The 72,089-nt window shown below is 35.7% G+C and overlaps 4 protein-coding genes and 1 long non-coding RNA gene across 8 annotated transcripts; 3 read left to right on the top strand and 2 right to left on the bottom strand.

Annotated features, from left to right (window-relative positions):
• The first annotated feature begins 23,872 nt into the window (after window positions 1-23,872).
• Window positions 23,873-25,645, top strand: LOC130988680 (proline-rich extensin-like protein EPR1). Of its 2 annotated transcripts, none has more exons than XM_057912589.1 (2): window positions 23,873-24,344; window positions 24,467-25,645. In XM_057912589.1, the coding sequence occupies exons 1-2, from the start codon at window positions 24,182-24,184 to the stop codon at window positions 25,297-25,299; spliced, it is 996 nt and encodes a 331-aa protein (XP_057768572.1). In that variant the 5' UTR covers window positions 23,873-24,181; the 3' UTR covers window positions 25,300-25,645. The 2 variants fall into 2 exon arrangements, with proteins under 2 accessions (XP_057768572.1, XP_057768571.1); XM_057912588.1 differs by having other exon boundaries at window positions 23,879-24,344; window positions 24,458-25,645.
• Window positions 25,646-25,838: 193 nt separating this feature from the next.
• On the bottom strand, window positions 25,839-28,223 carry LOC130988681 (uncharacterized). Its single transcript, XM_057912590.1, has 4 exons — window positions 27,942-28,223; window positions 27,749-27,856; window positions 26,741-26,815; window positions 25,839-26,317 (listed from the first exon to the last, which is right to left on the bottom strand). Exons 1-4 carry the CDS (start codon window positions 28,073-28,075, stop codon window positions 26,086-26,088), a joined length of 549 nt encoding a protein of 182 aa, XP_057768573.1. The 5' UTR covers window positions 28,076-28,223; the 3' UTR covers window positions 25,839-26,085.
• A 2,039-nt stretch (window positions 28,224-30,262) lies between these two features.
• LOC130988679 (uncharacterized) lies at window positions 30,263-32,649 on the top strand. 2 transcript variants are annotated; one of them, XR_009090168.1, is made up of 3 exons: window positions 30,263-30,488; window positions 31,741-31,821; window positions 32,332-32,649. It is a non-coding gene; the product is annotated as an uncharacterized LOC130988679 (long non-coding RNA). The 2 variants fall into 2 exon arrangements; XR_009090169.1 differs by having other exon boundaries at window positions 31,934-32,649.
• A 19,769-nt stretch (window positions 32,650-52,418) lies between these two features.
• LOC130988678 (uncharacterized) lies at window positions 52,419-54,915 on the top strand. Of its 2 annotated transcripts, XM_057912585.1 has the most exons (4): window positions 52,436-52,906; window positions 53,142-53,211; window positions 54,546-54,586; window positions 54,713-54,915. In XM_057912585.1, exons 1-4 carry the CDS (start codon window positions 52,734-52,736, stop codon window positions 54,783-54,785), a joined length of 357 nt encoding a protein of 118 aa, XP_057768568.1. In that variant the 5' UTR covers window positions 52,436-52,733; the 3' UTR covers window positions 54,786-54,915. The 2 variants fall into 2 exon arrangements, with proteins under 2 accessions (XP_057768570.1, XP_057768568.1); XM_057912587.1 differs by lacking the exon at window positions 53,142-53,211 and having other exon boundaries at window positions 52,419-52,906.
• A 3,237-nt stretch (window positions 54,916-58,152) lies between these two features.
• Window positions 58,153-59,370, bottom strand: LOC130988677 (probable carbohydrate esterase At4g34215). Its single transcript, XM_057912584.1, has 2 exons — window positions 58,580-59,370; window positions 58,153-58,504 (listed from the first exon to the last, which is right to left on the bottom strand). Exons 1-2 carry the CDS (start codon window positions 59,165-59,167, stop codon window positions 58,298-58,300), a joined length of 795 nt encoding a protein of 264 aa, XP_057768567.1. The 5' UTR covers window positions 59,168-59,370; the 3' UTR covers window positions 58,153-58,297.
• Between the last annotated feature and the right edge of the window lie 12,719 nt (window positions 59,371-72,089).

Here is a 72,089-nt window from a genome sequence, read left to right as displayed (position 1 = left end):
GGTATTTGCCACACTACTTTCACAAAAATTTCTGCAGCAATTCCACACATTTTCAGAGCTCAAAAAACTCTTCCCACCAAAAAAAAGAAAAGAAAAAGATGACTAGAAGGAAATATCTAACTAGTGAAGAAAGACAAGCTATTGCCTCGTTTCTTCTTCAAAACTCTACTGATGGGAAGCTCTATTATGGGACGCATAAGGCTGCCATGGCAAAATGATGATGTTTTGTAGGAGCTCCATTGCACGTTTATGGAAGGCTACAAAAGAGGAAAAAGCAAAAGGTCGGTTAATAATAGTTCAAAGCAAAAAAATCAACAAGGTTAGAAGAAAAAGAGTGCACATTGATTTAGAACTCATATCAAGTCTGGAGTTGCACAAAAGAGGGACCATTCGAAGGCTAGCAACCAGCATAAATTGCTCAAAGAGTACAGTGGGTAGATGGATCTCAAAGGGGCTGATCAGAGCTCATTCAAGTGCCATCCGACCAGATTTGACAGCTCCCAACAAGTTATTGAGGCTTCGGTTCTCTCTCGAACACATTGTGTATGATAGGATATGCAATGTCCTAAAGTTCAAGAATATGCACAATGTAGTGCATGTTGATGAGAAGTGGTTCTACATCATCAAATCAAACCATAAATTTTACTTTACTCCAGCAGAAATAGATCCACATCGCACATGCCAAAGTAAAAAGTTCATTAAAAAGGTTATGTTCCTATGTGCAGTGTGTAGGCCTTTATTCAATGAAGATGGGAGTGTGTTATTCGATGGCAAGATAGGGATTTTCCCTTTCATTGAGATGGTACCAGCCAAAAGAACAAGCAAGAACAGGGAGGCTGGAACAATGGAAGAGAAACCAATTCAGTCCATCACTAAACAAGTGATGAATGACTGCTTTATCTACAAGGTATGGAAAACAGACGAGCTATGTATGCATTGTACTTCTGATTTAGTTGGTTTTATTTTGTTGAGCTCATATGAAGCTTAATTTCACATGTAAGAGTGTTTAATTTCAATTTCTTGGCTATATAAACAGCTAATTCCAACAATTATGGCCAAATGGCCCCAATTTGCAAGCAAACTATATACATACAGCAAGATAATGCTAGGCTATATATAAAAGACATTGATCCAGATTTTAGAGCTGCAGCAAATGGTTTTGATATCAAGATTGTTCATCAACCTCCAAATAGCCCAGACACCAACATCAATGACTTGGGGGGGGGGACCATTCGAAGGCAGCCTCCATTGCTGCAAATGCATTAGCTAGGCTCTAATCCCAACTGCATTTTCAGTTGGTCTATGCCCTCCACCACTCCTTTTTCAAGCAAATATCCAATGCACTCTTCCACAAGGTCTTTTGACACTTCTAATGCCATTGGAAGTGCACCCAGTCTTGCAAGCATTCCCTTCTTCATGTGTGGGAGCTTGTAACAATTCTGCCCTCTTACTTTCAAAATTTCAGTTAAACACCCCTGTAGGCTCAAGAATACACAGTTTAAAGTACTAGGACTTAGCTCTTCATACGATTTCTGAGCTGCCTTCACTAGCTCCCCTTCATTTGTGCAAACTGATTGTACTTGCAAGCTTTGATTGAGGATGCCTCCATTTAGTTGGTTGTTTTTAGATTTTTTTTTTTGTTTTGGTTGGAGACACCAACTGAAAGAGGCTAGTTTTTGTTAAATGCCTCATATTTTGTAAAGTGTTAATGTAAAGCTTTTTCATTTTATGGATTTGAAAGCTCCTTATTTAGAAAGGAACGTAACACAGCCTGGAAATTTCCAAGTTTAGAAACACAAACAGTTCACAGAGGGACACACCCCTCATACCAACAACAATTTAATGGAAGTATCAATAGCACAGAGGGCCACGCCCCTTATACCAACAGGACACACACCATATTTAATCACACACAATTAGTCACAAGAAAGAACCAATTCACGGCCATCAAGCCAAATTTAAGGGACACAGCCCACAATCTCATGAAGTAGCACAAATAATCATAGATTTTTTGGCCAAGGCATACAAATTAAACAAACGAGCATTTATTCATCATTTTAGCATATCAAATTCCATCTACCACACTGTACTGATGCAAGACACAGAGGAACATAGATATCGCAACAATAAGAACAATCTCACCCTTTTAGAGCCGGAAACATGGTCTCCACCATCATTCGCAACAAAGGGGAGCACCAGAGCCACCTGTCGCCACCGACAACCTCTTCCCATTCGCGCACGACGTCGTCCTAGCTCTCCGTGCATAGGAGAGAGTCTAGCTCTGACTCTTCCGCCTTCATCATGGTAGAGGGGCGGCGATAGATGGGCCGGTGGATCGGACTCCTCAGAACCCTCGAATCCTCCATGAAAGCACCACAGGAGGACTCCTCGGAACCCTAAAATCCGCTGCTCCCCTCATAGAAATAACCAGACGGCGGCGACGGCAACGGAGGTAAGGAATCAAAGAATTCTTCGTCCTCCAAATCGGGGATGAATTCGGAGTTCAAATACGCCGACCAACCCAATTTATCGGCCAGCGATAGATGGGCCGACGGATTGGACTCCTCGGAACCCTCGAATCCTCCATGAAAGCACCACAGGCGGACTCCTCGGAACCTTGAAATTCGCTGCTCCCCTCATAGAAATAACCAGACGACGGCCACGGCAACGGAGGTAATGAATCTAAGAATTCTTCGTCCTCTGAATCGGGGATGAATTCGGAGTTCAAATACGCCGACCAACCCAATTTATCGGCCATAAACGCATAGATCTAGGGTTCCAGAGAGAGGGAAAAAAGGGATTAGGGTTGGAGGCTGAGGGCAGCGAAATCTTAGGGTTTTAGAGGAGGGCGGCGCAGATGAAGGGGTGTAGCTGTAGAATTGGCTGAGGGCGGCGGATTTTCAGGGTTCCGAAGACGATCGATTCAGAGAGTGAGAGAGGCGGAGAGGCCAAGAGAGTAGAGAGAACTTTCGAGAAAGTGAGAGAGGCGGAGAGGCCGAGAGAGTAGAGAGAACTTTCGACAGAGTGAGAGAGGCGGAGGGGCCGAGAGATAGAAAAGACCTTTAGGGTTTTTTTTGTTTCTTATTTATACTTTAATTAAGGTGCATTTAATTAGTGTATCTTAAATCCTAATTATTTCCTTATTTGAAAATGTGTCTTTATTATTGGGACAACCCATTAAGGAAAGTGTGTCTTCAATAATGGGACGGAGGGAGTATTAATTTATAGATTGTTACATCGATTAAAAATTGTTGTCTGTTAACATTTTTCTTGTAGTAAAATTTGCTAGAGAAGATTTTCTTGATATTTGTCAGCTGGGATTTTCTAGAAATCTTCTAAATAACCAAGACATGTCACGGGATTATAATCTAATTAACACACTTGCTACTAGGGATGGCAATGGATCCTGGACCCGGTCCAGATCCGTGGATCCAGATCCGTTTTTACGGATCTGGATCTCAATTTCTAAAACGGATCTGGATCTTAAAATTTTAGACCCGGATCCGACCCGTGGATCCGTTTATTTTAATATATATTATTTATTTTTTATATTTAATTTAGTAATAATATTAAATATATTAAAAATTAATATATATTACACCAAATAGAATACAAACCCTAGTTTCTACATTTGTCTCCCAAATCTCTCGGTTCCTCCCTCTCCAGCCTCCATTTCGCCACCCTCCCTCACCCGTCTGGCCGTCCCAGCCCGTCTCCCTCCCGGCCTCCCTTCCAGTTCACCGGCGAAGGTGAAGTCACAGGTCGCCGTCCTCCCTCACCCCTGCCCATCTGACGACGCTCCTCCTCTGCCGTCCCTCCAGTTCGTCGGCGGTCGGCCTCCCTCTCAGTTCGCCGGCGAAGGCGGAGTTACAGGTCGCCGCTTTCTCTTTCACACTCTTTCTTTTACTCTCTGCTCAACTCCCTCTCACGTCACGCACCGGTCGCCGTTGCGCCGCACCATTGGCCGCCGCCATAACAACCACCTCTCGATGCACCGTCGGCCGGATGTCGATGTCCACCACAGGGTGCTCAGAATCTAAAGTCAGCCATTTTGTTAAATAAATTGTTAGATTTATGACTATATTTGAAACTTATTGTTAGATTTGTTGATTTGGCAGCCATTAAATTGTTAGATTTTGTTAGAAAAATTGTTGATTTCAGCCATTTTTGAGAGATTGAGTTTGTTAGATTTAGTCATTTCAGCCGTTAAATTTGTTGATTTCAGCCATTGATTTGGCAGCCATTTTGTTAGATTAGATTATGGTTTTTGATTGAGTTTGTTTGATTCAACCATTTCAGATTGGATTTATCGAAATTTGTTGATTTTTTGAATTTGTTTTAATTTAATTTAAAAATAATAGATCCATGGATCTGGACCCGTGGACCCGCGGATCTGACGGATCTGGATCTGGATCCAAAATTTTCAGATCCATGGATCTGGATCTGATAAATGAAAACGGATCTGGTATTGATGAGATCCGGTCCAGATCCGGCCCGTTGCCATCCCTACTTGCTACTTATAATAGCCATTCTATCTAACTAAACCCAGGTGCATATATTGGACTATTTCTACATCATTATAGCTTATCTATCTCTAATGGTAATTAAATAAATATAAGAATAACTATTTTATTCGTATTTCATTACCTAGTACCAATAATCACTTCCTTAGTCCAACATAATAGGTGAAATTTGAATTAATGACATTTTAATTTTTACTATTGGGCTACTAAATGGGCCGGCCTTATAAGTAATAAGGTTTAACCTTCCACAATTGCATCATAATTTTATTCAATTTTCGTGTATAAGAGCAAAACAAAATAAACAAATTTTTATTTTTTTTTATAAATAGTTCTGGAAAAAGCTACCTGGCTTGCTAAGAGAAAATAGCTAAACATGTGCGCTATTGATGCAACGGAACCTCTGATTTAAGAATAACACAAAACTACTAACTACTACATAGTTGACACGCTGTATATATATCGAAAGAAGTAGAGAAAATGAAAAGACCCAAGCATATATAATCCCATTCAATAACCAATGTCTGAACATAAGCTAACAAATCCTATTTATACTAGAGGTGGTCTCCTGTACTGTACATTCCTCCGTATCGTGAAGACGGGTCAAACTTTGCCGAGATTCATCTCGACCTGTTCTTCTTCTTTTTTCGCCCATTTTTTTTTCGTTCAATTTTTAGACCAACGTAACTGATACTTTTACTATCAATACATAACACTTTTATTTAATACAAATGATATATTACAAATGATACTTCGTAAATGATATTTTTTATAAAATCAAATGATATTTTGTATAAAAATGAATGATATATTACAAATGACACTTTAAATGTATGCAAATGACACTTTTTTATACATATAAATGATACTTTTAAATTGACCAATGGAGAAGAGTTAGAGAAAAAAATATAGACCCGATACATCCAGATGTACAGGAGAATTTGTGTTTATACTAATATAATTTTTAGAAAATTGCAAACTAATCACCAACTAAAATAAAATACTAATAAAACACTAAAAAGCTATAAGCAACAACAATTAAAAGAGACGAAAAATTTCATCCCCCAAGAGTCAGTCTTGCTTCTGCAAGAACATAAAGACAGCTCCATCTTCATCATTCTCCCTGGCGTCGAAACCAATATTTTCCCTCGAATTGAAACCAGCTTCATCTGTAGGGCAGTTATTCGACATACATGTCAAAAGGCCTTCTTTATAGAGTCTCTTATTGTATTAATAGAAACTTTAGTATAAGTCGAAGAAAATGGTGATTGAATGATACAGCTGCTAGAAAAATCAATTACCACCACTAATAGACCATAATTTTTTTATCACAATTGTAGTGTATGTGCGTGTTTAGCCCGTCCATACTATAAACTATAAATAATCCTTTTCGTTATTAGCCAGTGGAAGGAACTTCTGTCGTCAAGCGTTAGTCTTCATGAAATTCATATTTATTCTTCTAAAAATTAACATTGACTAGCTAAATTTGCACGTTATACACACCGAGACACCCCATTAATTGGTCATTCATTATTTTCTTATAAAACACATGTTTGAATTTCCACCATTAGGGTGCCTCCAACCATGATCCAATTTCTAGTTTCTAAAATTGCCACGTCAGCTTTAGAAACTCACCTATTTTTTTCTCTCACATCTCCTCCAACAATAAACCAGTTTCTTACTTTTTCAGGGTCCCACCATAATGCACACTCCCTTTATATATCTATATATATATATTTCCCAATTAATTTTATTTGCATTAATATTTATATATTTTATTTTTATTTTTAAATTAAATTTCTATATATTAATTATCTAATTTAATAAAATAAATTAAATTTAAAATTATAAATAATAATTAAAATTACTAAGATTAAATCATATTCTGTTTACAAAACAATATATATATATATATATATATATATATATATATATATTAAATTTACAAAGCAATATATATATTTTACGTAACATACATATTCAAAGGAGAAAAGCAAAATAAATAAAATGGGAACACCAATATTGGGCAATATTGGGCTGAAAACAGAAAATTGAAGGAATGGGGCCCGCGCCTGGGACCCGCTGTGTCAGCAAAAACTGGTTCCCAGTTGGCAACCAGTTTCTCCATTTCTTTTTGGAAACCAGTTTCTTTTTCTCCCAATGGTAGTTCTCAATTTTGGAAACTGGTTTTTTCAACCGTTGGAGGCACCCTTAGTATCCTTAATTTATTTGCGTTCATGCCATTAATCACTCATTTATTATTTGTGTAACTGACTTAAAACTAATATCAACGATCCCTCTACATAATTTCTTCTATAAAGTCCAACAAAACATATCTCAAAACCACACTGCAATAAACAACAATGGCACTGAAATTGTTCTTTTTGGGGATGCTCTTGATGTTAGCCGGCGCCGTTGAAATCCAAGGCAAGGTTGCGACACCTACGATTCATGTGATTAGCGCAGTGACTAACGGGAAGTATCCGATCGATCTCAAATTTCATGTTGAAAATGGGGAAAGGCACTATACTTTGAAACAGGGCGAGGCATACAATTTGAACGTGCCAAACAAAAGCATCGATTTTACTTGTGAATTTAGTCGAGGCGGAGGGGATGAATTTGTTAATGTAATTGTTTACGATCCGGTCCGAGATAATGGTCGAGCAACCATATATTGGAAGGTTGATGACATCGGAGTTTCTATGAGCTATGACAACACTAATTATAAAAGGGACAGTAGTTGGCTAATAGAATAGGAATTATGTAATAAATTCATCATCATATATTATGGTTTATGACACTGAACATAAACTCCCAAAATATATAGATCATTTCAATTTTTATTCTCAATCCTACTCAATTTTACAAATATTTTCATCCTTAACTTTATGATAATTGGGAGTAAATTAATAGCACTCCACATCATTACCGAAGTTAGTGTCATCACTCTAATTGCAGATATCCTCTACTGCATATACCCGATTAGTACACCATCTGGAGAAGATGTTGGGTTTCTTTGCCTAGCCGGGAGATTCATCTCTTGGTTCCCGACCGTCTTGTCTACTTCACTGCTGCTCAAGCAACTTGAATCCACCTATTTTCTCTTCACTACTTTGAACTCCTTCTCACCTGTATTTCCTGCAAAAGAGGAAAGAAACAACAAGTAAAAAGGAACCAAAAAGAGAATCAAAGAAGATAAAGAACCAGGAGAGAGATTTCAGGTGTGGGAAAAGTGTGTCTTGGCGACACAAGGGGCTCAGATTTTCCCACGGAGACGAAGTACTTCCGGCAACAACACAAACCAAGGCCACAAGATAGATCAATGGTGAAAACACCACACGAAGCTCACACAATCAGTCACCAAACAGGAAACCACAGACAGGAATTCGGCGACACAGGAAAGGAGTATAGTGAATCTCGTGTGTTGTTGCTTGCATTGATCGCAGGGAATGGGGGGTTAAGAAGGGAGAGATTGCATTGAAGGCGTTTGTGTAATCGAGGGTTGGGGGAGGTGAAAGGGTGGAGAGGATCTGATTAGGGTAAAGTGAGGGAGACCGAGGAGGCGGAGGGAGAAAAGAAGAGGGGAAGCAGATGGGCTGGGCCCAAAAATAATTGGGCCAGGGGTAAAAGATAAAGAACATTGGGCCAACTCACCACATATCCACCTTTAGCCCATTGATCTTTATGTCGCCAAGGAAGTACTCATCACAAAACGATTTATCATCACAACCATTTTTACTCTTATCTATCACACAGACAAGACAAGAGATGAGAGGGAAATACTAAGCATATAAATCTCAGTCTCAACACTAGAGAACAACCCAAAAGATAGCAACTCATCTCAAGCCTTTAAAAGGCTATCCTTAAATAAATTGCAAAGGGGTAAGAATAACCAACACAGACAACACAAAGGCACATAAGGCATTCAGCCACACAGGCTAAAATACCTAACAGAGAAAGCACAGAAACTAAACTCGACCAAGATCAATGTTTAAAGATCTCTTGCATGACACCAGCTTTGCAACTGGTAGGCACTTAGTACCCATGTCTGCAGGGTTGAATTTAGAGGGGATTTTATCAAGCAAAATATCACCTTTTTCAACAACATCACAGATGAAATGAAATCTCACATCAATGTGCTTAGTTCTATCATGAAACACAGGGTTTTTGCATAGTTGAATAGCAGATTGGCTGTCAGAATAAATAAGAGGTTTATCATCAATGAACTTAATTTCAGACAGAACACCATTAAGCCAAATAGCTTCTTTCACAGCCTCAATAGCAACAATGTATTTAGATTCTGTAGTAGACAAGGCAACAATATTTTGCAGTTGAGATTTCCAACTAATGCATGCACTACACAAAGTAAACACATATGAAGTAGTCGATCTACTTTCTTTGATCCCTATCATTAGTATAGTTTGAATCAACACATCCCACACATTTAATACCATCATCTGCCCTAGAGAATGTCAGACCACTATTCATAGTGGATTTCAAGTACCTAAGAAGCCATTTGAGGGCTTTCCAATGTGGAATTTCAGGGTTAGCTATATATCTACTCAAGCAAGAAACAACATAAGCAATATCAGGCCTTGTGCTAATCATCAAGTACATCACAGAACCCATAGCATTTGCATAAGGAACATGTTTCATCTCAGTCAACTCAGATTCAGTTTGGGGAGATTGATTTTTACTTAACACAAAGTGATAAGCCAAAGGCACATTGACAGGTTTGCAATTTTCCATGTTAAACTTCTTCAAAACTTGATCAACATAGGTAGTTTGATGCAACAAGAGAGTGGATTTTTCCCTATTACTTTCTATGTTCATGCCAAGTATCTTCCTTGCATCACCAAGATCCTTCATGTCAAAGTTATCACACAAATATTTTTGCACATGTTCTATGGTTTTTAGACAAAGGACCAATCAAGAGCATGTCATCAACATAGAGCAACAAGAACATATGAGTATCAGATTCCATGTCATACAAGCAATGGTCAAATTTGCTTCTAGTAAAGTTCATGTTTTGCATACATTTATCAAACTTAATGTTCCACTGCCTAGGGGACTGTTTGAGGCCATACAAGGATTTCTTAAGCAAGCACACATGATTTGGAAAGTTTTTATCAACAAAAACCCTCAGGCTGATGCATGTAGATGTTGTTTTCAAGTTCACCATGAAGGAATACAGTTGTAACATCCATTTGCTTAAGTTCCCAGTTAAAATGAGCCACAAGAGCAAGCATAATGCGCACAGTAGTAAACTTAACCACAAGAGCAAAAATCTCATTGTAATCAATGCTTTTTTTTTGTGAAACCTTTTGCAACCAATCTGGCCTTATACTTACATCATCAACCTCATTTTTAATCTTCAACAGCCATTTGCATTCAACAATAGAGCAGTCACCAGGTTTTTCAACAAGTATCCAAGTATTGTTGTTATGCAAAGATTTGATTTCAGAGTTCATAGCAGCAAACCATTTATCAGATTCAGCAGAATTCACAGCTTCAGAGTAGGAATTAGGCTCACATTTATCAACATTGCTAAACACATTGAAAGCATATGGGGACAAGTTATAATCATCATATCTGGCAGGCAATTTCACATTCCTTCTTTCCCTATCTCTAGCAAGATGATAGTTAACAAAATTTTCAGCTTCAGGAATGGCATCATCCTCATTATTAGTAGGCTCATCACTTGTCTCAGAATTAGACACATTATCATTTTCACCAAGATCATCAGAAGCAGCAGGTTCATTTTCAAAGACAGGCTCATTGTGGTTCACAGCTTCAGGTTCAGATTGCATGGTGGATTGATTATCCACCTCACTTGGAGCAATGTGGGATAGGAAACATGAACTCATACTTGTTTTGGTCAAAGCCATTCACTTTCTCCACCTCACTTGGAGCAGCAGAGTGTGAGGATTCAAATAAACATGGGAAATTATGCTTATTAAACACAACATCTCTACTAATGCAAGTTTTAAAACCAGGCACACTTCTATCCCATAGTCTATAACCCTTCACACCTTCAGGATATCCCAGAAACATACACTTTCTAGCCATAGGATCAAGTTTGCTCATATTTTGATGCACATATGCAGCACAACCAAAGATTTTCAGATTGCTCAGGCAAATAGGCTTATTCAAGAAGACAGATTCAAACAATTTTCCAAGTAAAGGCACAGATGGTGATCTATTGATCAAATAAGTAGCAATCATGAGAGCTTCACCCCAAAAATGCTTAGACAAACCAGAAGCAACAAGCAAACTCCTAACTCTCTCAAGGAGAGTCCTATTCATTCTCTCAACCACTCCATTTTGCTGTGGAGTGTAGGAAACAGACTTATGCCTAAGGATTCCTTGGTCAGAGCACCAATTATCCATAGCATGATTACAGAATTCAAGCCCATTGTCAGTTCTAATGCATTTAATCCTCTTTTTAGTCTGATTTTGAATCTGAACAGCCCATTTAGAAAGTTTTATAAACACATCAGACTTGTTTTTCATAAAAAACACCCAGGTTTTTCTTGAAGAATCATCAATGATAGATAAGAAAATACAAGTTTCCACTATGAGTTGGTACTTTAGCAGGACCCCATACATCAGCATGCAAATATTCAAGAATCTCAGTGCTAACATGCTTCCTAGGATAAGGCACGGACACGGGAAATGGGGTTTTATGGTGTTTACTCATCACACATGGTTCACAGAAAAGTAAACTAGACACCTTATCTTTTCCAAATGCACCAGATTTATTCAGAATTTCCAAACCTTTATTGCTCATATGCCATAATCTAGCATGCCACAAAGCAGTTTTGTCCTCTTGGACCACATTAGCAACAGGCAAAGGCACAGACTCAGCTTGAACAGCATAAAGATCACCTTTTCTAGGTGCATTAAAGTATAGCCTAGAGTCCTTTTCAAATTGAAATCTCAAGTAATTCACAGAGCCATCAAGCATTTTGTCAGTAATTTTTAACACAGAAAGCAAGCTAAACTTCAACTTAGGCACATATCTGACATCACTTAAGGTAAGCATGCTTCCATTTTTGAATTTCAAGCAAATATTACCCTTTCCTTGAATTTCACAGTTTTGACCATCAGCAAGAGCAACATGACCATATTTTATATAATGCAGATTATGAAACATGTGCTAATAGGGTGTGACACGAAAAGTGCATCCAGAATCAATGAGCCATTCATTAGTTTGCACAGATTTGGAGACAACATTGGTGTAATTTATACACTGAAAATCATATTCATCATGCACCATATAAATGTCATCATCTTCATATAAATTATTAGCATGCTGCTTAGGCTCATTATTCACAAAATTTTTGTTCATTTTGGGTTGTTTGCACCTATTGATAAAATGACCAGGTTTACCACAATTCCAACAAAGCTTGCTGGGCTTTTGATCATAATTTTGATTCTGATTCTTGTTCTGAGTATGATCAGACTGCTTTTCTTGTCTTTCATTAGCCAAAGTATTGGATTTTCCAGAGTTCAAGTTCTTATTAAAACTGTGGTGAGGATTTATGTGGTTATCCCTGTTGACATACATAATCTCACCATGCATAAGCTTGGATTTCAGAAATTTAAGCTCATTCTCTTTTACCTTAAGACCAGTTACAATCATATCACATGTGACTTTAGACCCACCGGCCACCATATTTCAAAGCAGACTTGACTTCAGCAAAAGACTCAGGGATAGATCCCAACAGAATTTGAGGAGCATATTTTTCAATGGAATCATCACCAGCAAGCTTTAAATCATGGAGCAATTTATTAAAATCATCCATATTTGCATCAACATCTTTTGAGGAATCCATTTGAAAAGACATAAATTAGTTTTGTAAAGACTATGCAGACACTTCAGAGGATGCAACACAAAGGGAAATCAGATTATCCCACAGATCTTTAGCACATTTATGATGAGAGACTTTCCTAACAACAAAGCTACTCAAATTTAGCAAAATAGTGGCCCTAGCACTGTCATTCATGTCATGCAATTTTTCATCGGTCATAGATGCATCAATTTTTGTCAAGGTTGCCTTATTAACCTTTTCTTTTACCAAAATGCACTCAATTTTGGTTTTCCAATCTTGAAAATAATCTCTGCCATTAAATGGCACCATATGCACATTGTTCATGATTAAAAGAATCACACAAAGACAGGCAGCAACATACCAAACAGCAGCCACAAACTTTCACAAACAACAGTCAACAGCTCAACAAAAAACACACAAGAGCCCAGAGAAAAGCTTTCCTGAGCAGATAAACAAGCAACACAAGGGGGGAAAAAGTGCTGAGGCTAGCCTAGTTCTCAGCACAGATTTATCTGTGCAGCAATGATTCACTCAGGACAACCCCAAGCTTGTTCAACAAGAACTGACCAGAAAACAGAGTCAGTTTACCAGAAACTCATAAACCAATGAGTTTTAGCAGATTTCAGAGAGCAAGAGAAAACACCAATAACTACTCTTGCTTTCTAGGCTACTCGCACGAGGAGACCCACATGGAAATCTAGACGAACTAGACCGTAAGCAAGATAGTCCGAGCACAAGGCTCTCAAGCTTGGAATGCTAGGGTTCACAAGAAGATGAGCAAAAACACTCAGGGAAGTCGCAGGAGAAAGAAGAACGGAAACAAAAAGGTAGGATCGCAAGATATGATGTGTGTATTTTAGTTACTTAGTTAGTGTGTGTTTTGCTATGATTTTACATGGTTTGTGACATTTTGGCGCAGGAATTAGATGGATTGGAGATGGATGCTCGTAGATGGAAGAAGTTGGTGAAAGTCGAGAATTATGGAAGAAGTTGATTGATTTTGGAGAAGATTAGAGATTGGGCTTGGATTAATTATTCTATATTTAATTATGTCCAAAACTCTTGATTTTAATTATTTCATATATTTTATTTTGTACGGGCCGAAGCCCATTAGCAACAACTCAAGGGTTTTAATTCCCTTAGCTTATTTAAGAGAGAGCCGCATAGATTAGGATATATATACATGTTAGGTTTTAATTTCAAAAGCCACTTAGCCGCAATTTAAGACTAGAGATAGATTAGTTTGACTTCTTTTTTTTGGAGAACAACTCTTTTGATTCCTTTTATGATCATTCTGCACGTTTCTTTATTGCATGCAAGTTTAAGTTAGGTTTTATTAGTTTTAAGTTGTGTTTTTGAAGAATTGCGGCTGGAGTGCTTCTACGGTGTCAAGTGATTCCTTTAATTTTCGAAAGTGTGGTGATGAGTTTATTTCAATTCCATTTATCTTTCTAGTTATATTTTCATTAGTTCTTAATTTGCAATTTATTTGTTTATCGTATTTGATTATTTTCATGCTTGCTTTTATTTCTTTGATTGTTGTTAATTTAATTATGAATAGCTAAACTTCTAATTCGGCGAGAATAATGAAGCATTAATTTATTAATCTGTGAGACCTAATTGAGCATAAAATTGATTCCTATTGATTTCGATTAATTCCTAGGGTTTAAAGATAATTCCGATTTTATTTAAGTCTGGCCAACTTAGGTTTAATTGGATTACAGTCAATTAGCACCTCCAATCCGTAATTACTGGAATATGGCTGATTAGTGATAAAACTACCGTGTTCGTAGTAGGAATTAATTGGTGTATTAATTATTACTAGCGTATCTAGGATAATTGATATAAATTGGGTTCCTTCATCTTAAGGCTATTAGAATATTAAATCTAAGACTGGCGTATCCAGCTAGGTTATATTTTAATAAGGGAAATAGACAGGACTAGCGTATCTAGCCGTCTATCGACACAGTAAGTAGGAATTGGGGTATGTCAGTGTGTATCACGGTATCCTATAACTAGTTGGTTAATAGGGATTAATTAATTATTGCGTCGATGATCAGAGCTTTGAATTAGTATGGATTTATTTGAGCCGAATTACCTTTTTATTGAATTATTTGAAGAGTAGTTTTTATTTGATTTATTGCATTCTTAGTTTTAATTATTTTTTCTCAAAATTAAGGCGTGGTGGCTACACCAAAAATATAGATTTTAGGGAGTCGAATGATTTTACCTGCTCTCTGTGGGATCGACCCTGCTTATCATTATACTAATTTATTTTGATAATTCTGCAGGAATTATTTGGTGGTGAACGACGTCCACCTAAGATACCAGCAAGAAAACCACAGGAATTCACCACCAAACACAGATGCTTTTCACAGAAAGCCAGAATTCCAACCCTAAAACTAGGGAGCTAGGGTTTCAGCCAATTTACCAGAGCCGATTCTCCCAGGCAGGGGAGAAATCGGACTTACCAAAGTCCTTGCTCGTCGGGAGCGATTCGGCGCGGCCCAAAGGGCGGCGGGGTGAAGGAGATGCGATCGGGGGGGTGCCCCGGCTAGGTCCCCGTGGCTCTGATACCACTGTTGGGTATCTTTGCCTAGCCGGAGGTTCACCTCTTGGTTCCCGACCGTCCTATCTACTTCACAGTTGTTCAAGCAACTTGAATCCACCTATTTTCTCTTCACTACTTTGAACTCCTTTTCACCTGTATTTCCTACAAAAGAGGAAAGAAACATCAAGTAAAAAGGAACCAAAAAGAGAATCAAAGAAGATAAAGAACTAGGAAAGATTTCAGCTGTGGGAAAAGTGTGTCTTGGAGACACAGGGGGCTCAGATTTTTCCACGGAGATGAAGTACTTCCGGCAACAACACAAACCAAGGCCACAAGGTAGATCAATGGTGAAAACACCACACACGAAGCTCACACAATCAGTCACCAAATAGGAAACCACAGACAGGAATCCAGCGACACAGGAAAGGAGTAGCAGAGCCTTTTAGAGAGTGAATCTCGTGTGTTGTTGCTTGCATTGATCGCAGGGAATGGGGGGTTAAGAAGGGAGAGATTGCATTGAAGACGTTTGTGTACTCATCAATTCTTCATCTTGATTGAATAAAAGTGTTTTTAGTTGACCCCCGTGGATGTAAGTTCCTTTGCGAACTGCACCACGTAAAATCGTGCGTCGTTGTCTTCTTCTTTACATTCTGTTCTCGTTTGAGATTTCAAGTTCACTTGGCTCGATTGCAAATCTTTGTTTAGATTATCATTTGGAGCCGTCTGTGGGAATGGAAGGGAATCGAATCTTGACAGATTAAGGCGATGGCGAAGTACGAGATTGAGAAATTTAATGGGAAAAAAGATTTTGGTTTGTGGCAAATCAAGATGAAAGCGATTCTGACATCGCAATGGTTAGCTGCTGCTTTGAAGATGGAGAAGCCGAAGGCCGGTGGTGAAGATGGCAAGAAGGTCGATAAAACCGATTTGTTTGAGAAGGCTCATTCTGCCATCAACTTATGCCTTGGGGATAAGGTCTTAAGAGAGGTGGCCAGAGAAGGAAGCGCTGCAGTTGTATGGAAAAAGCTTGAAGATCTGTACTTGCAGAAAAGTCTAGCTAGCATACTTTATTTGAAACAGAGGCTGTTTTCATTCAAAATTTTGGATGAAAATGAAATGTCCGATCAACTGGATGAATTCAATAAGATCTTGGATGATTTTGAAAGTGTTGATGTCAAGGTTGATGGAGAGGACAAAGCCATAATTCTTCTCAATGCATTGCTGAAGTCTCTTGAACATTTCAATGACACAATGTTGTACGGCAGAACTGATAGCATTGATGCAGATGAAGTCATAAAGGCCCTAAAATCAAAGGAGCAGTCAAAAACTTCTGATAACAAGCAGGAGGCCATAGCAGATGGACTTAATGTCAAAGGAAAGCCGAAGAAAAAATAAAAGAAGGCAAATCCAGATTACAAGAAAGATGGCCAAAGCAAGTCTAAAGAGAATGAAGCGACCAGAAAATGTCATTATTGTAAGAAGACAGGTCACTTGAAGAAAAACTGCTTCTCATGGAAGAAGAAGCAGAAAGAATCTGGTCAAAATCATGAATCAACAGAGGTTACTGAGCATGTTGAAGATGTTGAGATCCTGAACGTTGTCAGCTATGAACCAGAAAATAGATGGATCATGGTCTCAGCCTGTTAATTCCACATGTGTCCTTTCAGAGATTTGTTTCTTGATTTAAAGAATGAATAATCCGAATCAGTTATGCTGGAAAATGATCACTTATGCCCAGTGAAGGGAATTGGCAACATAAAGCTCAGGATGCATGATGGAGTGGTCAGAATTCTGCAGGGAGTGAGGTATATTCCTACACTTAAAAGGTGTTTAATTTCTCTGGGTATGTTGGAAGCAAAGGGCTATGGTTTTAAGTCTGAAAAGGGGGAACTATCAGTGAGTAACGATTCTGTTATTGTTATGAAAGGGAAAGGCAGAACAAATTGTATTATCTTGATGCCATAACTATGATGGGTGAAGCAGAAGTTAACACCTCTGATGAATCAATGTTATGGCACTCAAGGCTTGGTTATGTAGGTGAAAAGGGATTAAATGAATTACTCAAGCAAGGCATTCTAAAACATTATTCACACTTCAAGGTGGAGACATGTGAAGAGTGTATACTTGCAAAGAGTAAGAAACTCCCATTTCCAACTGGAAAAATGAGGTGCAGTTCCCCACTTGAGTATGTCCATTGTGACCTTTGGGGGAAGGCCAGATCTGAAACCATTGGTGGTGGTAAATACTATTTCTCTTTAGTTGATCAATATTCAAGGAAGTTATGGATTTACATTTTGAAGAATAAGTCTGACACCTTTAAGGCTTTTGAGGAATGGTATAATGAAGTTCAGAATGAAAGAGGCCTGAAATTGAAGTATTTGAGGACTAATAATGGGCTGGAATTCTTATCAGAAGAGTTTCGGAGTTTTTGCAAGGCAAAAGGCATCAAGAGGCACAAGACTGTACCTGGCAACCCTCAACAGAATAGATTAATAGATAGGATGAATAGGACTATTCTTGAAAGAGTTAGGGCCATGCTTGCACAAAGTGGACTTCCTAAGAAATTTTGGGGAGAAGCAGTTGTGACAGCCTGCCATTTGATCAACAAATGTCATTCCTCAGGAATAAACTTCAAGACCCTAGATGAGATGTGGAATGGAAGGCTTTCAGACTACTCATACCTAAGGAAATTTGGATGTCAAGCATATGACATATTAAACAAGATAAATTGGCAAGCTTATTGATCAAAACGACATCGTTTTGATTATTTATTTATTTTTTAAATAAAAAATAAATTAAAAAAATCATGTTTGCCGCATTATCGTTGACACCTCCAGGTCGTTGCGTGGCTTCCGGTTGTGACCCATTAAATTTCTTTTTATTTTTTAATTAAAAAAAATAATCAAAATAACGTTATTTTGATTGATAAGCTTGCCACAACAATTTTAATTTTTCCACGTAAGCTTTGATTTGGGAGAAATTGAAATTATGGGAAATTCCAAAAAATCTCAAAGTGTATGTATTTTGGCACCAATTTCATAGTGTATGGGAAAAACCAGAATTTGATTATAATATGTTATCTTTATTGATTATATTTATATCAGAAAATTTTACATATGTATAACCTTATATACTCCTTTCGTTCCGTAAGAGCGTATCACATATAGGAAGACACAGATTTTAGAAAAAAAGGTTGATAGATAATGTGTTGAGTGAAAATGAGTGAGAGTAGTTGAATTGATTGTGGGGTTATGTAGAAATAAGTAGTTGTGGTGAAATTTATCCTAGTATGATAATAATGAATTGAAAGAAAATTTATGTTTAAATATCATTCTGTCACGCCCCAATTCCTAAAAACATAAGAAATGGGAAAAATGGAGGGAAGCACTTTGTCTTTGAGAAATGAAAATGAAATGGCTCCTAAGAGCATCTCCAATGGGAGGTGCTTAAGGTAGTGCTTAAATGGTGGTCCCCACCTTAAGCACTTCCCCCTCCAATGCATATTTCTTACCTTGGTGCTAAAATCCTCATTTCCACCAAAATTCCAATTTCAACACTTTTATGTTAAAATGTTTAATTTTCATTGAAATTTAAATTAAACATTACATTAAAAATAAAAATTACATAATTTGAATAATTAAAAAAATACAGAATTTAAATAACTAAAAAAATTACAAAAAATAAAAATCCTAATATTACAAAATTAAAAATTGGGTGAAAATTAAAAAAAAATCTAGGATTTTTAAAAGAAAAAAGAACAAAAATTAAAATAAAACAAAATAAATAAAAAAATAAAACCCCTACCTATCCCACCGACTCCCCCCTTCCTTTTCCTTTTTTCTTCTCTCTTCCCCACCCGACCTCCCCCCTTCTCTTTTCCCAGTTTCCCCTGCAACTCTCTTTCCCCAATTTCATTTTTTCTTTATTTATTTATTTTAGGCGCGCGTGTAGCGCACGCCCAGGCCTTCCCCCCATCGTCCCGAGTCCAAGGTAATAATCGGGTGCGCGCCGCCGTGGCTCTCCAGCTCGCGATGCGTCATGTTTGACGGATCGATCCGGGGTGATAACACCCCATTGGAGATGCTCTAACGATCGGGACGGACGCAAATTGCCCCACTATGGGGGCACGTGCCCCCACAAATTTTAAAATTATTTTTATTAAGTATATATATATATATATATATTTAAAGTATAAATAACCAAATTTTTAAACTCCCAATTTTTAATAAAATTAAATTATTATGTAGTAATAATTTTTAGTACTAAACTTGAATTATTGTGCAATAATTTTTTTTAATGTATTTTATAGTTACAATTTTTTTATGCTCCTATAACAAAGAATTTCTGAATCCGTCCCTGCCAACGATGTCAATATATAACAACATTAAATGTTAGAATCACAAGTTTCATTTCAAGACTCTAATAGCGGACTAGAAAAAACATTCAGTCAACTTAAACAGGAGGCTAGGAGTTCATGATCGACATATAATTAATATAATAACATAAGTCGTGGAAAGTAGAAAGACATGAAAAGGGCTGGTCAACCATAACATACCAAAATTAGATGTTAATGGGTTATCTCCAGTTGAAAATTTTTCTTTAGTGTATAGTAATAAATTAGACTCTAATTTTTGATAATTAATATTCTCTCCGTTCTATTATAAATATTTCATTACTTTTGGACACGAAGATTAAGAAATATGTAGAAAGTGGATAAAGTGGATTTATGAAAATTATTTAAATATTAGGTATAGAGAGAATATATTGAAAAAAAATAAATGAAACATTTGTAATGGGACGTTCCATTATGGGAAGTGGGACATTTGTAATGAGATGGATGGATTAATCATTAAAGTGTAATTTCTGCAAAGAATATCTATTTCCACCGGTATGATTGTGAATCTGTGATCTCAAAGTTCAGAATATTACTAAAAAATAAATCAAAGTTGAAGCTACAAACTAAAAATTGCTGAAAATGCAAACTATAAATTATAAATAATCATTTCCGTTATTAGACAGTCGAAGGAAACTTCCGTCGTCAAGCGTAGGGGTGGCATGGTACGGTATACCTTATTAAATCAACCATACCTTATACCTTACCTTTACCTCCGGTATGGAGAAAATTCATATATTTACCTTACCTTTACATACGGTATACCTTAGTTCGGTATACTTTAAGTACGGTATGGAGAATATACAAAACCTTTACCGTACCTTTATTTCGGTATACCTTACCGAATTTCGGTATACCGTACTTTCACGGTATACCGCACTTTAACGGTATACCAAAATAATCGGTATTACCGAAATCGAAAAAATTTAATACGGTAAAAAATTGATAACTTATTTATTTAAAACATGTTTAGATAATGAATAATATTTAACAAATATAATAATGACATAATAGTTATATCAAATTGTATAACTCATGGAAGTATATAATTTTATCATATTTATAGTCTCATACTTATATATTCATAAATTATATAGTAAATTATATTTATGTTATAAGTTGGGTATAATTTAGTTTAGAAAAATAATCATAATTATATATACTATACAATATAACTATGTAACTCACGTCACATGATTATGATAATAAAACTATGTTATTATATATATATATATATATATATATATATTAATATAAACAACACTATCATATAATTATAAGATACTTATATTATTTGATTATATCTATAATCTCGTACTTACATGTTCATATATTATATAATAAGTTGTATTAATGTTGTAAGTTAGATGTAATTTGTTTAAGAAAATTATTCATATAATACACAAAATAACAAAATTAACATTGTCTACATCTCAAGTCTCATCAATTAAACTTCAACAAAAGCAAATTCAAATATTATATTATAATTGTGTTACAATATCAATATAAATAATTCAATTATATTAAATCATAAACTATATGTAACTTATAACATCTATATAATTTACTATATATTACATGAATGCATACAAGTATGAAAATATAAATATCATCAAATGATATAAAAGTGAATAAAATATAATATAGTATGTAAGTTATATAATTTAATATAGTATAAATTATTTATATTGATATCATAACACAGTATATTGATATAACTTACATACTATATTATATTTTATTCACTTTTATATCATTTGATGATATTTATATTCGCATACTTGTATGCATTCATGTAATATATAGTAAATTATATAGATGTTATAAGTTACATATAATTTATATGTTGGACGTAATATTATTTATAATATAATACTAATATTATAACTATGCTATTATATATGTAGCTATTATAAGTTAGATGTATAATCTATTGTAAAACAATAATTTTAGTTATATATTATAACTATACTATAATATCAAAATAAACAATTTTATTTTATTGTATCACTTATACTATATACTGTATTTTATTTGTTTTTGTATCATTTGATGATATTTATAAATTCATGTACAATTGTATATATTCACATAATATAGATTATATACATCATTTTATAAAATTTATAAATACTTTTAAAAATATAAACATAAAAATATATATTATATATTTTAAAACTATAGATTTTGATACGATATATACCGTGATTTTCGGTATACCAATATATACGGACAACTGCGGTATATCAGAATAAGGTATTGTACCTTATTACCGGTATATACTGAATATTAAGGTATACCGGAATAAGGTATGATACCGCATCACCGGTATATACAGTAATATTCGGTATACCAGTAATACGGTATCATACCGTGTTCCGGTATATACCTTTAATACGGTATTTATTGATTTTTTCGGTATATACCGCGGTATCGGTATACACCGGTATACCCCGGTATCTGAAAAATCCATACCTTTACCTTACCGTAAATCTTCGGTACGGTATCATACCTTACCAAAAAAATCGATATACCTTAAATTCGGTATTTTACAGTACGGTATGACCGGTATACCGAGTTTTCGGTATATTTTTCCAGCCCTAGTAAAGCGTTAGTCATAGAGACATTCACATTTTTTGTCTTTTAAAAATTAACATAGACTAGTGTAATCGTAAATTTTCACGTTATACATGCCGAGACACCCATTAATTGGTCATTCATTCTTTCTTTTTTTGGGTAAGTAAAACACATGTTTGAATCTCCAGCATTAGTATCCTTAATTTATTTGCGTTCATGCCATTAATCACTCATTCATTATTTGTGTAACTGACTCACTCTACATAATTTCTTCTATAAATTCCAACAAAACATAGCTCAAAACCACACTGCAATAAACAACAATGGCACTGAAATTGTTGTTTTTGGGGATGCTCTTGATGTTAGCCGGCGCCATTGAAATCCAAGGCAACGTTGTGACACCTACGATTCACGTGATTAGCGCAGTGACTAACGGGAAGTATCCGATCGATCTCAAATTTCATGTTGAAAATGGGGAAATGCACTATACTTTGAAAAAGGGCGAGACATACGATTTGAACGTGCCAAACAAAAGCATCGATTTTACTTGTGAATTTAGCCGAGGCGGAGGGGTTGAATTTGCTAATGTAATTGTTTACGATTCATTCCGAGATAAGGGTCGAGCAATCATATATTGGAAGGTTGATGACATTGGAGTTTCTATCAGCTATGACAACACTAATTATGAAATGGACAGTAATTGGCTAGTAGAATAGGAATTATGTAATAAATTCATCATCATATATATTATGGTTTATGACACTGAACATAAACTCCCAAAATATATTGATCATTTCAATTTTTATTCTCAATTTTACAAATATTTTCATCCTTTAAGTTTATGATAAATATCGCAGACCCACGACTTCAACATAAGGTAATGCAACGCGTAAACATCATCTACTACTGGATGTTAGTAATGGCGATTTGATTGGAAATAAAACATCGAGATGCTTAAACTTTCTTGGGAAAAAGGTGCCATCACTAGAACATCTCATTGTTGTTGTACGATCATACCAACCACCTCATCTCATGTACATCTTGCTTCTGACTATGAATTTGTGCAAGTGAATACGCGGTCGAGGTTTCCATATCAATGAAAATCGTTATTTATTGAAAAATACATATCAATGAAAATCATTATCCAATACATAATAGTTTGAATCTTTGATTGAGACAGCGTCTATCAAGCAAAGCTTTCTAGAAGAGGCTGGACTTTGGCCAGCCATAAGCCCTAAGTAAGGGAAAGTGAAGCGACAAAACAAAAGTAAGGCGTCATATATAAGAGTATCTAAGAACTTTGTTGAATTTTATAATCCTCTCTTGCTCGTGGGAAAGAGTCTTTACTTAAATGTGTAATTTTAAATTTTTGATACTCGTATCAATGAGTATGTATATTCCTACAATATTTTATATGCTTATGTTATCTTTATTTATTATACTTCCTCCGTCTAATAAAAAAATATCGCTTGGGGATGACACAAGTTTAAGAAAAGGTTGATAGATAATGTGTTATGTGGAAATGCGTGATTGTGGGTAAAAGAAAGTGATGTCAAGTGTGCTATTTTTCTATAGGATTAACGAAAATGAAAAATGTGATACTTTTTTATAGAACGAAGGGAGTATTTATATCGGAAAGTTTTAACATATTTATATCCTTATATATACAAGATAAGGATTTTTGATTATTTATAGAAAATTGTAATAATGACAATAATATCTATTTTTCTGAAAGGCGCAGTATAAATGTATAATAGACAGGTGACTTTTTTTTTGGATAGATTAATGGTATCACAAAAAAGTAGTAGTAATTGATAAAACACTTGATGTATATAGGCAGGAAAGTAATGGGAAAACCATGCAAATGGCGCTTCTGTCCAATTCAGTTGAGGGAATGTGAATTGAGAGAGGCTCATGAATTTTGAGGCACACTCTCGTGAACCAACTGGGATCTTAACTGTCCCTTTACCTAATTCTCAACCAAGAACAACACCCCCAAAACACACACATAATCAAACATCACACACACATATACATATACACAGAGAGAGAGAGAAAGAGATAATCTCTACGCATTAAAGTTGATCTCTCTGTCCGTCTTCACCTAGGAAATAATGCTGCTAGTTTGCAGTTCACTTGTTTTTTCATGAATTACATTAATAGTAGCCTCCTTCTTTCCCAGTATAAAAAGGTTCAACAAAACTCCTACTTCCCATCTCAGACAACCCCTAAAAACACACAAACATAAAGGAAACAGATTTTATCTACACCTGCTTCAATATTCTCATTTCAACCATTTTAAAGAATGTATTGGTTTTGGACTATAATGTTTCTAAGTCTTGCAACTATCAACAATTCAGAATCTAAACTTCATAATCAGAAGTCATCTGCCGTTATCGTCGGGACAGTCTACTGCGACACGTGTTTCCAGCAGAATCTACCCAAAGCCAGCCAGTACTTGATTGCAGGTTCAGTTTCATCAAATTTTCAAATGCAAAAACACTATTTCTTATTTCAGGTCATGTTTAAAGCTATGTTACTTACTGACGAATCCGGTCCTCTAACATACTCCGCGCCTCAGGTGCATCAGTCACCGTAGAATGCAAGGACGCAGGATCAGGAACGAGGTTCCGGCAACAAGTGAAAACAGACAGCCATGGAGAATTCAAAGTACACCTCCCTTTCCCTGTCAGCAAACATACGAGGAAAATCAGAGGATGTTCTGTGAGATTAATCAGCAGTAATAAACCATATTGTGCTGTAGCAGCTTCTGCAACTTCATCAAATCTTCATCTCAAGTCAAGAAAAGATGGGACACATGTTTTCTCTGCAGGATTTTTCACATTCAGGCCACTCAAACAACCACAAGTATGTGATGAGAAGACAAGCATCAATAGTTTCAAGAAATTATCTCAAATTTCAAATCCTAATGATCCTGCATTTGTACCACCAATTCAAGATCCACCGTCCTTTGGCAGCTTCCTCCCACCGCTGCCTCGACTGCCACCTCTACCACAGCTTCCCCGCCTACCGCCATTGCCCGGGATCCCATTTCTGCCACCGGTGGTACCTAAGAAGCAAGCTGCAAACAATGTACCAAAGTTATCGGAAAATCAGCCAGGCACTCCATTTCCACCAAATCCATTCAACCTACCAAATATATTACCTCCAAACCCTTTTCAGTCACCACCTATTACGATTCCTCCAGTATTTCCATCCCCTTTGCCATCACTTTTTCCTCCTCTTTTCCCTGCACCCAATTCACCTCCTTTGTTCAACCTGCCGCCTATTCCTGGTTTAACTCCGTCTCCACCACCACCGCCTCCAGTCCAGCTGCCTCCGTTTCCCTTCCAGCCAACCCCTGGTTTCCCTGGAGTGCCTCCCGCTAAGGTCTCTATACTATCAGAAACAAGCTCTCCATGATTCTGCGTTAACATAGATGCAATGTATGATAATAGCATAGCCGTACTTGCAATAAACCCCGCTACCTTTTGGACCTTCAACTTTACACATTTTCTACTAGTGTTTTTGTTTCCTGTTAAAAGTGTCTTCACCAGAGAGTATTAGATTCCGAATTAACAATGTTTGTAGGAAAATCTGACTAATGATTTAGCAGTACTATAATGCTTCATCATAAGTCATACAGCATCAAATTAATATGCTAACAGTAGCAGAACTTGTTGGTTTCCACTGGTTTTTCTGGTTACTGATGAAAAAATACATGAAGATGATAGATTTAATGGAAAAGAAAGCATTTGCGCTCTTGAAATATTTGCCTACCACGATTTATGTCCCGATTCTAAAACAACACAAAATAGCTGCATTAAACCTGTTATCAAGATTCTTTTAAATTTTGTTAACCCGATATTGCAAAATAATCAATAGAAAGCATGGAAAAGAAATACATGTGGTGGCGAAACAGTAATAACTATTTCCAGTACTTCAAAAGTCTTAAGAGAATATAAAAGGAAATCAATAATTCAATTACCTCTCGATTGTGCATCTTACAAACAAGTCAGAAACATCACCTTCTATCAATACATATATCTAGTATGGGTCGACAATATTTTTTCAATTGGAACAGCTTGGCATAAAAAAGGAAGAAGCTAAAACAACAAAATCGCAAAGGCAGAACATACAGTACTTCGGAAATCAAAAAGTGCCAAACGATGAGTTACATGAAGGTCTACACAGCCTTATTTGCAGTACTTAGTTCATTGCATCATAGTCATCCAACTTATCATTGTACTCCAAGACCTTCCTTCTTATCTTTGATGTATCTACCCATGTTATAAAGTCTTCCATATTTCTTGTTACAAGAAATGCTGGATCAGTGATGGTATCAGGTCCAACCCGAATATGTCCTTGTTCAATATAAGTAACTGCTTCTTTCAAGTGTTCTGCAAACTTCAATCTAACCAAGACAGTGGCAAGCCGACGTCTGAAGAAAGAAGACACCAAGGAAAGCACCGTTAGAATCATCAATATTTTCTTTTGCTTTTTGATAGCTTTCTACTGGCAGATTAGGTATGTTAACTTAGTGCTATTCCAAAAGCAATCGCTTGTTATTTACTAAAACTCAACCATCAGAAACCAAGATTCAAAACTCAATCAGCTTATCACAAGCAAAAACCTGTAGCAGAGCATCATTTGCAGTTTAAGATTCCAATAGAATACTTGTGACATGATGCATTTGGAAAGGTCGTTATCTTCTTACAGTGAAAATAGTAGTATGAAGTTTCTATTTAGCATTATTTGACTTCTTATACCAATTAAAATTTCAGAGCATAGTATGTTGTAATTACTCAATAAGACATTTATTCATACAGAACATCACATATATGTGTTGCATTTGCTCACTTACCGGCAAAAGGATGATACAGAAAGGCGCTCACACAAAGCCAAACTTTTACGAGAGGGTATAACGCCCATGTTGTACCTAAAGTGATAGAACATCAATGAATAAGACACCAATAACATAAATCTAAACCAATCTGCAGTACTAATTTTCTCAACAGACAACACAAGTTATATTTGAAATGTGCTACAGCACACAAGAAATTAAAAGGCATTGTGTAAAGAAACAGTGATAATGGATCCGAGCTCTCTTCCAATATATAAGAAGAATAAGTACCTTTATCATACAGGATTATTTTATTAAATACTAAACATGCAGTGAGCATGTTAAAAGTACCCATAGGCAATTCATCTATGCAATATTAGCATCTTCACTTTACTCTGCAATTGGCTACCACTTATGAGGTATATGGCTTCTTATTTACATTATCAACTTCCACATGTATGTAACGAAAAGTTCTCAAAGAAGACATTTTGCATGTTTCTCTGGATGGATAATTTATTATATCAACCAAATGAAACCAAATAAACTATTGCAATAATATTTGCTATCTTACCAAACTAGAGGATGCAAATTAAATGCCAGTTTTTTATACTTGTTTCACTCATATTAACCTGATAATGTTCAATAATTTTCATTGTTTCCTATAACTTTTCCTATATCAAGTAGCAAACAAGAATTCATCTTTGAGGCCAATAATTAGAGAGAAAGTAGGCTGTATAAGTATCAAGAGGATCTAGTATTGCAAGGAATCTCATTAAAGAATGGTTGTTATAATAAATTAAACTTTAAGGTGTCTCTCAACAACAGCGGAGTTGGCACACAAGTTTACCGAAAGAATTAGTTAGTCCTAGCATTTTGAAGCAAGTTTGCACATTCATATTGAACTGCACCCTCGTTATGCATAAAAAAACAAGGACTGAATCACACAGACCGATTTCTGGAACAGCATAAAACAACACAATCAAAATATTTTTATCCGGAGGTGGTCGAAAACTGAATTCCCATACTCACAGCTTTTGAAGAAGGTTATCAGTCATCTCAATTCGATAAGGATCTCGTGCATCCATCTGTTTTAGTATGCTGACCAGCTTCTGCACCGTTCTACACAAACGCGAATACCTAAAAGAAAAAAAGAAAAAAAATATCGAATAATTTCTTCGCCGATCCGAATACATGATATTTGATAAATGATTCTCAAATTTACTTTTTGTAATCGTCTCTGCCTGTGACGTGATACCGATGCATTACGAGGTTTTCCCTCTGCCCACCTTCTCTCTTCCATTCCAAAAAGTTAACCTTTTTTAGCAGTTTCTTCTCGTGAAACTTCAGCTTCCTCATCTTCTAATGGAGCAATGAGTATGCAAGTATAGATACGCAAAGGTAAACCCCAGACTAAAACCCTAGAAATTGGGAATTTGTGATTTTCGTAGTTAAACGTCTGCGTGAGGGATTATAGTTTGGGCTGATATAAGATGGGCCCTAACATAGGCCCCAGTTTGGGCTCTCCAAAGACCCATTATTCTTTCACACAGACTTGCCTGAAGCACTAAATAATTAGAACTATTATAGTATTAAAACATGAATTTTTAATTACAAATTAAGTTTAAATTAATTATAAAACTAAATTGATTTTTTTTGTTTAGAATAAAATGAAATTTTATCTGTATGCAATATTTTTTTCTCTTTTTTTTTCTTTTCTGCAAAATTATGTTACTTGGTTAAAGGAAAAAAAATTCAATATGTATCTTAATTTAAAGATTGTGACAAATGTTTTAATTTATATATTATATGTAAAAGAGGGTTTAAAATGAACAAGTCATGATCATTTAAAATTTTAATTTTATTTTTATATTTAATTTTACTTACTTTATTTCATCTTTTTATTTGAATTATTAATGATAATACATATTTTATATTTAATTTTATTTACAGAATAAATTTATTATTTTATTAAGTACTAGATTGATTTAAATTAAATTTCATTAAAATTAAATTAAATATACATAAAATTGATGATATATATATATATATATTATATATATATATATATATATATTAGTTTGATCTAGATTGAAGTTAATTAAAATAAACAATTGCAGTAGAGTAGTAGAGATTTCATGATTAAATAAGAGATATAATCATTATTTTTTTGAAATTATAAGAAATATCTGAATATAATCAATTATGCAACTCGCACGTAGGCATGACCTCAATACTATCCAACGATGGAAAAACATCACCACACGTTGGTGAAAAACGCCCTACGTATGGGACCTCAATACCAAACAACACCGTAACAGACAGAATACAACATCACACGCTGTTGGAATATACAACACCACCTAAAATGGGAAAATATCACCACATACTGATAGAATTAAATCCAAAACCTCTCAAAAAAAAAAAAAAATTGGGTGCCTCAAAGAATCATACTTGAAATTAGACATGAAGCGATTGATCATGTGTTTAGTCTCGACCCACATGTTTATATTAAATTTTCACCATAGATGATATTGGCCAAGTATTGGAGAAATTATTTTGTCCAAGTACAATAGATTATTGTTACCATTTATTATTAAATTGCAATTTTATTAGAAAAAAGAAAGGAAAAAACCTAAGATAATCCTTGAAAGCATAAGAAAAGCAGACTAAGGGTCGAGCCTCATTAAAACCTTTTCACGAAAAACCCAATGGGAAAAACCGTAAAAAGGGAAAAGGGTACCCGTCTAAGAGACGAAAGCAAAAGAGGGGAAGAGCGGAAGGGAAAGTTTCCGGAACTCCGGCCTAACCATCGTCCCCAAACAATCCCGGCTCTCACCCAACAAAAACAACAGAACGAAGGCAAAAGGCCGGTGAGACGCCGTCGCCAAAAAGCCAACCAAAAACAAGCCCAAACCAAAGGAAACAAAGCTACACAGCCGGTTAGACGCCGTCGCCATAAGCACAAACAAAAATCTCTAAAATTTCATACACCTTCTTGAACACCTTATTGTTACCATTTATGAGTATGTACATTGAACACCTTCTTCCAAATAATCTTCTTTATAATAGTTATCCTACGTGGCATGTTTAGAATTATTTTATTTCAAAATCTCTAAAATTTCATACATTTACAATGATTTATCATATATATTCTACATTATTTATTAACTAGTATACGCCCATTCGTGTGTAATACCCCGATTTCTTCTTAATAGGATTTCACGAGAATACTTGAACTTAGAATAAGTAGATTCTCGCCCGGATAAATTATTATATTTCTTTTCGAAAAAGTATTCCTTTTAATAATAGATTTTATCAAATTATTTGAAGGCAATGTGCTTATATTTTCTATCTCAATAAATTATTTTGATGTTGGGCTTTGTAAACAATTTGCAAAGGATCACTTATTTAAGAAGCCCACTATATCTTTAAGTGGACCGAATATATATATATATATATATATATATATATCTTGAGTTTTTGCATGAGTTTTTAATCTTTTACTTGGGGCAGTAGAATTGACACATTGCATGATCATCAGTAGTTAGTTTTAATGCATGATAGGGGTACTTCCACGTCTTCTTCTTCCTGCCAGTTTCCCCTATAAATTTTAGCCATTCTCGCCCTTTCGATCACACACGAAGCAGCTTAACTCTTCACCCAACACACAACTCAAAATCCCATCTTCTCACCAAGAGTAGCAGGCGACAGTTCGTAGCTCAAAATCACAGCCCTCAAAATTTACTTCATAACAGAACTCCTCATTAAGGTTTGCCCCAGTACACTTCTTCTCAACAAACAATCATGTTCATACACCACACACAAAAGCATAATAACCATTCTTTATTTACAATCAAACAGGACATTCATAAAAGATGATTAGCATACATGAATAAAGATCATATCTTGCTTTTTTTTTATGTACATATGGTTGTTACAGAAACTGCACATGAAAAAGAAAACAAGTTTACAGAATGTCTATGGACTAATTGAGCCTTACATGTATTTTCTGTAATCTTTCGCTATGTGTTGTTGATGTGGGAGTCAAGTCGAGGCGAGTCAGGGCAGGGGGGAGCGAAGGCAGCGGTGCTGCTGTGGTCACCGCGGCGGCGCGGTTACTGCTGTTGTCGCCGGCGTGGCTGTCATCGCGGATAGAAGGAGAGAAGGAGGGGAGGCGGGATAGAGTCGGCAGTTGCGAACGGCGGCGGTGGTGGTCTGAAACTCCTGCTGTCCGTCGGCCGATAGAAAGATAAGGGAGGGTCTGAGAGGGTGAGTAGGAGGTGGCTGGCGGCGGTGGTCCTTCGCCGTTGGCCGTCCAGCCGAGAAAAAAAAAAAAAAAAAAAAAAGATGGGAAGGGTAGATTTGCAGATTTAGGGATTTCAGAATTTGGGTATTTGAGAGAAAGAGAGAAAGAGAAGCAAGATGGGGAAAATGGAGAGGGGGAAAAGTGAGGGCGGCGGCGACATCGCTGTTGTCGCCGGCGATGGAGAAGTGGCGAGGCAGCTGGTGAGAGAGAGATGGCGGAGAGAGGAGGAGAAAGGGGTGTGTTCTGGTTTTGGTGAGAGAGAGAGGGGAGACGTAAAGAGGGAGAAATAAGGGGGAGTTTGACTTATGGAATTTTGGGCTTGTTTGTTTATAATTTGGGCCTGTACTTTTAATTCAAGTTGGGCCTGATTTAATTAAAGAGTTGGGCTGCATGTTTGTTAAGATGTTGGGCTGATTTACATTCTTTAAATCATGTTTTACTTAAATCATTTAGTCAAGTCCTTAATCAGTTGGTTAATTTGAATAATTTGAGTTTGATTGATTATTTGTGTAATTATTTACTTTATGTGATTTTAACTTTTGATATGAATTTGCATAGTGAATAATGCAATAAAAGTATTTTGATAATTTCGATTTTTTAAGATTTTCAATTGAGTTTTGAAAATCCGGGCGCAGAATATTAAGATTTAGCAGCTTTGTAGAATCGTTAGTTCATGCGATATTTTGAGACCTATTAAGATTAGATTGTCTTGTAGGTCCACTTGAGAGAAGGAATTAGCTTTGCTTTTACAAGAAGAGAATTGTACATCTTTTATCTACAGGCTTGTTCTATCGAGGTGGGTTTTTATTTTCCAATGTATATTTTGAGTTATTGAGCTCTAAATTGTTTTTATGCAAATGCAAATGAATGTCCATGTTAAAATGATTTTATCTCTCTATTGTTTAAAGTGCTCCTATGTTCTCTAACGATCGGGTCCTAGCCGGCGTAGCGATTGGATCGCCCTGGTTAGGATTGTGTACACACAAGGGGGTATTGTGGGCTGCTCCCACTTGCCTCGGACTGTCAGACTTGGGCTGCTCCCATTTCTGAAACATGCATGGTAGTGGACCTCTGTGGGCTGCTCCCACAAGTTCACATTATAGGCGAAGCACCAGTAGAGAGAAGACTGAAAATGGATCCACAATTTATTTTTATGTATGCATAGAATGCTTTCAAATATTTCTATGTTATACTGTTCATAGCATGGATTATTCTTTTAAACGGATTTTTCAAATGTTTTCAAATGGCTAAACCCACTGAGTATACTAGTACTCAGCCCTGCAATTGTTTTCAAAACCTTTTGCAGGTTGAGCGGCAGATGGTGTCGTGCGAAGCTGAGGGAGGGTGTTGCTGTATTCCCAAATGAATGTCAAGAATAAATTCCGCTGCCATAATATTCACTTAGGTGGATATCTTTTGAGATTGACTCTTTAAATATTCTTAGCCTAATTATTATGAACTCTTTTGGCAATCGCATTTCTAGCAACTGAACCTCGCATATATGTATGTCTAGTTTGAAGTGTTATCTTGTTGTTTCAGACCTCCGAACTTTTGATCCTGGTTGGGAGAATTTCTATCTAAGTTGTTGTATTTATTATCCTTCAATTCCGAAATTCCTTTATTATGAATGTGTCACCCAAATCTAAAGACATATCACCTATTTTATCCTAGCAAAGTCTAGAAATCCCATTAAGTAGCATGTTTCCTATTCTCCCGGGAATGAGGGCTGTCACATCGTGCGATGCACGACGGACATCGAAATCAAACGATAAATTTAAATAAATAAATAAAAATAATAATAAAAATAAAATATAAACAAATACAACATATGTTCTAAAAATATAATATAATAATTAAGATCAATTACTCAATAAAATCTTGAATATAAAATTATAAATTTTCAATTTATACAAAGTGTAATGAAAATTTGCATTATGCATATTATTATATAGTATTATACATCATAATAAATATTTTCACACACAAACATAAATACAAAGTTATAATTTTTTAATGAAGAGACAGAAAATAAAATATTTTATACTTTTCATAACTTATTCGTTTTAAATTCGTTTTTGATTATTTTTATACTATATTGAATTTAAGATACATATGATTATTTTTTCACGAATCAAATTTGATGACGTTTAGAAAATAAATAAAATATAATAACATAAAAAGCAAAAAAAAAGTGAAAAAATTGGTGGAAGAAGAGAGAAAAAAGAGAGGGAAAACATGGAGGGGAAAAACTTCTCTTTTATATACTATATAGATTGTCAATTCTCAATCTAATATTAAATTTAATTAAGACATAATAATAACAAATATGTTAATATAAAGAAATATAAAAATTCATACAAAAATTTAATAAATCTAAATCATATTTGAAATTAATTTTTTAAGATTTAATTAATTAATTATCTATAAATTTATATTAATATAAATTTCAACCTTTAAAATTTATTTTTAAGCTATAGAGTTCTAAAATGAACAAATATAAGACTAATCTTTTTAGTTACATTAAATTGTTATAGCAAAAAAAAAAAAAGAAATAGAAAATATTAAAAATGATGTCTAACAAAAATATAAAAAATAAAATAAAATAAATATTAAAAAAGGAATGAAATAGAAAAAAAAAATTGAACGTGTTATTCAAAGAAAGGAGGTAGGAGAGAGGAGAGGATAGATGAAAGATGAGAGAGAAAAAAATTGTGACTTTAAATGATAATAATTTATTTATTTTAAATTTATTGTTTATAATTTTTACATCAAATTAAAGATCTTATCATTATCTTTAATTTAACATCCATATATAATATTTTTTTTAAGTAAAAGTTGATGAATTTTAAAAAAGAATCAAAACAAAATATGCAAAGTAAAGAGAGAAATTTTTGTAGAAAAAATTCGTGCATGTTATATATATATAGATTAACTAATAGATATTTAATGAGTAAATAGTGGGATAGATTGTGGGAGAGAGAATATAGTTTTTTTATAGGAGAGAGAAGAATTGACGGTGAAATTTTACCGTTAAACTGCTCTTTTATATTATATATAGATTAATTAACTATTACATTTTATATAAAGATTCATTAATTTTAATAAATATAATTAATAGTAAATATATATATATAGTATATATTTATATATAGGGCAAATTGTATGAAAATACCACACTTTATACCAAAATCTGGTTTTTTGACAATCTTTTTTTTTGTTGCAAAAATTTCAACTACCTTTCAATTTGTTGCAATGTCCGACCCGTTAAATTTTCCGGCCAAATTAAATCTGAGTTGGCAGCCGGAATGCCAACGTGGCATCAGAAATGCCAAATCACACCCACCCTCCCCTCCCACGTCACCCTCTCTCTCTCTCTCTTCCTCCACCCCGACGCCGCCGTATCTTTCTCCAGCCAACGAACCCTCCCCTTCCTCCACCCCTCCGAAGCCGCTGGTGTTGGCTCAAATTGGCCGCCACTCTCTCTCTCTCATCTCTCACTCCGTTGCGGCCTCCATTTCCTCCACCAGATCCGCCCAGATTCTTGGGTCTCCCCGCTCAAAATGATGAGGATTTGCAGGGGCGCGAAAATCATGGGAAAAGAGGCGGAGGTTGATGAAGGAGGAGGAAGGTTTGAAGGGGCGCGAGGCGGCGGAAATCGTGGGGGAAGAGGGATGGCGGCGGAGGTCGATGAAGGAGGGTGAGGGTTTGCTGCCCCGTGAAGGAGAAACAGGGTGGGGAGAGAGAGAGAGAGAGGGTGACGTGGGAGAGAGAGTGACGTGGGAGGGGAGGGTGGGTGTGATTTGGCATTTCTGATGCCACGTTGGCATTCCGGCTGCCAACTCAGATTTAATTTGGCCGGAAAATTTAACGGGTCGGACATTGCAACAAATTGAAAGGTAGTTGAAATTTTTGCAACAAAAAAAAGATTGTCAAAAAACCAGATTTTGGTATAAAGTGGGGTATTTTCATGCAATTTGCCCTTATATATATGATAAATAATTGTAAATGCATGAAATTTAAGAGATTTTGAAATATAATTAATAGTATATATATATATATATAATATTAACTTTACACATAATCTAAATTAATAAATTTTATTATTTATTTTATCTCGATAAAAATTAGATTTACATGTCCGTCAAGAAAAAAATTACTGCAATTTATATACGATAAATGATTTTAATTGAATGTTCATAATTAGATGTAAATTTGTTATTAATTTTATATTTCTCAATATTATATTTTTGCATAATAAGACACAAAATTTATAAACTGGTTACTTTAAAACAAAATCTTATTTTACATGTATCAAAATAATTAAAATTTTATTTTTATTTTTTATAAAATATATCCATACATTTTATTTGTATCGTGAAGAAAAATATAAACTCAACGCCAATAGCCCTAGAAAGGTTTGTCACTTATAAAATCCTTAGTTTCACTTTTCGGTTAATCAAGTTCAGTAGAAAAATCAACTTAGCGCAGAAAAAGAAAAATTGAAAGCAGATAAAGAACACAAGGATTTTAACGTGGTTCGGAAGCCGAAGTTCCTAATTCACGGTCAGATGATTAGTCTGACAAACACTCTGGGCTAATGCTTACAGGTGCTCTGCAAACCTACCAACACACTGGGTTGGATTTCTCGCTCGCTCTTAGCACACTAAAACACACTGGAGTCAGAACCTTGATCTGAACTCCGCTCTACTCAAACACTCTTTTCACTCGGTTGAAAAGGGGTTCGAACTCTTCCAACTATGATTACTGAAAACAGGCTCTCAAGTAATCAATTCTAGGCTTAAGATAAAACAGGGGTTGCCTAGATTTCTAAGGGAGTTTAGGTAATCAGCTAGACTGATTTTACAACGTTTGAATACTCTCTTCTTTGATTCAAGGTTATGTCTAAGATAGGGTTGGCTTGTGATTTTAACAGAGCTTCATCGTATGTCTTGAATCGGTAAAGATTGCAGGCGTTCCTCAAGCTCTATTTGTAGGCGAAGTCTTGGAGAGATGGTCTTCAGGATTTCTGCCGTTGTGAGACAATGTCACTTCTTGGGCTGAGGTGGCAATCTTCAAATACTCTTTATGAACTTGAATTCTATATTAAAAAAGTCCAATGTAATGGAGGTCAAATTATTAATTATTCAAATCGATTTAAATTTTATAAAAACTATAACTTTGTCAAATATAAATTATATATACTAACCTAATGTAAATAATTAAAGCTGACCATTTTTTAATACATTAAAATTTTGGGTTAATTGCCCATAAAATACTAAACTTTCATACAATTCTGATTTTGCACACAAACTTTGAACTGTGACGTGATAATTACTAAACTTTTGATTTTATCTGATTTTGCTACTAATCCAAATCCCGGCTAAATAGCAAGCTAATATATAATATGATGTGCCAATTTTGACGTGACGTATTTATTATTGCGTGACAATTAGTTGATAAAATAATATTTTTTATTTAATTTCTTATCAATAAAAAAAGAACACAAAACAAATAATTCAAATTGTCAATAATTTAATATATCAAATCAAATAATAGTATTTTTTTAGTTGAATTAATTAATTGAATAAATTCGATAATAGTAAGGGGATTCTTCGAATTTAGGTGCGTCAACCAAAGAACATTTTAATTATCAATCACTTAATATATAAAAAATTTATTTAGCTAAGTAATAAAGTTTATTAAATTTTCATTATCTAAAGATTAATTTTTTTTTATAAACTATATATATTTATACTATTTGAATGACTTCTATTTTATATATTGGAGTAATCAGTTGTGTAATAGTGAACTAGAAAAAAATGATTTAAACTTGAGAATTAAAAAAAAACTATTATTTGATTTGATATATTAAATAATAGACTCAACCATCTCAACTTCAAGACGATCAACAAACTTGCTAAACATCAACTGGTAGAAGGCCTCCCTTCTATTGTGTTCCAGAAAAAGCAAGAATGTGAAGCATGCCTCAGAGGAAAGCAGACGCGGACATCATTCAAGTCAAAGTCAGGACACTCCTCTGAAAGGATTCTGCATCTACTTCACATGGATCTGTTTGGCCCGATCTCTCCAAGAAGCTACAACGGTAGAAAGTACACCTTAGTAGTTGTGGATGATTATTCACGATATACTTGGGTTATCTTTCTATTCAAGAAGAAAGAGACACTGGAGGAACTGCCAAAGCTGAGAAGACTGAGCGTTGAAAAGGAAGTCAACATCATCAGCATCAGATCAGATCGTGGGACTGAGTTCCTCAATACTGTCATTCGTAAGTATTGTGATGAACAAGGAATCAGTCATCAAACTTCTGCAGCAAGAACTCCACAGCAGAACGGAGTTGCAGAAAGAAGAAACCGGTCTCTAAAGGAAGCAGCAAGGACGATGCTAGCCGAGTCAAAACTCTCCTTGAAGTTTTGGGCCGAAGCAGTCAACAACGCATGCTACACGCAGAATCGCTTCTTCCTCACTCAGAGACATGGAAGAACTCCATACGAGTTATGGAAGAACAGAAAGCCATCGATTGCCTACTTTCATGCTTTCGGTTCTAAGTGTTTCATACACAACAATGATAAGAAGAGGTTGAACACTTTCGATAGCAAGGCTGATCCAGGAGTCTTCCTTGGATACTCTGGAACAGAACGTTCAAGCAAAGCCTATCGAGTGTTTAATACTCAAACTCTTTGTGTTGAAGAAACACCTCATGTGATCTTTGATGAGTCTACAGATGGTTTCAGGGAACAAGAAGCTGAAAAGTGTGTTCAAAACACTGAAGGTTCCAGAGCTGAAATCCACAACACCGAGCCCTCTACTGTCTTGATATGGGGACCAGGTAAAGATGAAGATTCTGAGATGCTTCAGTATCAGAAGATCAACCAAAGGTCTGAAGTTCAGACTGGAGCCAATGCAGACGGCATCAGTCAAAGGGGAACTCCAGTTGCTGAAGTTCGAGTTGAACGCGCAGAAGCCGCCCCAGCTCAACTCTCCCCTGCTCCAGAAGGTGCTCAACACCCCAGAACCATTCTGACCGAAGAAGCCCCACTTTCTCCAGAAGAAATCAAGAAGTATCAAAGATGGTTTGAACTCCACTCAAAAGACAACATCATTGGAGAACCATCAGATGGCGTCAAGACTCGGAGATCAATGTGTAACCTCGTCTTCGACATCAATCAGAACTGCATCAACGAAGATAAGAATTTTAGCTGTTTCTTATCAACTGCAGAGCCCAAGGATATTGAAGAAGCTCTGAAGTCTACTCAGTGGGTCATCGCAATGCTAGAAGAACTCAATGAATTCAACCGGAATTTAGTTTGGGAGCTTGTGGATCGACCAGAAGATGCAAAGGTGATTGGCTTGAAATGGATTTTCAAGAACAAGGAAGACGAAGAAGGAAACGTTGTGAGAAACAAATCAAGGCTAGTGGCTAAAGGATACAGTCAAGAAGAAGGAATCGACTATGACGAGACGTTCGCCCCAGTTGCCAGATTGGAAGCAGTCGGACTCTTCTTAGCCTTCGCAGCTCACAAAGGTTTCAAGGTACACCAAATGGATGTCAAGTGTGCATTTCTCAATGGAGTGCACACAGATGAAGTCTATGTTGAACAACCTCTAGGGTTTGAGGTTGCTGGACCAGAAAAGGTGTACAAGCTGAAGAAAGCGCTCTATGGGTTGAAGTAAGCACCAAGAGCGTGGTATGATACTCTCTCGGAGTATCTGGTTGAACAAGGCTTCAAAAAGGGATCTGTGGACAGAACTCTATTCACTCTCAAAGAAGGAGAAGATCTCTTGCTTGTTCAGATTTATGTCGATGACATAATCTTCGGATCCAAATCCGAACGCATGTGCAAGAAGTTTGCTGACATCATGACCAACAAATTTCAAATGTCCATGATGGGAGAAATGAATTTCTTTCTCGGATTGCAAGTCAAGCAGATCAACGAAGGAATACTGATCAGCCAGTCCAAGTATGCAAAGGAGCTGATAGCTAAGTTCGGTATTCAGCACATGAAGTCAGTCAAGATCCCAAAGAACACAAACTGGAAAGTTGATCCAGGTTCAGAAGAAAACTCTGTCTCTTCGAAGAAGTACAGAGAAATCATTGGATCTTTGCTGTATTTGACTGCGAGCAGACCAGATATCGCATTTGCAGTCGGGGTATGTGCAAGATATCAATCAGATCCTAAGGAAGCTCATTTGGATGCAGCAAAGCGGATTCTGAGATATCTAAAAGGCACGCCCAATTTAGGATTGTGGTATCCAGCAGACGACGACATCAAGCTCACCGGATATTCAGATTCAGACTTCGGTGGATGCAAGCTTGATCGCAAATCAACCTCCGGAACATGTCAATTCCTAGGCAACAAGCTCATTTCTTGGTTTTCAAAGAAGCAGACTTCAGTCGCCACCTCTACAACTGAAGCTGAATATGTTGCTGCCGGAAGCTGCTGCTCACAAATCCTGTGGTTAGTCCATCAACTAAAGGACTATGGGATCGACGAAAAGGAAGTTCCTATCTATTGCGACAGCTCCAGTGCTATTGCAATCTCCCAGAATCCAGTTCACCACACCAGAGTAAAGCATATTGAAATTCGACATCACTTCATTCGTGATCATGTCGAAAAGAAGAATGTCTCTGTGGAATGGATTCCCACTGCTATTCAGAGTGCGGACCTGCTGACCAAAGCTCTTCCAGAAGAGAGGTTCAATGATCTATGTGCAAAGATCGGCCTCATCAACCCTGAAGAGTGATGCTGTGTTTGAAGATCTTCTCAAACAGTCATGCTGACTGGTGGTCAACCAACTGATGATTCAACGATCGCCAACATGGAATGCAATGAATCTGAATGCTCATCTGAAGAAGAAGTCATCCTGATGAATCAACCAGGATCACGTGGTATCAACTGACTACGATTTTCAGTTGATCAGTAAGTATTTTAAATACTTGCTCTTTCAAAATCAGTTATTTCAGTTAAGAGCTTTAAGTTTTTAGTTCAAAATCTTTTCTCTAACTGATCAGTTTCTTTCAAAAACTTTAACTGATTGTTGGAAATTGTTGGAAAATGGAATATCCGAGAAGGACAAGAATTTTATAAAGTGAAAATCTGTTTTGATTGAACTTGTCCTGATCTTATTGCCAAAAATCTTTCCAACCTTTTTGCCTCTGCAATAAAATTTCTTGAAAAGCTCATTGACATGACAGAATGTAATGATGCCTTTCAACTTTTTGAAGACGCAATCCCTCGCAGTGACGGCGGACGCGAATTTTTCTCTTCAATTGCATTTTAGGCACAGTTTTCGAAAAACCTTTCATCTTCTTACATGGTTCAAATCTTGTCTATTTATACCATGTTGTCTTCACAATTTTTCTGCATCAACTAACAACTCTCCACAACCTTCACTGTGAGAAAAAGTTTCAATTGTTTCAAAAGTTACAGAGAAAAATTGTTCCGACTAAAGGAGAAATCTATGACTGCAAAGTCATGGAGTGGAAGAATGACGCTCACATACCTGGTCTTCACCGGACCCTTCCACTGGATCTCAACGTCTCTCTGGCGTCAAAGTTTGCTCTACCCTCACTTGTATCCAGCGAAGCGAGTGTCTTCCATCCTCATGCCCGGTGCATTGGTTTGTAGTACCTGTCTGAAAAAAGGACAGACTTCATCGTCTTCATCAAAAGGCCTCTCGCCTTTTGTGAAGCTTCAATGCGGAGCAACAACAATGAGCAGGAACTCATTGTCAACCGGCGCTATGTCAACAGTGAGACCCTCACAATCTCCACTGTATTGACAACCCCTCACCTCCCAAACCCTCTGCTTCTCTTATTTTTTTTCTCGTCATCTGTTTCTTCCTCCTAACCTCCTTCTAAGCCTTCGCCTTCTGCATCCCCAATGACCCCAATATCTTCCTCCTGCGAAATTACCTTCGCATGGTCTTCGCTTCCTTCTTAGGTTCGCCCTTCTTTTTGATGTTGCCAAAAAGGGGGAAAGAAGAACTATCTAATGAACTTAAGTCAGTCAAGCAACATGATCATCATTTTCATCCGATGATCATGAGGAAGATTAACCAGAGGATAAGACCTCAATTCAACGGAACACAAGTGAGAGTGGAACAAGCTTAGGAACAAGAAGACACGAAGACAGAAGATGAAGATCAAGAAGTTCAAGGCGCAGCCAAGCAGACTGCTGGAGTCCATGGGTTTCCCATGTTGTTTTTGTTTTTCTTTTTACTCCAATGTAAGTCCTGCCCTGTACCTCGACTGATGGCTTATCAGTCATTTTTAATGAAATGAACTTCTTATTGATCTCAACCTGAAGACAATGACTCTTTGTCCAGGCTCTTATTATGGTTTTTATGTCTTCTTTTTGTTCTGTTTTTAGAACTGTTTTCGTTCTTGCTCTAAGTACAAGTTTTTAGGTTCTATTGTTAAGGGGGAACTGTTTTCACCCCATGTTTAGAACTTGTACTGTGAGTTCAGTCTTTTTGCTGTCTAGAACTGCTGTGTGGTTTTGGCATCATCAAAAAGGGGGAAATTGTTGGGAACCTTGTGGAATATCCTAACCCTTGTTTTGATGATACCAAAATTCATAGGTCTTATATGTAATAGACTAGAATCGTTTTGAACTCAAGTGTTAGAGTTCGTTTCTAGTTTAGTTGCGGTGTCGAAGACTGAAGACTGTAGACTGAAGAACGAAGACTGAAGACTGCAGATACCAACTGAAGTATCAGTTGAAGAATCAGTTGAAGACTGATTATTTAATGCGCGCAAAGGACTGATACTAAAGTCAAGTATCAGTTGAACATTCCTCCTAGAACTGATCTTCCAACGTTCAAAGGAAGCCACGTACGCACAAGTACAGCCGCATTAAATGCAGAGATCTCAGAATATCTTATCTCTGCAGAGGTCATTCCTATCTGGTGGTTACTTTTCAGAGATGTCACATCTCCTGTCCATCAAAGAGAGCCGTTTCCACACAGACAAGGAACCTCGAAGATTGAAGCCTCAGCCCAAATTTGAATTGCTCTCCAACGGAAGAAATCTTGAGGACGATTTACGCCAACGGATCTATTCAAGAGTTCTCCTACAAATAGCGCTCGAGGATCACTTCAACCTTCACCGATTCAACGACATAAGCTGAAGCTCTGCCGAAATTGCTACTTAGCCTAAAGCTTAACCGCCCCAAAGCTTGAATCGAAGAAGAGAATTCCAAAGCCAAAATCAGTCACTGCTGATTACATACATTCTCTTAGACCCTAGGCATATATCTGTTTACCCAGAAGCCAAAGGTCAAACTTGCTTCAAAGAACTTGTTCTTTGTAAGTATAGTTGGCACTCGTTCAAACCTCCCCCCCATAAGAGTGTTTGAGTGGTTCGGAGTTCAGGAAGGTACTCTGAACTCAGAGTGAAAAGTCTGAGCACGAGGTGTGCTTAGCAGGGAAATCCTACGCGAGGTGTGTGGGTGCTGAAGAAGGGTTTTCTTCAGTTTACGGTTGTGTGCACCAGGCAAGCACACGGGTACGGTTTGCAGTGCACCAGTGAAGCACTTGCGGAGTGGATTGTTGGTCTGATCAACCAGCCGTGGATGTAGGAAAGGGTTTTTCCGAACCACGTAAAAGTCTCTGTGTTATTTACAGCTTTCAGTTTTACATTCTTACTTGTGCTATTTCTATTGATAAAACTGAACACTGACTAATAGCAAAGAGAAACCTTAATCCAACAACCTGCTCCACCGAGGCTATTACGAAACTAAGTTTAATTTCCGCTGCGTATGATATCAATCTGACTGAACTATCCTCTGATAGTAAGGAAGAGTGATATCATCTCTATCTTAGCAAACACGACTGAAGCCCTTACGTGGATCAGTTAAGTTCCAGCACCTTAACTGATAACTCATTACTGAAGAGCTTTCAGTATCAGTCGTCAACCCTGTTGGTTAAAATTGATTTCAGTAAAACAGGAGTCCTTGTTTGCATGCAAAGTTTCGTTTGATCTCTGACTGAGATTCCTCTGATTGAGGTCAGTAGATTAAGTCAAAAATAGCCTATAGGTGTATTCCCCCCCATACACCTATTCGAGACCCTCTGGACCTAACAAGAGTACAAGACGAGCTGGGGATCCATCCAGCCAAACTTCCCATACGCCAAACTTTCCAACCAAACAAACCAAACAAAAAAACACGACCAAACAAACCTACGAGCGCCACAACCAAGCCCAAACTACCTGCTAACTCTAACATAACTATAGGTAGACATGTCCCGCGACACCGCGAGCCTGATTTCCTCAATCGCGAAAGGCCACCATCCCTCCCGACGATCGTTGTTTACCATGCCTTCCATGTAGATGTGCGTAACAATCAGCGAAATATCTCAAAGATGGTGAAGAGCCTGTTTCCAGGAGGCAATAAATCGCCACGGGACAGCCATTGTCATGGACTCCAGGTCGCACGACATAGGTCGAGTCGGATTCAATCCAAAGATGAAACCATTGCCTACTGTGAGCAATGTTGATGGCCGTGATAATCGCCAACAGCTCCGCTTCAAAAGCAAACCCAACGCCTCCTTTAATATGAAAGCAGCCACGCACCACCGCCCAGTTATCCCTAAAGACTCCACCAGCGGCGATAATGCCCGGCGAGCCAAGCGCAGAACCATCGGTATTGACTTTAATCCAATGATGAACCGGAGGCCACCAGTGCACTTCAATCATACGAGGAGGAGGCGCCACCTTGTTATTCACACCGAGGTTTCTTGAGACAATATAATCATTCCAAGAGCTATTAGTATTGCCCAGATTCATAGACGTGTTGTCAATCTCCTTGAAAAAGCTTTTCACAAAGGCCAGAATAGATCGACCTTCAAAACTGGCGTTCTCGAAGAGGACCGAGTTCCTGTAATCCCAAATCTTCCACATGAGGGAGATAATCCCAGCTTTCCAGAAAGCCCTAAGGCGAGTGCTCAAAGGAGCGTTCCAAGCCGCCACGAGAAAACCATGAATATCAGTGCACTCCAGAAGATGATCCATCTGAAACCAAGAAAGGAGCTCATTCCACAGAACTCTAATTTTAGAGCATTCCCACATTAAGTGAGAGATCGATTCCGCCCCCAAGAAGCAAATTAAGCAACCATTCGGAGTCGAAAAACCTTGTCGGATTAAAATATCCAACGTAGGAAGACGACCATGGATAACCCTCCAACAGAGAATGGACCGTCGAACAGGAATAAACGGCTCCCAAATCCATGTTCCCCACTTCACTTTGGGGAAAACAGTGGCATATACTAGAGAAAGCAAGAGCCGCAGAGACGTCTCCCTTTATCGAGTTTTTCCAGTATCGGGAATCAGAATCACTACTCATCGGGACAAGCAGATGTCCACAACCACTTCAGGAAAGCGGTTAACAAAGGAGGCAGAGAAATGCCACACCCCGTCATAGAAATAATCCTGCACAGAGAAGTTAAGGTACTCATGCATATAATGTGGGATTTTGAGCTTGTCAACCAACTTGTATCCAAGCCAGTCATCACGCCAGAAAAACGTATTGTCACCGCCACTGTGATTTGCAAATAAGATAGGATTTATTCTGATAAATAAATTACCCTGATATAAAAATTATTTCATTTACTATAACTAAAAATACAATTAAAATAATCATCCGTCGAATTTCGACAGGTTATACACTAATGATATAATAATTTAAATGCGATGTGTAATAGAAAAATGTGATTAAAAATTCAAGAGCGTTGGAATAATAGATTTAGGGAACAGTCTCTTGTACGCGTGAGTGAATACGTGCCATAACTTGAATAAACATGATAACAATTATTTTTATATGCATTTAAATTTTAAATTATACTGTTTTGCCGATAGTAATTTTTTATCAGAAAGTTAATTGAAAAATGGATTGAACATGAGACATATATATATATATATATATATATATATAATATAGTTCACTTTCAAATAAAATATAAACGATTTCAGTGAATTATTCTATCAAAAAATCAAATACATTTTTTTTGTGAAAGGGAGCAAAGATAAAATAAATTAGTTTAAAACTTAAAATTTCCACTTTTTTAAAAATATAAATCTATTTTCTACATATTATATATCGAATTAAAGTTCTCTTATCTAGATCTTTAATTAGAGAAACATATTGGATATCTTATCTTAAACGAACCTACATAATTTTTTGAATGAAAGGATAAAGAAAAAAAAATGAGAAGAAAAAGAAAAGAGAAAATTAATGAAATAAAAATAATTGTAAAAAAATTAATTTTTTGGTGGTAAAATATTATCGTTGAAAATTGCGTTATATATTAATTTTACACCAAATTAAAGCTTTTATAATGACATTTAATTGAATATACATATTGAATATGTTTTCATGAATCAAAATTGACAATTTTTAGACAAAAACAAAAGAGGGGGAAAAGAGAAGAGAGAAAGAAATTCGCTGGATTATAAAAAAATATGAGAGAAAAAATGTGTCGGAAAAATATAGTCGTTGCAGCTATGGTTTCATTTTATTAATGAAAAAATATTCAATACACACCTCAAATTATAAGTCATGATAAATCTTTAATTATAATATAAAAATTATCAAAATAATTAAAATAAATAAGATATAATTATTTAAAGTCTCAAAATAAAATATTTTTTAGTATCTTATTTTTTTCTATCTCCTACCTCATTTTCTCTCTCAATTTCAGATATTAACTTATATTTTCTCTCTTGCATTTCTTCTCTCTCCTCTTTATTCTTTGATTTTTCCGTAACTTCTCTCCTTCTGTTCTCTCTCATGTTCCGTGTGAAATTTTTTGATGTAAAACTGTGTTTTTCATATGTTATATAGATTTGCAATCCTACTTTTCCCTATATATATGTGAGAGTATTTTTAATTTTTTTTACTAATACATACTCTATTCGTCCACAATTTTTTTTCCTAATTTGCAATTTTCGTCCGTCCACAAAATATTTTCATATTCCTTTTTTTGGTATAACCTCGCTAATTGTCACTATTATAATTTCCACATATTTACACATATTGTCATTAATGGATCCACATTAATAAGCTAATTATCACAATTTTTTCTAATTTGTGAGACATATTCTATATGGACACAACTAACTTTTTTTTTTAAAATTTGGGTCCACTTTACCGGGGAACATGTATGGGGGGAGTAATATACTATTCTTCTTATCTCTTATATGACTTTACCCTTTACTACTCAATATGGTACAAGACTAATACAAATCATTCTTTGACCTAGTTACGCTCTACCATGATTTCACTAAGCGAACCCTAAACCCAAAAAAAAAGTTTCCTAATTTTTTTTGTGCCGCTGAGGCCGCAATCTTCCTTTCGCGCCACCGCCTCCTACTTCATCTCAGTCGCATCAAGTTCAACTACTCCCGCACTACTTTGCTTAGGAATTTATTTTTAGCTATTCTCTTATCATGTCTAATTTAAATCAGTTGTCTTAGGAACCACCATTAAATTGAATAGTTTCAAATATCTACTATGGTCTCATGCTTTGATGTTATTCTTAGGATCATGAAGAGATTGATCATATGTTTAGTTTCGACCCACATGTTTATATTAAATTTTCACCATAGATATATTTATATTATACGCTTGACATTGGCCAAGTATTGGAGAAATTATTTTGTCCAAGTACAATATATTATTGTTACGATTTATGTGTATGTAGATTGTACACCTTCTTCCAAATAATAATAATAATATATAATAAAAACAGATTTGTGATTTATATTGGAGGAATATTTTGAATCCAATACTTATTATGGGATTAATCTTGATTGTAAATTTATGATAATCATCAAATCCTAATGAGTTACATTCTGTAATATACTTTGCAGTAAGTTAAATTTATTATATGTTCTTAATCTATATTAAAACTATCTTCCTGCTTATAATTAATATTGTCATAGCTGATAGAAATTCCAGCATCCTCAACCTTCCAATATATGTGTTGTTGGTCTTCATCTCGGGTGGGATCATATACATTCATTTCCACATACTCTGCTCCGTAATTTTTAGAAATATAACAATGTATTACGTGAATAATGTCGTTTACCTTCAATTTATATACCTCACCCCTCTTCAGACTGACGTCCATTGCATTTGAGAAATGGAGGTCGAGAGGAATCTTGGTCGCTTCGCTAACTGCGCTAATCACATGAACAATTGGCGTGGCGCCACCAACTTTGATGCTTATGGCAAAAACTAACTTCAAGATCATACTTAGAAATAATAATTTAAATACCATTTTGTTTTTGATCCTGTGGTGTTTGTTCGTATGTTTTGTTGGGTTTTATAAAAGAGAAGATGTAACTCGAATTCATTTGACTCTAAAACTGTTACATGGGTAATGAATGAACCATTCACTCCACAAAATTAAGATTTAGCAAGAATTAAAGTAGAGATTCTAAAATGCATATACCCACTTATATGACGTGCAAAATTACAATTGCGAGAGGAAACCATACTTTTTTTTAAAGAATACATCTTTAATGAATTTCCTATTCACAATAACATTAATGTTATTACTTATTATGAAATTATAAATACTTCTTATTTCCATATGCATGTGTGTAGGGGTGAGCTAAAATAAAAATACCTCTTAGAATATAAAATAGGAACTATTTTCAACCTTATTAATTAGATCATCAAGATTTACGGTTGATTCATCACCTTGTTGGATGAATTCATGGTCTCGAGTTCGAATCCCATAGGTAGCAAAAAAATTATTTTTCTCAATTCATACAGTTACACAGTGAATTCATACGTGTTTTACATAGAATTCATGCATTTTAGCTAGTTCGTATTTTATATGTTAAGAAGTGTTTATACCCTAGCCCTCCCTTGTAAGTGTGTGTGTGTGTATATATATATATATATATATATATATAGAGAGAGAGAGAGAGAGAGAATGATTCAACAAAGAATGATAATATTTAGAGAAATGAGAATTAATCTGGAGCCTTCATTTTAACTAATCCGAGGGTCCAATTTTAATCTGTCTATTTTCTATAATTATAGCCGAAAAGGCTAGTCTTGTAATTTACAGTTTATATCTACCGTGAATTAAGAGAAACAAATCTTCATCAATCTTTTTTATTTTGGTAAAATTTGATTCTTCTGTTGGGTATCTTCGCCTAGCCGGGGGTTCAACGCTTGATTCCCGACCGTCTTGCCGCCTTCACTCGACACTCAAGTGTTACTGTCCACTTCTCGTTTCTCCTCCTCCTTCTTCTCCCCTTAGCACCTGCAAAACACAGAAAAACAGCAAGTAAAATGAAGACAAAAGGAAGATTTAAAGAAGGAAAGAAAAAGATTCAGAGGAAACTCGAGGTGGGAAAAATTGTGTCCTTGGGACACTTTTGGCTCAGAATTTTTCCCACAGCAGGCAAGGCTCTTCCGGCAGTGGAAATGCAGATCGGCACTCAGATCTCGCATGCACAACCACCTAGGTCAGGAATCCGATGGTCAGGATTCCGGCGGCTCACACACCCACAACTTATCACCAAAATAGGAATCCGATGGTCAGGAATCCGGCTACACAAGCAATCAATCGGAGCGAAGTTCACACCCACAGTCACCAATCAGGAAACCACGAACAGGAATCCGGCGACACTTCAAGAAGGAATAGCAGAGTCTTCCAAGTAAAACAGTGTGTAAAACTTACTCCGATAGAAAGATTTGCAACAGGGATAAATAAGAGTGGAGTGGAGTTAATGGTTTTTGGGAACACAAAGAGAGGCAGCCATTAATGGGGGAGGAGCTCGAGGGATCAGGAGACCAGAGGTCGGGGGAGATGAAGGGATAGCTGCTGTAATTTGGGGTGGGAGAGACGGATGGGAGGTGATCACTAATTTCTTAGCAACAAAAATTGCAACTAACACAGGTAATTGTAGCAAGTAATAAGTAACCGAATATCGTATCCACAGAGACTGTAAAACGAAATCACTCTATCTATCTCCTAAACAGACTAAAACAGTAGACAGGCAAACGAAAGTAGAGATTGATTTACTTAAACTAGAACGCAAATAGCAATAATTAAAAGATCGTAGGAAAAATCAAATATTAAAAGACAACTGATCCTAGGGTAGTAAATTCATTAACTAAATCTATGCAATTAATCTATTAATCCTATGTACCAATTTAATCTAGTTATGATGAGAGATCACTTAATTAATCAATCACTCTCGCTAGAGCATCAATGATCGTAGATTAGTAAATTATCTATCTCCGTTAGGTCTCAAGAAAATCTACTAACTCCCAATAGCTCCATATGATCCACCTATCTCCGCTAGGTCTCAAGGTTAAAATCATATCATACATTCCTGAATCCGCTAAACAGTATCTCCGCTAGGTCTCAAACCGAATAGCTAAACATGCAAACTATTGATCAGATAATTCACAAGAAATTAAGCACCAGGAATTATGAATCATAAACTGGAAGGCACAAAGGTATTAACAAATAAATCACATAAATTTAATCAACTATTTACAAACCCTAGAATCAGCTAAAGGAAACTAGCCAGACATAACGAAATAAAACATAAACATAATTAATAAGAACACAATTGTAAAAACTGAATTATATAAAAACCGAATAAAAACGATTGTAGCGGCTTGAATCTTCAATCTTGATCCAAGCCTTGAAAACTAAAAAGCTAAAATATTCTAAAGCTAAAAAAACTGAAAATATGAATGCTAGGGTTCGGGTTTTTTTGAATAGGTCAAAAGAGGACCTATTTATAAGCTTCAGATTTCCTTCAGATCACCATGGAAGTTGCCATGCAAAGTAGAATTATAAAGGTAATAGAATCGTGTAAAATAAGACAACTTTCCAGCTGGATGCGCGCTCCGGAAAATACTCCCACTCTTTCCGAATTCGCAGCTTCTCGCCAGAGGAACGGATGTTACCCGAGAAACGGGTCGCGCCAGAGAAATGACGATTTCTCTGGCCTCGCCAGAGGAACGGTGATTTCTCTGGCTTCTCGATTCCGCTGTAATGGACTTTTGCTTGGCTGCTCTGACTATTGACTCCTCTGGTGATGACTTCGCTACACTGGCTTCTTGGTTTCGCTGACTCCAGAGAAATGGTGATTTCTTTGGCATCGCCAGAGGAACGGTGATTTCTCTGGCTTCTCGGTTCCTCTGGTGCTTTGATTCCTCTGGCGCTTTGATTCCTCTGGCGCTTCTTTGCTCTGGTGAGTTGATTTCTCTGACGCCAGAGGAATGGTGATTTCTCTGCTCTGGAGATGTTGGTTTCTCTGCTCTGGAGACCAGAACACCTAGAAAACGCCAAATTCATCCAAAATTCTCCAAAACTGCATTCTTCCATCTCGAAAGCCTAAATCTCCTGCAAAGCATAAAATACACCATAAAACGCACCAATTTCCAGAGGATTATCTTAAAACACGCACCTTCAAACCCTTAAAAATAGAGTAAATTAAGCATAAATCAGGAGGGGGTATGTGTTTTAGGGTTAGAGGAAGGAATGAGCTAAGGTAGAGCTAGGCCCAGAAATGGGCCCAAAGAAGCATAAAGATTATTGGGCCAACACTCCACATATCCACCTTTGGCACAATGATCTTTATGTCACCAGGGAAGAGCCTGCCTTTATTTTGAGCTTATCATCACACCCATTTTTACTCTTATGTGCCACGAAGTCAAGACAAGAGACCAACCCAGGGTGAGAAAAATATTATGCATATTAATCTCAGTCTCAACACCAGAGACCAACCCAGGGTAAACAACCATTTCTCAAACCTATGAAGGTTATCATTGAAGACACAACAGACCCAGACCAGAGAGCAGAGCTCAGACACAGAAAACAGAACAGAGCACAGACAGACAGACTGAAGACCAGAGCAGAGCCCGCACACAGAGCAGAGCGGGCAGAGCTCAAAACACACAGAACAAATCAGAGCAGACAAACAGACCAGAGCAAAGCTCGGACACAGAGCAGAGCAGAGCTCAGACGACGCAGAGCAGAAACACAACACCCAGAGCAGAGCAAGCAAACACAGAGCAGAGACATACAAGGCACACACAGACAGAGCAGAGCTCAAACTACAGACAGAACCAGAGACAACACACAGAACACAGAGCTGACCTCCAACAGACAGAGCAGAGCTTGACACAACAGAGAGCACACAGAGACAACAGGCAAAGGGAAACAACAAGAAGCACATAAACAACTAACAATAAAGAAAACAAGCTAGCAAAATAGGAAAAAAACAAGAAGAAACAGACAGGGACACAAAGTCAATCTCATTCTTAACCTTAAACAACCATTTGCATTCAACAATAGAGCAATCATTAGGTTTTTCAACAAGAACCCAAGTATTGTTATTATGCAAAGAGTTCATTTCAGAGTTCATAGCAACAAGCCACATTTCAGGTTCATCATGCATATTGGATTGATTATCCACCTCAAAAGGAACAGTGGGGGTAAACATAAACTCATTCTTTTAATGATCAAAGGGTTTCAGTTTCTCCACCTCACTTGGAGCAGCAGATTGTGAGGATTCAAGTAAGAATGAGAAACTTTGTTTATTTCCAAAAGCACCAGATTTTTTCAAAATTTCCAAACCTTTGCTACTCATGTGCCCTAATCTAGCATGCCACAGAGCAGTTTTGTCCTCATGGACCACATTAACAATAGACAAAGGGACTGACTCAGCACAAACAGCATATAAATCACCCTTTCTTGGTGTAGAGAAGTACAACATAGAATCCTTCTCAAATTGAAACCTTAAGTAATTCACAGAGCCATTTAACATATTGTCAGCGATTTTAGACACAGATAGAAGGCTGAACTTCAAATTTGGCACAAATCTGGCATCATTCAAAGTAAGCATGCTTCCATTCTCAAATTTTAAGCAAATATCACCCCTACCCTGAATTTCACAGTTTTGTCCATCAGCTAGAGAAACATGACCAGATTTAACCAACTGCATGTTATGAAACATATGCTCAAGAGGGGTGACATGGAAGGTACAACCAGAGTCAATTAACCATTCAATGGAACTCACAGATTTAGACACAACATTTGAATAATTGATGTACTGAAAATCATAGTCATGAACCATATAGACACCATCATCTTCATAAATATTATTAGCATGCTGTTTAGGCTCATTAGGAACAAAATTCTTGTTTTTCTTAGGCTGTTTACACTTACTTATAAAATGACCAGGCTTACCACAGTTCCAACACACCTTTCTAGGCTTTTGATCAAAATTTTGAGTTTGAGTTTGATCAAAACTTTTTTTCATCTTTCTGCCTCTCAGTGGTTAAGATATTGGATTTATCAGAATTCAGGTTCTTGTTAAAACTGTGATGAGGGTTTCTGTGACTATCCCTATTGACATACATAATATCTCCTTGTAAAGGGCATGTTAGGATTTTTGTGTATCTTATTCTGAGAGCAGATATCTGTATTTATAGACAAAACACAGATATCTGCCACCTTCCACCGCGATTCGCCGCTCCCCTTTCCCCTCCACCGCTTTCTGCCCCGTCACCAAGTCGCCGTCAGAGATCTGCCCATTCCACCTTCTCCGATGCCACCTCCATTTCCCTCACCGGCCCCAGCCTCAAATTATAAACACCATGGACTCGCCGCCGTCAAATTGCTGATCCAAGCATAGTCTACACCTTAATGACTATTGCTTCGCGATTCAACCATGGATTCTCGCCGCGTCGGGTTGAAAGCTCAAAACTGCACTTCTCCCACCACGATTCGCCCCGCCGGCCTCCGCCGTTATCTGCCACCTCCCTTTCTCCCTCCCCCACCGCGATTCGCAGCGTCGGCCCTGCATCGATCTACCCAAGGTAAGTTTTTCTCCTCCATGGTAAGTTTTCTATTAGGAAAGATTACAATAGTAAATATAGAATGATTTCTCTACTTTAGAAAGAAGTTTTTTTTGGAAAGATTAAAAAGTATATACAAGGTAAATGTTTAACAATAGAAATTTTAAAACCTAGATTTTTAGTTATAAATTTATTAGTTCACTAACAATTCTGCTGCATCCACTCAATCGCCCGCCTCCACCATTTTCCTTGACAGACTCGGTCGGCTGTCAATTCTGCACCCCGTATCTGATCTAAGAGTTTTCCGGAACAAGCGTTTGATTGAGGCATTGCTCTTCATTTCGTGCCTATGGATTATGGAAGTCAGATATATTGATTTTTAAGTTGATTCGGTTTAATTTTAATGCGTATCTATGCATTTCATTTCGTGCCTATGGATTATAGAAGTCAGATATATTGATTTTTAAGTTGATTCGGTTTAATTTTGATGCGTATCTATGCATTTAGAATCCTGCTTCGGTTTGTGTTTATTTCTGTTTTGGTGGTATTGTTGTATTGGTTGATGTCCATTTACTATCCTGCTTCGGGTTGTTTCTCTTTTGAATTTATGAATTTTCTGTTTCCGCTAATTTGTGATCATGTTTGAAAAAATTGTTGCTTTACCTGGAACGTGTGTGTGTGTGTGTGTTTTTTTTTTTTTTTTTTTTTTTTTTTTTCTGATTATCAAAATATGCCTTTTTTTTTGCTGCTTGAATTGTTGCCGTATAGTGTAGCCGTGACTTAGGCCTTTTGACTGATTGTTCAGCTCTCTCAGCCATGGTTTCTGTTACCTACATTATCTCGATAATGACCTCTTCTTCCAGTTCGTAGAAGAAGAGGTGAACATATATATATATATACATATATACTGGTAAATAATATTGAATCAATGATTGCACACGGGTTCATTACTCCTGCATTCTTTTGAACAGATACTTACGAGATGCCAAGGAACTTCCTTTTTTAATGTCATTAACGGTTTTACTGATTTGCAATGATTGAGTATATGATACTGATAGAAGTGAGGTAGAAAGAATGAGGGCAACCGAGATGGAGGCTGCCGCCATTATGTTTTACTATTAATCTCTTCCTCTAATTTAGTTTTGAAACTTGAAAGCCGTTATGACAGGATGAGTTGGGTATCATTTATATCCAGTCTTGCCAATGCCTAGCTCAAAGCATATTAAATATCTCACTGTGATGTTTTTCTGAATGCTCCTGCATCATCTGGGTGTTAATCTTTTATTTTGTATTACTTTCTACCTCCAGTTGGGCTGTGTTAGTATATTGTGGAAATTAGAAGCATCAAAATTTGACGGAGTACTTGGGAGAAGGATGCATAGTTATTGCAAAGACTAACAGATTTTGGAATAATATTATGAGTATTCATTCTTACTCATTTACCTTTTCTGTTTTTATATGTTATTAGTTATTTTCCCTTTCACAAGACTTCAAATCAGTATTGGACTTTTATGAGAGGCCTACATAAACTTCTATAATTCTATTAACTTGCTTAACAAATACTAATTGCTGATAGATCTAATTCACTGAATGTATGTGCTGTTAGTTGTTAATAATGATTTACGCCGCATCGTGTTTCTTCTTCTTTTGTTGTGTTTAGGGAGCAGAGCAAACCTTGCAGAAAAGAAGGTCCGAGTTTTTGTAAGTCCATTCATCATCACCATCACCATCATGTTCATAAATTGCAGTAAATTGATACTGATAGAAAGCAACTTTATTGTTTACTTTGTTGTTAAATGATTTTGTTTAATTTGTCTTTGCTTACAGGTATTTCTTCATATTGCAGCACCAATATTTCTCCTTCTTTTTGCCTTTTCTTTTTTTTTCCGGGATTTGCTGACCGTAGTTTAGTTGCTTGCCTCATTGCTGTATACTTCGATGGAAGAAAGATTTGGATATGAGGTGATATTGTAGTTTATACTTCTCTTGGCTTCCTATTGAATTTTATGAAATGTTCATTTTTAACAGAAGATGAGATGGGGAATTATGCTTCTAACCTCTCACAGTATTGTTGTATGTTAGCATGAGTTTGAATAAGCAATTGATTATCAAATGATTATGGCTAATGTGAAACTGAATAGTACAGATTTGTATGATCCATTCTTATATGTGGCCATGTGAAACTGTGATTAGTTTATTATTATTGTGAGTATCTGTAACTGAAATTATTGGCATTGGCTTCCCGATTCCTTTCAGTGAGATTTTGATTGCTCGTGCATAATCAAAATCATGGTTTTAGTTGGAGGATAATATTGTATGGGAATTTGAGAATATATAATAGGAATTTGAGCAATTTGTTCCAGAACATGAACAACAGTTAGGGTGTTCTTGCTCTCCTTTTTTTTGTACAAACAAATATGTATGTGTAAATACATTATACATACATATATACTTTGGAAAGAAAGAACTCTCAAATTTTCTAGACCAAAGAGACTAAGTAAATAAATATATGTATTCATTTTGGATGTGCGTGTTCATAAATGCATTTAAATAAATAAGTAAATAAATATATGTACTCATTTTGGATCTAACTTATATAAGTAAAATAATTTTTAAATTTTAATGTGGTAGTCAAAAATATTATCCAACCTAACATAAAGCATTAATCATCACATTTGAAAGTATGAATCAACATTAATCTAATTAATAGATTTCTATGGATTTTAAAAGTCTGGGTGTATTCGTTCCAGACTTTTAAAAGTCTGCAGAAATCTGGGTGTATTCGTTTAAGACTTTTAAAAGTCCATATAAATCTGGGTGTATTCGTTTCAGACTTTTTAAAATCCATACAAATCTAGGTGTATTCGTTATTCCATTGACTTAAAATTTGGAATGACTTTCATGGATTTCATCCAAAAAATACACACGACGAAATCCGGGCAAGAACCACGAGAATTGAAATCCATGAAATTTTAAGCGAGCGCTGAGTTCCAGCGCCCGCGGCCAAGAAGCCAGTGAGCGCTGGAACTCAGCCACCGTTGAGAGAGTCCAGCATATGCTGGATTCCAGCATATGTTGGATTCGAGCGAGTCTGAATTCTTTGCCTCTCTCTCTACGCGCTCCGTGTCTCTCGCCACGTCGTTGCCGCTGCCGCCGCCGCAGGCCCACAGTCCCCCAGCGCAGTGTGAGCGCCGCACCATCTCTCCTCTCCCCGACTCTTCCGGGACCGCCCCGGCGCACCCCTCACCTCTCAGCTGCTGTGCCGTTTTGGTGCCCAATGCATTGCTCAACACTGGGTTTCCATGATGCCTTTTTGGTTTCCAGCGGTCGCTGGATTCCCAGCGGTGCTGGGATTCAGCGGGCGTTGGCATCATGGATTTCAATTCCAGAATTATCCCCTAAATTCTTCGAAAATCAGTGAAAATCGGGGTGAAATCCAACCACGAATTCTTTGAAAGTCGTCTGGAATCTATGTGAATTCCATGGAATTTAAATTCCATGGACTTTTTAAAGTCTGTGGAAATCCACAACGAATACACCCCCCTAAATAACGATGTTATAATTTTTTGAAATAATTAATTAGGAATCACTTATCTAATTAGAATTTATAATTATTTTTTATATCTATTTAAATGAGTAATTAATTATAGAGTTTTTTTTATTGAATAATTAATTATAGAGTTAATTAATACTTTTTCAAGTTTCAATTTTTAGTTATAAACATTAATTATAGTTGGCGTATTACATAATATTTTTGGCCGCCTCAAAAACTTGATTTAAGGGCATAGAATATTCTGCAATTTAATAAAATCTCAATATTGTAATTAAAAAAAACGCTCATTTACTATGATCGTATCATCTCAATTTAGTATTATTATTATTATTATTTTAAATAAATCATTTTGAAGGTGAGAAACTACAAAGAAAAAATCGAGAAACCAAACATGAACCAAAAGACAAGCAAACACATAATCAAAATTATAGAAACAAATAAAAGGAAATCAAATGAGAAACATACATTGAACTGTTGAGCATAGCCCTGAGCAAGAAATTAGAAAATGGGAAGCAATTAGAACGTAGACGTTGAGCATGAAGAAGATGGACCACTAGATCCCAACCCGCCAGAAATGGGAAGGCCACGGTGGCAGGCGGTGCCGTGGCGGCAGACTCAACAGACGGCAGTATGGTTTCGATTTTGGATTGTGAACTGTGAAGAACTCAATGGAAACTTATAACCTTGATTTTGGATTTTATATAGTTTTACATGTATGCGATTTTTTTTTTTATTACTATAATAGATTGACATGGCATATTAACAATTTTTTTAGTGAATAATCTCCATAATTTATAAATATATTATGAAATAATTTCTATATCTTTTTTATATAAATTATAACAGCAAATGATACCCGTCGAAATTCGACGGGTTACACACTAGTATACTTAATTTGAAATGGTATTTTCTGCAATGAATATCATAAAGAATTGTCTACGCAATCGGATGAGAGATAAATGGATAATTGATAGATTGATTGTATATATTGAGAAAGAGATTTTTGATGGTCGATCATGCAAATATTTCAATCAATGAAAACTCGTAAATCGTAATTCTAATAGACTTGAATTATTGTGTACTATAATTTTTTTAATGTACTTTATATTTATAGTATGTTTATATATATTTTGTGCCCCACAATAAAAAATTTCTGAATCCGTCCCTGGTTGGGGAGCAACTGTGTGTGCGTGATTCCAGTTTCTGATTTTATAGTTTCAATTCCGTTTTTCTCTTCAAAGTTCGTGAGTTAGCGGAGTGTTTTGTAAGCTCAATTTGTGGTATTCCAGATCGAATTTGTGAATAAAATTAGCTTGAGTTCTTGGTCCGTGGATGTAGGGAATTTTCCGAACCACGTAAATCCTGAGTTGTTTTTTGTTTTCTTGCCTAGTTTATCTTAACATTCTAGTAATTTAGATTTTGTTTCATGATTAAATTGTGTTTTACCCTTATTACCCATCACTGCATTTTTCCATTTGGACAATCTACAGTCTGTACAAAGTCGAAAATCTATTAATTCGTCTACTTTCCATAATTTGTTGCGTCAAACATTTAATTAATTGTAACAATACTTGATTCATGAGCATAATAATTTATCTATTTATATTTATTCCTCTTCTGTCTTTATCCGCCTTTTTTTGTTTGTTAAGGTAGACTGGACTTTTCCAACAAATTAAATTGTCGAACTTAAGAATATGTGTCATGCAGACCAATCTTGCAGAAATTCCAAGTTGTAAATCATATATATAGGCCTGATTCTTGCAGAAACTAATGCACTAATAATCGAATCTTAACATAAAAAATAAAAATAAATAAATACAAGCAGTACACCTAAGGAAAAGGAGAAGCCATTGACTAAGCTAGGTAAAATGCTTGACAAATGCATGCGCCATCTTTGAGCCCAGCTTCACTTGAGCGTCCGTGGTGAGGTGCAGCTTCTGGTAGTCGTCTACTGCCAAACCTTTGGCATCCACGCACATCAAGTTTGGAAGCTTCAAGTGCAACTGGATGCTTCTTATTTTTCTCGTCCCCGAATTAGTAGAAATATTCGGGGACGCCAAAGCCACCTACAACGTAACACATCATTATAATCAATCAATCTCCATTAATTACATTTCTTCTATACTGTTACATTTACATACCTGGATGATTGGCAGCGAAGGAGACGAGAGATCGTTTCGGACGTCATTGAAGAACGTCCTCAACCGATCCTCATACATGCCGGCAGTCGACACGTTAATGTCGTTCTCCCCTTGGTACCAGAGCATCCCCCGGAGCGCTCCTCCTTCCCTCAAGGCCGCCCGAGCCCGACTCATCAAGCGGGCGTAGAGGCAGCTTCCGCGTCTCCAGTCGGAGATGCCAGTCATTCCCACTGCACATGGAACCAAGCCGATGGTTCCAATAGTGGGGTCCCTCTTCAAGAGGGTGTTTGCGAAGGCCATCCCTGGCCCGATTCCCGCAGGAGCATTGCTGCCCGGGCAAGGCGCAAAGGAGATGTTTCCGTGTAGAGGCTCACGAGCCTCCTCCCATGCCGTCTGGTTGTTGAGACGGAGGATCCGTGGACTGGCTCGGCAGAGGGGAGGAGTGTATCCGTCCCATTTATTATGGAAAATGCCACCCCGGCCAGCCATATTGCTTTGCCCCGCCAGCAAGAATATTGCTTTGTCACAGGCTGAGGAAGAGGAAGCCCTAAGGAAGAAGGCTACAAGGAAGAATATCATCAGTGCCATGGTTGCGCTGCTTGTTTTCCAAAGGATGTGCGTTTGATTTAAGAGAGAGAGAGAGACAAGAGAATAGATGAATACGTAAAAGAGAGAGTGAGGCTGCAAATTATCTATCTATTAAAGCCTATATATAGAGAATTGAATACTGGATTTGATCATTTGAGACAATGAGTTGGACTTGGACTCTTATTAAGTTGCGATTTGGTTCATTCTCGGTTTAAAGAATGGAAGTTTTTTGAGCTAAATTTTTTTTACTAGTATATGAGACGATAGTTTCCATTTTGGGAAAGTTATGGGTATACTTGTTGTAAACTAATACGTTTGGTATCCATCAATCCGCTTTTCATCTCTGAATATATATTTCTTCATATCCTCATTTATTAAAAGTTGGGTTTCCATCACTCTGCACCAAATCTTTTCCAATATTATGAGAGAATAGACGATATGGAGAGAGAGAATATTAAGTAGGAGCAGTAGAGAGAGCTGAAAGTGTGAGGATATTAATTAGCTGATCCCTTCCCATAACCATATATAGACCATGGTAGGTTCAGACGGTAAAAAGTTAAAAACTAAGAGAGAGAGAGAGAGAGAGGCGAGAGAACGAGAAAAGAATCCACGAATAATACGCGAGAGAGAGGCGAGAGAACGAGAGAGGCGAGAGAGAGCTGACCCGATACTTGCGCGGGTATCGGGTACCCGATACCCTCCCAATTAATAAAGAGGGTTGGGTGAGGGCATGTAATTCCATAAAATTGCGGTTATCGGGTACCTGCGTCGGGCAAGTTTTCAGGGATATTTCTTCGTCATAGGTTTCATAGATAATTGATTAAATAGAAAGAATATTTTTATTTTTGTTTTTATTTTCAAAAAGCGGGATAAAATACCCTCAATTTGCAGCACAAAACACCCTCAAATTTAAACGGCTTCAAAAAAATTGTGGATAATGCGGGTACCTGAATACCCGCAGCGGGTATCGACGTTATCATGCTATAAAAGAGCAAATACTTATAATCAACCGCTAGAATATTGACAATGACAAAGAAAAAAACTACAGTTCCAGAGTACAATTAATAAAAAATAAAGCTAGTAGATCGAGTATAACTGAATTTTGGATTTTAACCAACATTTTTTTTAACAACTTAATTTATATTTTATTCTTCTTCCTTTTTTGGCGCACCTTTTCTGCTTTTTTTTTTCTTTGATTTTAATTTCCTTTCCTCATTTTTTTTATATAATATCGTTCATTTTCATATTTAATATTCTTCTTCTCTTAAATAATACATCATAAATTAGACTAATAGAACTTCAAGATAAACAAGTGAACTACTCGAGGAAGATATTCTATATAACAAGCAAAATAATAGGCAAAACTTATTTAGAAGGAAAAGAACAAAATCTATAATTTATCTATAATATATATTATTAAAAATACAACTTTCAATTGAAATTTCAAATGAATTTCTAAATTGAGTGATAAATTTGTTATTGTAATAAAATTGAAGGTTTATTTATAAACTATATACTCCCACCGTCCATCAAAAGTATAGCACTTTTGATGGAAACATGTTTTAATAAAATTGGTGCTGATTTTTTGTAATGGAGAAAGGGTCTCACCATTTTATGAGATGTGTGGTTGAGATTGAATTTGGGGTGATTTTTTTTTGTAAATTAGAAGTATTTGTCAGGATAAAAGTTAAGAAAAAGATATGGGGTCATGTTCTAAAAATGAAAGTTTCATACTTTTCGTGGACGCCAAAAATGGCAAAAGTGTCATATTTTTCGTGGATGGGGGAGTATTTGTTTTTTATATTCTTTTTCTTTAACTTCTTATTTATCTATTTATTTCTTTTTAAAAATTTTGAAATTCTACTAATTATAAGATAGTTGATCTATATATCAAATTAAAGATACTGACAAGAGCTTCAAATTGATATATATTATGTAAATATTGGATTTATAATGTAAAATTATATTTATTTAAAAATTAAAACTTAGGAAAATTCTTTCTCCTATCTCCACTTTTTTTTTAATAGCTCTATTTTTTTTTTTTCATTTTTTGCTTATTGGGATCAACTCAGTTGACTCATTATCAGTTGAACATGTTCTTAGACACATCTCTGATCCAAAAACAAAAAAGATGCATGTAATTGGTGTTGCATTCCCCCTTCCTCATATATTAATACATACTCGCTTGTGACCAATATTTTTTTTGTAGTTTTATTTCTATTTGTTTACTTATTGTGCTTATCTGAATTCATATTTCATACTATTTGTGTGTCATTCATATTTACATCTAAGCATAATATAAGCTGAAAAGGATAACAAAAAGGTTTTTAATAAGTGAGTTATTCAAACTACCATATTTCGCACTCATTTCAATTATTACTAGTTCAACTAATTAGCTGAACGGTTGGCATTAAGATTGTTAACTGATATACTGTGAACTGAGTAATTTGGAATATGATCAGCTACATGTTAGTTGATTAGATTTAATTTCAGCTGACTCATTATCATTTGCACCTATTCTTATAATAGCTTTGATCAAGAAACGAAAAAGTTGCAATTGATATATATTTTTCCGCTCATACACCAATACGTACTCACTCCGGACCAATAATATGTGTCCCAAAATATAAAATAAGATAGAAGAGATGAGAGACAAATTTCTTATGCTTATTCAGTAATTGGGAGTCTCATGCATATATACTATGTTCTGCACGAGATCTGATTGTTAGACCAAAATAAAGTAATATTTCATCAAAGAGATGATAATTGAAAAAAGAATAAAAAAATCTTATAATTATGTATGACTACACCAAAAATCAATTACGTACCTTGATGCAGATCATAACTAGGGTGGTAATGCTAAGTGTATTAGGAAAAATTGAGTCGTTTGAAAATTGACCGATAGAATATGTCACAACTCTCATGTTGTAACCGATATTTGTTGCGATGTAAGAGCACTCCCAGCAGAAATCCCAAAATTATGCTCATATATTCCTGCCTAAAGCTTCCCTATTTAATTTTAGGATCTCGATTTTATAAATGCATACACCAGATCTCCTATTTTCTACATAAAAATAATAATTATGTGTGGGCCCTACTAATTATAAGCTTAAAATAAATTTTGGGTGGGTGTAAATTTTAGATTGAATTTAAGTAGGTGTAAAATTTTTTGTGGGCCCCATCCAATTTAGGGGATCTGCTGAATGTATTTTTTTTAATCTCATTTTCAATTGTTTTAGCCTAAATTTAGAGTTAGTGATGCATTTAGGTGATCTGCTGGAAGTGCTCTAAGGCTTACTAAGAAGATTAGTAAAGTTTACTTTTATACAATTTGTTGAAGATTTAAGAAGCCATGACTTGCCAACAAGGATCAAGTGACGTTTACCAATTATTGTATTTTCTCTGGTAATATATTTAGATAGAGTTTATATATATATATATATATATATATATATATATATATATAGGGAGAAGATCCATGAAATATGATAAGTAATTTGAGAATGAAGAATTAACAAGGGCCCTTGGATTTAGCAGATCATACGGTTAAGATAATTGACATTAATTAATTCAAAAATTATACTAAAGGTTAACTTGGTAATTTATTTTTATTTGTAACCGTCCTAAGTTTGACCGAATCATATTCATTTCGGTTGATTAGATTCATATCTTTATTTTGTGCCTTTTTTTGTTTTTTTGCCTTTTTTAGTTTGGAAGATTATAGAATTAATTAAAAGATATGTTTCATATCCATATTTACATATATATAATATTATTTTCATTAAACTACTTCACATTGAATTAACGAGTATTAAATAGATCTGCATAGATTTCACTTAATTAATTTGTATATATTCTATTAATTTTTTCGTAATAAATTTAACAGAATTAACATATCTTATTTTTTGTACCTTTATTCAAAATGTTTCATGTTAATTATTTTAGTTTATAGCAATAAAAAAATTCTAATATTTTATTTTGATGTTCGTGAGTTTATTAAGCTTATTCAAAATGTTTTATGTTAATATTTTATGTCAGTTAAAAATTCGAATATTTTATTTACATGTTCGTAATTTTAATAAGCTTATTTGAAAAGTTTTATACTAATCAAATATCAATAATATTATTTAGGAATATAATATGTAACGAATAATCACAAATTTTCAATGAATAAAGCATAAAACATTTTATGTTTTATATCAGCAAGAAAAATTCGAATATTTTATGCAGATGTTCGTAATTTATTTATGTTTGTTCGAAATGTTATATATTAAATATTTTACGTAAGCAAGAAAAATTCGAATATTTTATTTAGATATTTATAAATTTTGTACACTTGTTCGAAATATTTTATGCACAAAGCGTAATGTTAATCATTTTTTATAGGCTAATAATATCAATTAAACATGGTGGATGAAAAAAATAGGGATTATAATAGGCTAATAATATCAACTAAAAGAAGCAGCATCTCAAGCTTTTCAGGTAAAGGAATCATGCATCATCGAGAGTTTATACAATTGGGCTGGAGAAACATTCAATCACAGCAACATAAGTGGGAAATTAGTTTTATGTTTGCTTTGAAATATACTAGTATATGCGAAAAATGATATTGGTATAATAAACATTTATACCAATCAAATTATCACCACTTGGGGCAAGTTGTCACGAATTTGAGCAATCGAAATGCAGAAACAAAATAGCATCAATAAAGATTTTATTAGGAGACTCAGAACCAAAACTATCACTAATCACAAGTGGGCCTTCTCAAATTCTGTTGCCGTTGCGCCATGGCCGCTTCTGTTTTTTTTAGGTGTGCGAGCAGACCCGGGCCTCCTTCGCCGGCAAGGCCGACGAGCCTCCGTCTGCGCCGACTGCGACCGCGACATCCACTTCACCAACCCCTTCGTCTGCCGCCATGAGTGCGTTCCCGTGGCTGTGGTCCTCTTCTACAACTCAGCCACCAAGTTCTCGCCCCCTCCACCGAGCAGCAATTTCGTAGAAGAAGAAAGGGAATGAGAGATTAGAGAGAGAGAGAGAAAATATGGTAGTTTAGGAAGATTAGAGAGAGAGAAAACAATACACCTTAGGAAGGTGGAAGACGCGTGAAAGACGGGAAGTGGAGAATCTTCCAAATTTATCTTGTGGGTAAAATTCCGAATAACCCCCAAAAACTGTAGAAACTCGACTGCAATAAATGAAACGTGGTTTTGTTTTTTAATCTCCTAAAAATCTGGAGCCGTTCGATTTGATAGATCTAATGGTACATAGTAATTCTCTATTCTCTACTAAACACTAATTCTCTATGGATCCCTCCCCTATATATATATATATATATATATATATATATATATATATATAGGGGCCGCTCCAATGAGACCCCCTAATTTTAGTGAAATCTAGGGTACGATCTGATGCGTTTATTTTATCAATCATATGGCTGATATTGTATTTGGAGGAAGATTTTTTTTCGCAGGGTTCGAATCCTGTAGGGAACAGAATTTTTTATATTTTGTTATATAGAAAATTAAACCTTAGGACAATTCATGAAAATTGCTAAAAATTAAAAATACAAATATGATAATAAAAAAAATACAATCATAGTTCACATCCATATAAAGTTTACCTGTGTCGAATAGAGAAGATAAAACATACAACATGATAGGTTGGCAGACAAAATGGAGGAATATAATTAAATAAAATGTTTGAGAAATTGAGGAAGAAAACGTAAAACACTTATATGGAAGAATTACATGTGACTATGTGAGGCTATCAAACAATTCAAGCTAATTCAAATGAATTTTGAGGCCGATTAGGAATGCAGGACATTAATTAGTTCTGACTTTTGCATCAAAGTGTCTGTATCTTTCTTTTGTTATTGTTACTTTTTTAGGGTATTTTTTTTTGCTAAATTTACAGGGATATGGGCATACTTTTTTTCAAATAAATAAATAAAAGAAATAAGATGCTTTAGCGTCTTCCTTGAGTGAGAATAGACTGATTTGGTACCTATTCTTAGCATTTTCCTATTTTTAAAAAGCCATAATGGATGGGTTACATTAAATACTTAATGTGACATCTAACCAACCCATATTGATCAAACATTCAAATGAATTTATTTCTGATTTCTGGGATTTGTTTTTGTTAAGTGATTTAAATTAACAAAGAATTTACTAAAATTCCCTCGACAATCCTTCACGCCCTATCAATTTTATGACTCAAAAACTAAAAACTTATAAGAAACAAATCGTGAATGATGGTGAAATAAAATAAGGTGATTAAATTAAACAGGTGTAAGCAAAGAACCCTATATTCGAAGCAACTACGAAAGAGAAGAAGACACACAACGCGCGATATACGTGGTTCGACAATGTGCCTACATCCACGGAGGGTGAGATGATATCTTTATCCCTTTACCGGAAACTATCGCCGGAGTTACAGCTAGCACTTCACACACCAACCTCAAGAAACGCAGCAAGAGATTTAGAAGTACAAAACTCACGCTATAAACTCTCTCTCTCAGCTAATCTTGCGTACAAGGATGAAGAAAAGATTAACTCACGCTAAACTGCAAAAACAGTATATAAACTAGAGCTTAACAACTTAACTAACTATCAGCTCCAAAACGGCGTCGTCGGATGTTTAAGTTGCAACGGCTCTTTCCCAAAATTTCTGATAAGTCCTTGAGCAATAAAGATGTTCAAAAATGAACCCCAGAAATATCCAATCTTTGCAGTCACTAATTTCCACAATCTCCACCTTGACCAAAAGATTAACTAGGAATAAAGAACACACACCTTCCCCTCAAAACTGCCCCATTACAGGGCATCCACGACCTCAGATCATATTGCAAGAAGCAAGGCCAACCAACCTAACGCAGTGCGAAAACTTGCTAGTTGGAAGAGCCTTTGTGAGCATATCAACAGGGTTGTCTTCTGTTCCTATCTTCTTCGCTTGCACCAGACCTTTGTTCACGATATCCTTAATAAAATAATACCGCACGTCGATATACTTTGGTCTTTCATGAAATGCACTGTGCTTGACAAGATGCAACGCACTTTGGCTATCACAATATATACCAACACATCTTTGAGTGACTCCAAAATTCTTTAGAATTCCCTTCAACCATAATGACTCCTTAACCGCCTCAGTTAAAGCCATATATTCAGCCTCAGTATTAAGAATACAAATATGATACAAAAAAAAAAAAAATTACAATCATAGTTCACATCCATATAAAGTTTATCTGTGTCGAATAAAGAAGATAAAACATACAACATGATAGGTTGGCAGACAAAATGGAGGAATATAATCAAATAAAATGTTTGGGAAATTGAGGAAGAAGAAGTAAAACACTTATATGGAAGAATTACATGTGACTATGTGAGGCTAACAAACAATTCAAGCTAATTCAATTGAATTGTGAGGCCGATTGCGATTAGCAATGCAGGACATTAATTAGTTCTGACTTTTGCATCAAAATGTTTGTATCTTTCTTTTGTTATTGTTACTTTTTTAGGGTATTTTTTTTTGCTAAATTTACAGGGATATGGGCATCACTTTTTTTCAAATAAATAAATAAAGGAAATAAGATGCTTTAGCGTCTTCCTTGAGTGAGAATAGACTGATTTGGTACCTATTCTTAGCATTTTCCTATTTTTAAAAAGCCATAAGAGCACTCCCAGCAGAAATCCTAAAATTATGCTCCTATATTTCTCCCTAAAGCTTCCCTATTTAATTTTAGGATCTCGATTTTATAAATGCATACACCAGATCTCCTATTTTCTACATAAAAATAATAATTATGTGTGAGCCCTACTAATTATAAGCTTAAAATAAATTTAGGGTGGGTGTAAATTTAAAATTGAATTTAGGTAGGTGTAAAAATTTTTGTGGGCTAAATTTAGGGGATCTGCTGGATGCATTTTTTACCTCATTTTCAATTGTTTTAGCCTAAATTTAGAGTTAGTGATGCATTTAGGTGATCTGCTGGGAGTGCTCTAATGGATGAGCGGCTCCTCCAGATTTGGAAGATCTTGGTAATTACTAGGTCCAGCATGTTCTGTCGGCATATACATCGGTGCTTCCCCGTGATAAACCCAGGTTGTGTAATTGAGGAAAAATCCACGCCTACTAACATGTTCTCTGACCGTAGGTACATATAAAATGGCTGCATTCTTGCACTTCTTACACGGGCACCTAATGTTACTTTCTTCATTTGTGTACGCCGTTTGATTTATCGCATACTCAAGGAAACTCTTAAGTCTCGTTTCAAATGCAGAACGATCATTGTATCTCGCGTACATCCACATACGATTATCACTCATTCTTGCAAATTCTAATTGAAAAAAATAAATAAAAGATCATAAATTACTTGAATCAAACGAAATTTCGACATCATAACCCCACTATCCTAACTATCAAGTGCTCGACTCTACCAGCAGCTATAGTGACCATAGTGGTCCTAATTTACTAAGCCTATACTAGGTCTATCCGGTCCCCAATTGCCGAAGTAATAATACAATACATATAAAGCAATAAAAAAAACAAAGTAATTAAATTTAAAACAATGATTGTTGGGAGAAGATCCTTAAGAAATAATCAATTTCTATCTCAAAGGGAGAAGAAATTAATTAAATCTATCCCACAATATATAATAACATATCATTTCATCATAAACACATACTAACATACTTTATATATAAACTAACAAATTAATATAATTATATAAAATTAATCATGCTTCATAATCAATCATACTATAAATTAATTATAATTAATCTAATTAACATTAAATTTAATCTAACAAAATAATAGTAAATAAATTTAAAATTAATCTAACATATTAATCTAATTAATCATAAAATTAATCATGCTTCATAATGAATCATACTATAAATAAAGTAAAATTAATCCAATTAACATTAATTTAAATAAACAAAATAATAAATTAATAAATAAAATGGCGAGAGAGAGAGAGCGTACAGTGGTGGTCGACAGCGGAGCGTCGTCAAGACAGCGACAGAGCGACGTCATCGAACTAATACGATAAAAAAAAGAAAATGAGTGAAATGTGAGAAAGAGGACCTGCAGGGGTGGCTGGCCGGAAACGGTGGCTGACGGCGACGGGGGCTGGACGGTGGCGGTGGCTGGGGGCGGGTCGGCGGTGCTGGGGGTGGGGGGTGCGGCGTGAGCAAAAGGGGGGGGGGTCTGTGCGGCGGCGGAAACTAACAGGGGCGGAAGAAAAGGGTTTAATAATTAGCGACTGCAAAATGCTGTCGCTATTCCGCGACCCGCTTCCTATTAGTGACGGCGTTGAGCCCCGCCACTAATTAGCGGCGGTCACGCCGTCGGTAATATATTCAATTTTTTTTTTAAATATAGACGTTATTGACGGTATTGCCGCTGGCAATTAGCGACGGCGTCTTTGCCGCTGGAAATTTGTAAATCCGGGTCGTCTATCGCGCCGGCGGAAGGCCGTCGTTAAATGCCGGCGGCCAAGACGCCGTCGCTAATTGCTGCCGGCAATTAGCGATTTTTTTGTAGTGTTGCCCCACAAGTTACACATAAGGGTCGGCCCTGGCTGGTCGTGATGCGATTGACATTGTTTTTAGTTTGTTCATATTTAAGTATTATGTTTTTGCATAGATAAATTTGTATTGCACGCTTGACATAGGTCAAGTATTGTATAAATTATTTTATTCCAAGTATAATATATTTGTTAAGATATATATGTATTTACATGAAATACTTTCAACATAATAATAATAATAATAATAATAATAATAATAATAATAATAATAATAATAATAATAATAATAATAATAATAATAATAATAATAATAATAATAAATTTGTTACTTATACTAGAGTATTTGATTTGAATCCAATAATTTGTATGAGATTAATCTTGATTGTAAATCTGAATCATCATATCATGGCAGTTTACATCTAATAACATACGTTACAGTGAGTGAAATTTATTCGATATTGTTATATAATCCTAATCTAATTTAAAAATAGCAACCTGCTTATAATTAATATTGTCATAGCTGATTGACACTTTAACATCGTCAACCTTCCAATATATGTGTTGTCGACCTTCATCTCGAATCGGATCGTATATAATAAAATAAACCAATTCTCCTCCTTCATTTTTGATAATTCCACAATTTATTAGTTGGTTTGTGTTATTTACCTTCAATTCATATGTCTCGCCCCTATTCAGATAACGGTCCAGTGGACCATGACTGTAGTCCATTGGACCGTTAGTAAAATGGAGATAGAGAGGAAGCTTCGTTGCTTCCATTGCGCTAATCAAATGAATAATTGGTACGGCGTCACTACCTTTGATGTTGGCAACACCTAACTCCAAGATCATGCTTAGGAGCAACAATTTAAATGCCATTTTATTTTTGCCTCTATGCTGTTGTCTATATTTTTTGTTGGATTTATAGAAGACCATTTCAAGACCGTTTCATAAGTAATGAATGAGGAATTAATGGTGTGGACCTAACAAAATTAAGAATATATAGATTCTAAAAATGTACTAACCCCCCCCTCCTTAAAATGCATTTATTATCTTTAATCACATGCGAATTTTAAATTGCACTAGTGAATTACAGTTTTTCAAAGAAAACAATCGTCACTAAAATTTATATATACAATAAATATTGAAATACCCGTTTGCCTTTATACACATATAAAATCTAGTAGATACCCAAGTTAGTACCGGACGAGATACCAAATCACAGCAGATAACAAATAGAGAAATAAGCTTGAACACACGATATGGTAACCCAATTCGATGATAGAACACCTACGTCTTGGGGGTCTTGTCCAGAGAAAACAATTCACTATGAGAGATTAAACTACAGCAGGACTTACAACGGATCAACCTTCTATGCCTCTATAATTTCCCAAAACCTCAACACTAGAGAAACGTTGTGTCACGACCGGTCCTAATTAAGGATAATTAAGCCGGGAAACCGTGACTAATGGAGGGATATTAGAAGCGGGGTAGAAAGGGGATAATTAAACAAAGAAGAATCACATTTCATCATTTAACAAAAGGAATATTTATAATATAACAGAAGTTTAGTCGTATAGACTCAAATAACTAATAAGTTCAGATATCTCTGACTTAGCCAAATAAACATAAAACTTCTGAGTACGCAGCGGAATATGATTCTGATTACATGTATGAAGACATGTAACCCTAGAGTTCATTAATACATAATAAGACAAAAGAATCTCGCTCGTCACTTCATCACCATCGGCAGCTGCTCAACCTGCACATTTAGAAATATATGCAGGGCTTGAGTACAAAAGTACTCAGTGGGCACGTATGCCTAAGTATAAAAATACATGCTTCAAAATTGTAAATTGTCATGCCATCATAAACAGTACAGCAAGGGAGTTTTTCGCTAAAAGGCCCAAGCTTACTAAATTCATTTGTGATTCTTAAAGTTCGACTGCAGTCTAAGTTCTGTAATCTATCATATCTGGAACTGTGTGCCGGAGAGGTGGCCACCTCTCACGGTCACTTGACCGGCCAACCCGCTAGATGACTCACGGCCACTGGTGTACACTAGCCCTGGCAGGATAGCTATCAACTGCTCAAGACCCGAATTCGATTACATGGTAAAAGTCACATCAGATAGATATCATACTGAAATTTAAATATTTTATGGCAAGACAATATTTGAAATAACTTCAATTAATGTAGTCATGAAATAACTTGCTTGAACGTAATATTTAAACTCATTTGATATATATGAAAGTAATGCCCACCTGTTAGAAACTTTTTGTGGTACAGTAGCTCCTTGACTGATTATTAATCTCGAGCTTGACCTTTATTACGAGAATATAAATAAGATATTGCTCGAGTAAAATCCTCAAATAATGAGATTACAGAATTAATTATGCATGATTTTTATGCATGATTTATTACTCCAAGATGATATTAGATAATTACTACTATTAATCCTCACTATCGGATCAAATAAATACCAACTAGGTTTCATCTTGCGTGGTTGAGTAATTAACTAAAATAATCCGTCCGCTTCAGGTGTTCCAATCCGCCAAGTAAATAAACCCCATTCCTCGTAGTCAATAAAATAAATAAATAAATAAATAAATAAATAAATACTTCAACTTATTCGCTTTATAACCTCATAATTAATCAGGCTTAATAAATGGGAACAAGTAATGTTATAAGATTAAATAATTAAAAGGCTCAACATAAGGCAGCCTAATAATTAATTAAACAAATATGGGCTTGATTTAAATAAATCGTGGCATTCCAATAATTAAATTGAAAAGTTTAGTTGGAGTAATTCATGGACTCAAGTAATTAAATAATTTTAGGGCCCAGTTGAATAAATAACCAAGGCCTAAAGAAAATAATTAGGAGGCCCAATCGGAATAAAATAACAAAGCCCAATGAATTAATTAAATTAGGCCCAATGAATTAAACTAAAGCCCAAGCAAAATAATTGAATTAGGCCCAATTATAATAAATACAACAAGGCCCAAAAATAAATAATTATGAAGCCCAAAGAAAATAAAATAAAGGCCCAAATTTTCGGCCCAACTCAAGCCCACTGTAATTTAAAATAAAATCGGCCCACTGAAACGAAGACCAAATAAGGAGTCCAACATAATTAAATAAACTCCGGCCCAATGAAATGGCCCAATGTAATGGCCCAATTAATAAAATAAATAAAGTCCAACTCAATTAAATGAAGCCCATACAAATCAAAAAACAATTAAATCAAAGCCCATATAAATAAAATCGGAGGCCCAATCAGTAATTAAAATCGGCCATTTAAATAAAATCAGAGGCCCAATATTAATAAATAAGCCAGCCCAACTCAAGCCCACTAAAAATAAATCAACAAGGCCCAAAGAATTTAATAAATAA

The sequence above is a fragment of the Salvia miltiorrhiza genome, chromosome 6 (assembly GCF_028751815.1).
Source record: "Salvia miltiorrhiza cultivar Shanhuang (shh) chromosome 6, IMPLAD_Smil_shh, whole genome shotgun sequence".
Lineage (NCBI taxonomy): Eukaryota > Viridiplantae > Streptophyta > Magnoliopsida > Lamiales > Lamiaceae > Salvia > Salvia miltiorrhiza.
The sequence above is the reverse complement of the archived record's forward strand: the minus strand, read 5'-3'. Positions and strand labels throughout refer to the sequence as shown.

Excerpts from the sequence above, each read along its gene's own strand:
- LOC130988680 (XM_057912588.1), top strand. The coding sequence starts at position 24,182 with ATGTATTGGTTTTGGACTATAATGTTTCTAAGTCTTGCAACTATCAAC. Across the intron at positions 24,345-24,457 it reads CAGCCAGTACTTGATTGCAG|GTGCATCAGTCACCGTAGAA; the intron begins GTTCAGTTTCAT and ends TCCGCGCCTCAG.
- LOC130988681 (XM_057912590.1), bottom strand. The coding sequence starts at position 28,075 with ATGAGGAAGCTGAAGTTTCACGAGAAGAAACTGCTAAAAAAGGTTAAC. Across the intron at positions 27,857-27,941 it reads GGCAGAGACGATTACAAAAA|GTATTCGCGTTTGTGTAGAA; the intron begins GTAAATTTGAGA and ends TTTTTCTTTTAG. Across the intron at positions 26,816-27,748 it reads GATAACCTTCTTCAAAAGCT|GTACAACATGGGCGTTATAC; the intron begins GTGAGTATGGGA and ends CTATCACTTTAG.
- LOC130988678 (XM_057912585.1), top strand. The coding sequence starts at position 52,734 with ATGACTATTGCTTCGCGATTCAACCATGGATTCTCGCCGCGTCGGGTT. Across the intron at positions 52,907-53,141 it reads CCTGCATCGATCTACCCAAG|ACTCGGTCGGCTGTCAATTC; the intron begins GTAAGTTTTTCT and ends TTTCCTTGACAG. Across the intron at positions 54,587-54,712 it reads AAAAGAAGGTCCGAGTTTTT|GTATTTCTTCATATTGCAGC; the intron begins GTAAGTCCATTC and ends CTTTGCTTACAG.
- LOC130988677 (XM_057912584.1), bottom strand. The coding sequence starts at position 59,167 with ATGGCACTGATGATATTCTTCCTTGTAGCCTTCTTCCTTAGGGCTTCC. Across the intron at positions 58,505-58,579 it reads CTTCGCTGCCAATCATCCAG|GTGGCTTTGGCGTCCCCGAA; the intron begins GTATGTAAATGT and ends GTTACGTTGTAG.